Below are 72,089 nucleotides of genomic sequence, written 5' to 3' on the forward strand. Positions count from 1 at the left end.
TTGGTATAAAGTTCATTGCTGACACTTAATGCATCTTTGTGTAGGATTCAACTTCCTGAAAACTCATCCTGATAAAGAGGACTTCTCCTCAGAGTAGGGGGCTGGATCCTTGTGGAAGTCTAGGATAGGCCAGGCCTTGAAAACAATGAGCTCTCTCCTCACTAGTGTCTGAACTTCAGGAACCACTTAGCCCTCCTTTTGACCTTGCCTTTCAGAAACAGGTCTTAGTTGTCAAGGCCAGGCATAGAATAGCTGAGACAGTCTCACAGCAGGGTGACCCCTGAGTTGTGTCTGCTTCTAGGCAATAACCCCAGAGCTCCAGAGTCGTCGCCCCCCCCCCACCCCCCGCTCCCGCCAGGGTGGTGATTTAACAAATCATATGTTTAAACAATGTGATGGCGCACTGCTGCTTGAGGGGCCTTTGAAGCACATTTCCAAATAATGGGGGAAATAATGAATACCCTCACAGTGAATTTCCATGTGTGAACTGACACATGGAAAGGGGGCGGTAATCTTGCATAATGAACTTTCCCCCTCTTCTTTTATCCTGCCTTTATTTTATGCTTGCAAATGGTCATTGAGGGAGAAGACCCCTGGGCTCTGTGTAAACAGGAGAAAGTAGGACAGGCTATTAAGCTGGATTCTGGAGCTGAAGTCCTCCTCCAAACCTTCCAAATCACCAGCAACTGGAAGCATATTGCCTTGCTTAGGACACTGCTACTTCTATTTAGGAGATAGCATGCCAGTCTGCTTAGTGCACGGTGGTTCTCTAGACCAGGGAAATACTCTATAGAAGGGAAATCTGCCTGTGAGGGTGAAGTGGGAGTGTAGGGTAATATACTCATGGGATGAATTCTGTGTTTGCTACAAAGCAGACAGAACTCCCTCACAGTCTACCCCGCTCCCCCAACACTCCACTGCTCCCAGACTCTGAGTTCTTCTCTTGAATCCCTGAGTTGCTGGGTTTTGGACATGTGTTTGCTGGTCTGTAAGGAGAGTCTGCTCTGCTTCTTCTGCATGGTCCAGAGATTATTCTGCCCTGAAGCTGTCTCCCCTATCCACAGCTGTTCTGTAACTGACCTCAGCCATATTGCTTTTATGTAGCCTTCTTAAACAAACAAACAAATAAAATAAAGCAAATTTTACAACTGTGTTTGTATAAAGACTCATGGAATACAGACTAAATTCATTGCTGGGTATTTATTTGTATGATATTCATCTATTCTTCTGAAAGAAAATTAATTTTCATGGACTCCTAAAATTACCTTTGCCTTGGCCTGAGTGCTGGGTTACTAGGTCATCGGACCTAGAAAAGTCTACCCTGAATCTTAGAGGTTCTCCCTGCCTTGATAGCACCTGAGACCTTTCTTATTCCTTATGTTCCATAATTTTTCTAATACTGGCTCCTGCCTTGCAGTTCTGTCCCCCACTAACCTGAGAGCTGCTTGGAAGAAAGAGCTTTGCTTTATCCACTGTGGAATTACACATAAGGACTCAAGGATCCTCTAACCTATAAACAACATTCACAAATTCACATTGGGGTGTTACAGAGGTGAGGGGAGCTAGTGGGAGCTCATCTTGCAAGTACAGCCGTAGTAAGAAAAGCTGTTTCAGCACAATGGCACCTGTGGGGGTATGGTGGAAGTGGGATGAAGGTCTTTCTGAGCTGTTCTTCTTGTTAGCAGGGCCCTGACCCACCCACAGGCAGCAATAGACCTGCTACTGTGGTCAAAGTGACCTGTGGATCCGGCAGGACGAAAGGCTAAGTTACTTTCTGACCAGTGAGGCTTCTATGCCCCAAGGTAAATACCTTTCAGAGCCCAGCAAAGCAGCCTTCATGAGAGGGTCCTGTGTGACCATAGCAAACAGAGAAACAAAAACAAGGCAATCAATAAACCTGAACAATTTCATAACTACAGTTTGGGGTCAGTTTGGCCGGAGGGGAGAATTTAATTGCAAGGCTCCTATGTCTCAACTGCCTGAGGCTAGCAATTGGAGTGGGAAGATGGAGAGTCAATGCTGATTAAGAGCAGAAACTGAGGGCTGAGGGTGCAGGGAGGCCTGCCACCATCTGTGGTTAGAAAGCTGGCGATGCCTTGGATCTGGCATTTCTACTTTGAATGGTCTTGAACTCAAGCAGAGTGATGATCTGTTTTACATTCTGGGTTTTGTTCTTACAAAAGTAAAAACTCAGTAGGATATTGCGCCCACAACCAACTAGAATATCATTTGGCACAAAGGGAAAAGAAGACTAAGTTTCTAATTACCAGCAGCTAGACATGTTATATGTGAATCTCCTCTGTGCAGTGATAGTGTGAAGTCAAAGCCCTCCTAGACCTCTGGACTGAGGAAAAGCAAAGAATAAGAGAGAAGGAGAAGTGGGTGTTCATGAGGGGGCTGCAGTGCTGAACTGGTTCCTCCTGCTAACCCCACTGTTAGGTTGTATTGAGACTCGCATCACCCTGTGGCAAACTGGGAAGACTGGAGCTTTTTATTTATTTATTTATTTATTTATTTATTTATTTATTTATTTATTTATTTATTTATTTATTGAGCTGGGGATCAAACCCAGGGCCTTGCACTTGCTAGACAAGCTCTCTACCACTGAGCTAAATCCCCAACCCAAGACTGGAGCTTTTATGGAGTCCTTTATGGTTTGAACATGTAATGTTGTTCCTCCACAGGGCTTGTTACTGAAGGCTGGTGGTACTTTGAATATGTATATGATGTATATGAATGTGTATATGTATATGTATAGTACATCAACATATACATTACCCTTTGAAATTGTAATATAATTACATCGTTTCCCCATTCCCTTCCCTCCCTCCAAACTCTTCCATGTACCTCTCCTTCTTGATGATATCTATAGGAAACTTTAAGTGGGGCCTAAATAGAAGTATGTCAGTGGTATGTCCTTGGAAGTTGAATCTTATCCCAGGCCCCTCCTCTTCTCTTCCCACCCAAAATGTAGCCTCTACCATGTGCTTCTGTCACTATGCTTATCTGTGCCAGCCAGAATGAACATGACAAGGGACTGAAATCTCTGGAACCAGGAGCTAAAACAATCAGCTCTTCAAGTTGTTTTCCAAGGCATTCCTAACAGCAACAAAAAAAAATTTCTAGCAGGGGCCATAAGAAAGAAATTCAGAATATAGTATCTAACCCCCTGCTTCTTTCCTGTCTTTCCCTGTATCCTGTCTGCTATGAGGTGATCTTCTTTGGTCCATCAGGCACCCACTGCCACAATCCTTTATTTCACCACAGCCCAAGTGACAGAGCCAAGTGACCCTGAACTGACACCACAAGCTAAAATATATCTTTCATCCTTACACATTGATTATCTCAGCTATTTTGTCACAGTGATGGAAAGCTGTTTCTGATTTGATCTCATCTGAACTACATTTTAACTAGCCTTTGGGGATGTGCTTTTTATATCAGACTATTGTCACCCACAAAGACCCAGTCACTTTCCCTGGCTCCTGCTACCTTCCCTCTTTCTATTATTGTCATGCTATTCTTCAATCAGAATCAGTCTTCTGTCTCCCTCACTCTACAGTTAGGGATCTGTTGCAATTGCTTTTCTGGCCTTTCAGGTTCTTTCCTTGTAGCTTCACTTGGGTCCAGTCACAACCCAGCTCATCCTTTCTACTCATAGTGCCATGATGGGATGGCATGCACACAGTCCTTGCTCCTCACTCACTAGTTTCATTCCATGTCATATTCTTCCTCACCATAGAAGTGCTCTCCTAATACTTTTTTGGTGGAATATCTGCAACAATTGTACCGTTCCTGGAACCTTCTACATATACTTTCCTGCTACAAGATGCCCACTGGCTTTTCATCACCTTCTGAAAGAGTCTTCACCCAGGCATTTGAGGAAAGTAACATAAAATGAAAGGCTTTGGTGTCACACAGATCTGATCTGAGCCCTAGTTCTAGAATTCATTAACTGCATGGTATTGCCTGAGCTATCCATTCTAACTAGCATTAAGAATGTGGACAGCCTTTGCAACTACATCTAGCCATGGCTAGGAAGATAACACATGCAAGAATACAGCCCAGGCCCTAACCAGGAGACTGTGAGATAGGGGATAATATCAACCCTACTATTCTATTTCTGAAGAGCCATCTGGCAGTAGTTACCCCACAGACCTACATTCCTAACAAGTAGGACTCTTGACTTACCTCCTGCAGGGTGGGCTCTGAAGTTCATCTGTAGATATAGGGATGTTATCCAGTACCACTGAGGGAACACTAGCTTGATTCAGGCTTCTTGTCCTTTCGTTAATGGCCAATTGTCCTTTCTTTAGGAGGAAGATGTTGCCTTGAATTGGTCAGATTGGATGGCATGTACACAGTGCCTTGCTTCTTTTTGTCAATTTGCTGGAGTTTAATTTGGAATTTAGAAGGGTCATTCATACCTAAGATGCTCTTACCTACTCAATTCTGAATGTGAGTCAGCACAGTAGAGTGGTTAACACTGTGATGGATGGAAACATCTCAGCTTAAGTCCATTTCTGTCTCCAATATGATCATGTGCATCCTATTTAACCTCTTTCTCTCCTATGAAAATGGGATAATCTATCACATCGTCATATCCCATGTCCACTTGATAATGTGCCTAATAAATATAGCATGAATTCATTGAGGAAAGCAATTAGACAAAAGGACACAAGGCAAAGGCATGAACCTAGGCAGAGAGATGCCCCACATTAGGAGAAATTAGGGAGCATGAGGTTGTGCAAGCTTCATGAACATTTCCACCAGGATCCCAAATCACATTAGGAATACAAGTAAAAAGTATTTATCCATTAGCTTCTGCTACCCATTGATCAAGGGAGACTCCCACCAAGTATCAGGATGTGTATATAACAAGCTGGGAGTCAAAGAAGCTCTGAGGCTAGAAATGAGAGGCACATACATGTGTGAGAAGGCAAGGGGAGGTCACTATGAACTGAACCTGCAGAGTGGCAGGAGTAGAGATGGAGAGCAGAGGACTTGGGACACATATCTATTTTACAGCGGTATAACTTTACTTGCAGTTATGTTTGTAAAAGGCTAAGTTACATCAAGCATATAACAATCACATCATTGAAACCCTCCCACACTTCCTATCAAGTTAGACTCAAAGTCATGGTCCCTGCTTATGACCTTTTAGTCAATTCAGGTTTTTTATTTCAGTTTTTCACTCTTTCCTTCTTATTCCTTCAATTATACCACATACTACAGTCCAAACTCTAAAACTGGAAACATTCAGAGCTTCCTTGGCAGTAGGATGTTTGCATATTCTGTTTTCTCTACTTAGGGCATTATTTCCTCTGATATTGCATGTCCCCCCATACCCTTAATTCAAACCTCTGTCCAGTTGGTAGCTCTTCAAAGAAGCTTTCCATGACTACTCTACTTAAAATAGAGTGTACTCCAGCACCATGGGGACTCTGTACCAAGCCTGGATGCCATGCCATTCCTGACATTATATAATAGGTAACATTTGTATGTTTTCCATATCTCTTTTTATAATACAGCCTTCAAGAAAGAAATATTTTGCCTGTCTTATTCATGGTTGTTTTTAACCCCCCCCCCAGCAACATGTGGAGAACACACAGTAAATGCCCAATTAATGTTTGTGACATGAGTGAATAGTTCTACCACTTACCACCTGTCACTTCTGCATCCCCCTTCCTGTCTGTACAAGTGGACATCTGACTGTGCTCTCTTTACCCTGCTGGGTGGCCCTCTGCAGGTACTCATCCTGCATCCTCTTCCACCTACCCTAACCCCTGCCCTGCTCAAATATGCTCTTCTCTGACTACCCATGTTCTGGAAGACCCATTATACTTTCACAGTTTGCTTGAATTGTAATAGGGGCCATGGATAGAAGCCTCTCTCCTTGCTATGCTATGCAGATGTGTTTTTCTTTAGAGACAAGGCTAATTTGCAGCGCTACAGCCCTCCATGCTGCTGGGCAAAAGTGACTATTATTCAATTTGTGTTTGAAAATATGTAACAATCTAAGCATAACCAAATGGCGCTACTAGCATGCCGAAACTGTGGTTCTCACATAGGAACACATGCATACTCACTCTGCTCTCTCACCTCCTCTACCCTTATGCCTCCCTTCTGTTTCCCATGACTCCACTGCCTGACACTGGACAGTCATTTGTTTAAAGCAGGCACTGAGTGATATAATGCTGAGTTCAAGAATGTTCTGGTTCTTAAAGATTGTATATGAATTCCTGACACCAAGGGCAAAATGCACACTAAGGTCAAGGTTCTCTCTTCAGCTTGGGAATCATAGAGGGTTCCTCTCCATCCTCCTGACTATGTACTGCCATAGTGACTATGACTGCCCTGTGACTATGAGCCAATGCTATAGACATACTTCAAAAGTTCTGCTTATTTTTAACACTTCTGGTAGAATATACTGTAGAGTGTATAATAAGTTCCTGTATTCTCATTCTTCATCCAATTGACTCTAAGGCAGTGGTTTTCAACTTTCCTAATGCTGCAGGGTCAAATGACCCAATTACAGGGATCACCTTAGACCAATGGAAAACACAGCTATTAGATTACAATCCATAACAGTAGCAAAATTACAATTATGAAGTAGCAACAAAAATAATTTTATGGTTGGGGATCACTACAACATGAGGACCTGTATTAAAGGGTTGTGACCCACAAGTGAGAACCACTGCCCTAAGGACTTACCTATGCTCTTAGGTTGATGATGTGGAGGTGACAGGAAGTGGGGAAGGTGGAGGCAGAGACAGAAAGGGAGGTTGTGGTGATGGTATTGGGGATTGTCCTGGCTAGCTTCATCAACTTGACTCAGTCTTGAATCATCTAAGAAGAGATCCCCAGTTGAGGAATTGCCTAGAACATATTGAACTGTGGATATATCTGTGGAGTACTGTCGTGTTAATTGACATAGGAAGGCCCAGGTTATTATGAGCTACACAATTCCTCAGGAAGGTGGTGGTCCTGAGCTTTATAAGAAAGCTAGCTGAGTATAAGCCTGTCAGCCAGTCAGATAGCATTATCTCCATAGTTCCTGTCACATTGGCTGCAAATTGAGTTCCTTAGTTGGAGATGATACTACATGAAATAGATAAAAGGCTAGTCTTCAAGCTCCTTCCAATGATGGACTGCAACCTGGAAGTGTAAGCCAAATAAACCCTTTCTCTTCTAAAGTTGCGTATGGTCAGGGAATCTTTCATAGCCACAAAAATAGAATTAGAACAGAGATACAATTGATAGTGGCACTTGGGTTAGAGTTGCTAGTAGCATTGGGGTAGAGCTGATGGTAAAGGTATTATTTTGGTACATGCAGACACCATGAACTTGCTATTGAAGGGGTAACATCAAAGTGGAAACATCTGAGGTTTTCTTCCACTTTGTATGTGACAGGATATTACCACTAAAGATTTCTCTATCTGCTAGAGATTTCCCGAATGGCAAGGGTGTTTGTTTGTTTTCAGTTAATGGCTTCTCGACCCTATCACTTTTCTACTGTTTCTTCTAAGACGGTAATTTTAAAAAGTGTTTGAAAATGACTTTTGCTAAGTAGTATTAGTGTGTGTGTGTGTGTGTGTGTGTGTGTGTGTGTGTGTGTGTGTGTGTAGTGTGTGGTGTATGTATGACTTTGTGTGCAGTAGGTGGGGTCTGGGAATGCCCATGTACAAGCATGTGACAGCCAGGGGAGGGTGCTAGGTTTCTTTCTCTATTGTGATCTGCTTTGCAGCCTTGAGGCAGGGTCTCTCACTGCACATTAAGTTTGCTGATTAGGCTAGGATGCCAGCAAGCTCCTGATCTCCTGTTTTTAACCCTACAGTGCTGGGGTTGCAGCACACAGCACATGCAGCTGTAGCTGTGCTCTCCTTTTTACCCGCATCATCACACATAGTAAGCACTGTACCCACTGAGCATCTCTGTATGCCTGATTTTAGTTTCAACATGGGTTATGCTTACTGTGCATGCTCATAAGAAATGCAAGATTATTTTAGAAATTCTGAAGATGGAAAATCTTTAAAAAGAAAGTGAGAAAGTAAACACACAAAATAACAAGGAGCTGCTCAGAGACCACCATGTTTATTATGCTCCTGCAATCTTATGTTAGATTCTGGAGTCCACTTTCCTTCTTTCCTTTCTTTCTCTTTTCTTTTCATCTCTCTCTCTCTGTCTCTCTCTCTCCATCTCTCTTTCTTTCTTTCTTTTTTTAATTTCTCCTTACCTTCCTGCTTTCTTTCCTCCCTCCCTCTTTTCCCTATTCCTTCCTTCCCCCTGCACTTCCTCCCTGATTCCCATCTTCCCACCTTCTTGTTTCTATTCAAATTGTATATTATGAGTCATATTTCTATCAAATTTGATATAAATCTAGTTTTAGTAAAATCTTTCTTATGTCATTTGATAACCAATCAAAAATGTTTACAGCCTCAATATCCTTATATATAATAAGGATATTCCATAATGTATGTATAAGATTGAGTACAGAGGTTATTTCCAATTTATTTTTCTCATAGAAAGGTCAGTTTTCCTGAGGCCATGTGAGCAGTGGACTTGGACAGCCCATACTCTCCAAATGCTGGCTCTGTGTGCTGTTATGCATATGTGATCAGAGGAGCTACAAATAGGAACCGGAGTTACTGCCTCAGGGAATTTTCATCCAGTTTGAGAGAGACTGAAATGAAGTCACAACATTTATAAACTAACATATCACCAAGAGAGAACTGTTGAGCTGTGAAGCTGTATCCCACAGCTGGCACCAGGTAAGGATCAAGATCAAACCCAGAAGCTAATTCTTGGGCACCATAAAAGGATTTGAGGTTCAAGGTTTGTCTCATGCATACCCAGGCTAGGCACAAGTAAGTTTTGCTCCAGCAGAGGTATACAGAAAGGTGCCACTTGCAGCTAACATTTGAAGAGCAATCAAAAGCATGAATGAGCAGAGGAAAGGAGAAACCTTTATATCAGGGGAATTGTCAAAGCTTGGTGCAGAGGAAGGTAAGGGAGAAAAATCAAGGAGTGGGGCTATGGAGGCAAGAGACCTGGGAAGGGGTATAAGGATAGAAGCCTTGCCTTCTGAAGGTTTTCCTAGAAGTTTTGCTGCTCTGGAGACAGGGACATTTGTGTGGAAGATGCTGAATTAAATCAAGTATGCTTGACAGAAGCTAGCTGGATGGTGGTGGCACTAGAACCATAATAGAAAAGCAAGGCAAAAGAAACATCTTATCAGAAGAGAATTTTCAGCATGTAAAATACATACTAGGTAATATGAAATGAAAGGAAGAAAACTTGGAGCCACTCCATGAACTTGGGCCAAGTGTAGCTGGAAGCTACAGGAAGACATAGCATGTTGCTGTATGGATCCTATTCATCTCACGGTTCCAGGATTTCATGAAGGAGAAAGTGGGATGGCTATGCATTTAATGTGAGACCCTGTGGAGGAAATCCTCCCTCCCAAAGAAGGTGCACACACGCACGTGAAACACACACACACACACACACACACACACACACACACACACACACCCCTGCTCTGCTCTATCTATTCTAGGACAAAGGTTGAAATTAATTTTTTTTAATTGTTGTTGGCGACTTCAGCTTCTTATATTCCTGATCTTAAGTTAATTTGGTCTGTTGGATCCTGGACTCACTCACTTCTGATTTCTCTCACAGTCAGTGGGTCTGATGTTTCTGACTCAGCACCATGGTGGAAGTGGTGGTGGTGGTGGTGTGTGTGACCTGGAGTGTGGACTTTCAATCCACTTTTGATTTCCCAAGCTCGTCTATGATGCTGGCGATCATATTAATGACCATGATGGTGATGAATATTTAATCTTGCTCTTACAACTTTCTTTGAGAACATATTTCTTAAATTCATTTCTGTATATTTTCAATATAAATGTACTTCTCTACTTCTACTACAAGGAAATAGTGACTTAGAGGAAATGTATTTCACCCAAGGTTTCACAACTGATAGGGGCTGGAGCCATGATTCTCTAGTCAAGTAAGTTAATCCAATAAATATTTTTAAATTGCATTACAATTTTACTTATAAAATTGGCCTAGTCTGCACAAGAGTTCCAGGGCCCCCAGGATGTAAATTTAGTGAAGTTGCTGTAATCAGTTTATCCCACAAGTATTATTTAGCTTATTCCTGACTACCTTATTCCAACGATGAAAGATTTGTGAAAACAATCTATAACTTTTTCTGTCTGCCTTTCCCCTTTCCTCTGTGTCAGAGCTAGGGGCTAGATGTAGATCTTCACATTTGAGTGGTTTAGCATTTTTATAGTGGTTTTCATTTCTTAAATGGGTTGGGCCAGCTAGTCGCTTTAGGAAATTCTGTCTCAATCATGCATTCTCACCATCTACGGTGTCTAATCAGCCTCCTCTCTGATATGCAAAATTATGATGACTTGGAAGACTTAAAGCACAGTGTCTGGAATCAGAATTACTTGGTGGAATGGCAAAGCAGGAGGTGAGTCCTAGGAGAGGTCTACCCCATCTTTCCATTATTAATGAAAACTGTGTTGTCATGGTGATGATCAGAGAGGGAATGGAACTAGAGGAAGACTTGAGAAAATACTGCAGCACTGGGAGCTATGAAATCTTTGTGACACTGTGTCACTGTGAGGACTTTAGGACATTACATTGCTTTCTACTGTGAACTATCTCAGACATTATGAGGTCAGCATAATACCCTAGGATGATTTGAACCAGGTGTGTCTCTGTCTCCACTAAACTTGAATCATCAGAGGTCACTGATAGGACAAGGACTCCTGATACCTGATATTGATAATAGCCAACACTCGGTGAATTATTCGCAAAACTCAATGAAAACTTCTAGGTGGGATACTTAGGTTGTCACAGATTTACCTTTTGTTTCAGTGTTTTATACAATATTATGATATAGGAATAGTTGTTAACCTGACAGGATCTAGAATCACCTAGGAGACAAACTTCTGGGCATGTCTATGAGGGAGCTTTCAGACAGAGTTAACTAAGTTGGAGGATTCAACCCTAAATAAGGGCTCAGGTCTCAGACTGCATTAAAAAGAGAAAGTTGGTTAACTATGGGCATTTGCCTTTCTCTACTTTCTAAATGAGGATGCAATGTGGCCAGCCACTTCAGACTCTGCTGCCTTTACTTCTCAGCGGTGTATGACTAGATCCTCCTACTGTGAGTCAAGTAAACCCTTCCTTCCCTATTTTCTTTTGCCAGGGACCTTGTCAGCATTTTGTCAACAGTTCTCACAGCAATGAGAAAAGTAACTGATACAATGGAGATGCTTCTGAGAGCAGGGCAGGAAGGAGGGCCTTCACCATAGAAGAAGAAGACATGGTTAGTGTTTGGGAGTCAAGACATCTGGGAAAGATGGTGTCCAGCTCTCCTCTGAACACACAGAAAATAGTAAGAGTTGACTAGAAATGTCTCTTATAGCCAGAGCAGTGGACCTTGTATAGAAGAAAGAAGTGGTAACTTACCTCAATACCCAGTAGAGAACCATTCAAGGGCATTTCTAGAGGAGAAAAATGAACATTGCATCTTGAGGACATAATCCCAGGAGGATGACATGGACAATAACTAGTTGACTATTGATGTTTCTCCCTGACTAAAGTAATAAAAGGATCAAAAAGTTACCTAAATAGAAAATCAAGGGCAAAGAATACTTTAAGCCATTGATTCAATAATATAGAAATAAACCCGAGGGGGGGGGGGAGACAAATTGGCCATAAATAAAATAAAAAGTGAAATAATTAATATACCCAATAATTTCTTTGAGAAAAGTGAACTTTAAAATCTTTTGGAATCTCAAAATAGGAACAAAGTAAAAGTACCCAAAGTCTGGTATGAGAAGAAGTAAGAAAAATCAGTCAATACACAGAAAGTCTGAAAATTCAAACCTGTGGTGATGAGTCTTAGGGCCTTAGTTGACTTACTGCATAAAGTATGTATACTAAATTTGGATCAAAAAGAAAAGGAAAGAAAGATAACCCAATAACTAGCTTTAAGGATTATTCTCTCTTTCAAAATAAGTTATAAATTATTCTGTAATTTTTTTCTGCCAATTGTTCAGTTTCCACAGTGTTCCCAGAAAAAAAAAAAAAAAGAAAGAAAGAAATCTGGTTTCTTAAGAATGGGCATTACCAGAATATATAGGCTTGGCAGAGCATCACCCCCACTAAAGAAAACAAAACAGCAGAGCAGAACCCTGGTGACATCTGACTTGTAAAAATTGATGAGAAAATCTAGAAGGGATGTTGGATTTTTGTCAAATGCCTTTTCTGCATCTAGTGAGACAATCATGTGGTTTTTTTCTTTGAGTTTGTTTATATGGTGTATTACATTGACAGACTTTTGTGTGTTGAACCACCCTTGCATCCCTGGGATGAAGCCTACTTGATCACGGTGGATAATTGGTTTGATGTGTTCTTGGAGTCTGTTTGCCAGTATTTTATTGAGTATTTTTGCATCAATGTTCATGAGGGAGATTGGTCTGTAGATCTCTTTCTTTGTTGCAACTTTGTTTGGTTTAGGAGTCAGGGTAATTGTAGCCTCATAGAAGGAGTTTGGTAATATTCCTTTTGCTTCTATTGTGTGGAACAATTTAAAGAGTATTGGTATTAAGTGTTCTTTGAAGATCTGGTCCTTAGTGCATGAGCTGGCTGTTTGGAACCTGGGGCTTACACAGGGACACTTTGCTCAGCCTGGAAGGAGGGGACTGGACCTGTCTGTACTGAATCCACCATTTTTAAATGAATCCCCAGGGGAGTCTTGGCCCTGGAGGAGATGGGAATGGAGGGGAGGGGTTAGGGGGAAGGTGGAGGTCAGGGCAGGAGCGGGGAGGACAGGGGAACCCATGGCTGATGTGTAAAATTAAAACACAAATATAATTTTAAAAAAGGGAAAAAATTGATGAGAAAATCTAAAGGAAATGTCTGCAAATCCCATTCAGACCTATATTAAAAGAACTGTGGTATTATACAACAAAGCACAGTTCATCAGAGATGGGCATACAATAAATGTGGCAAGTGAGGGGATAGGCCTTTCCAGAGCTCATCTGAATTCATAAGAAATTCCTAAAGTCCCAATAGGAAGTAGGCAGCACATGAATGGACAATTCATATTTTTTTAAAAAAATGGCTAATAAGCATATGAAAAGTATTAACCCTGTTAGTTATCAAAGAAATGCAAACAAAGCATCACTTTCTGTAAATCAAATTAGTAAAGCTTAAAAATAAATAATGGTAATACTGAATGCCAATAAACACATGAAAATGTGCCCAACCTCATTAATTCAGAAAATGCAAATTAAAACCACTATGAAAAGCCATTTAACATCCACTAGATTGGCAACAATTGGAAACTCCAGCAATCCCAAGTATTTGAGAGCATACACAGCAATTGGGGTTTGTGGTTCTGGGAGGGTTAATAGTTGTCAGACAATTAAATATTATTTAGAAATAAGGATGACAGCCACACCTTTTAATACAAAGTCCTTCCTGGGTATGGGTTCTCCAGGAATAGTGGTTGACAAATATTTTCACCTGCATGCACCCCAATTCTGAAAATCTTTTCACTGTTCACACAATTTAAAGTTGTCATCTAAACTTTTTATTGGATGTTTTACTATAAGTAATGAATATCTGAATATCCTTAACTGTGGATTGATTTAACCAAAAAAAATAAAAATAAAAAAGAAAGAAAGAAAGAAAGAAAGAAAGAAAGGAAGGAAGGAAGGAAGAAAGAAGGAAAGAAAGGAAGGAAGGAAGGAAGGAAGGAAGGAAGGAAGGAAGGAAGGAAGAAAGTGAACCCACACTCAACCTCTTCTTTAACAACTTAAGGTTTTAGTTACCCCTTTACTCTTCAAACCTACAGTTTTAACTTCATAGGCAATTTCAACAGTTTTATGCTTTAGGTCTTTAATTGGTTGCTCTAACATACATCTTTAGAGAAAAATTATGTGCATAAATCGAATTCTTCAAAGACTTTCTGTATGACCTTTTGGTTCTAAGGATGAACAATTTCTTCCTTGGGGAATGTGTCACTCAGGGTACTTTAAGTCCATGTTCCAGGGTCAAGGTTGCTCATATTTGCCTCCTAATAAGCTAGTTATAAAAATCTAGATTGAGTTACCATTATAACAGTTAATCATTTGTAACTGATCAAAATAGTATGAGAAAAGTATATATATATATATATATATATATATATATATATATATATATATATTTAAGCTAATTACTAACTTGGAAAACTGAAATTTTATTGAGAAATGTATACCTTGTTGAAGAGAATAGTTATTCTCAATTTATTTATATACCTGTAGCTAAATATTACTTAAGCCTAGAAAGAGGCAGAAGATAGCATCATTGTATTTCTGTCTATTGTTTTCATAAATGTGTATGCTGAGAATACTGTTTACCTTAGTAAATAGAGTACAAAAGGAGCTTTCTTTAGCAAGGACCCTTAATTCTTTAAATTTATTCTTAGTTACATGTAAAATCTCACCTTGTTATTTATGATTGATGGTTTCATCATCAGAAATTATTTTTAGCCAGGTAGTGGTGGTACAGGCCTTTGATCCCAGCACTCAGGAGGCAGAGCCGGGCAGATCTCTGTGAGTTTGAGGCCAGCCTGGTCTACAGAGTGATTTCCAGGACAGGTTCCAAAGCTACACAGAGAAACCCTGTCTTGAAAAACCCCAAAAAATTATTTTTAATAATCTGACCATTGAGAGCTTGGTTATGTGACTTGCACAATGATCTGTTCTCCACCCATTAAGGCCATTTGTTTCCTCAACAGCACTATAAGATTTGAAGCATCTCTTTGATTGTTGTCCTGGGCTTTTACATTCTAGATTCACAGTGCTAGAATGGTAGGAATCAAGATGCCTGAGAGGCTAGAAGGATTCGCATTGGGAAGTGTATATAGAGAAATCAATGCCTTGTAAACCTATTCTTGGATTCTGAAAATTCCCTGGAAGCCACTGGAAAGCCTTGTGTCTCTCCAGTGTTAATTTATAACACATTAAGTTATAAATCTCTCTGGAAGAAAATCTCACTCAAGGATGACAGGAGACAAATAGAACTTCCCCATGAACACTGGTTTAGAAATAACCCACATACCCATGGGGAAGAGTGGGTAAGCCTAAGTTCATTCATACAATAACATACATAGCAGTGAAATGAATGATTAAAAAAACCCAAGTTACCATAAAAACACAGTTCGACCACATATTTATGAATCTGAAAAACAACCTACTGAAACTGTAGATCAGCTCAACCATACACAAATTTATTCATTTGTGTAGCAAATTTATAAAAGGAATATCTCACAAAAACTCAATGTTAAGTTTACTTCTAGAAAAAGTAAGAATGGAGACCTGGGCCTTGTGTACTTTGGGTAGAAGCTCCCAGGGCATTTAGTACTTCAGATTCTCTTCTGTTTATGGCTCTAGTTGGCAGAGTAAACCTGGGAGAGCAGGGCCTGAAACTGAGGACTAAATTCTCACACAATAGCCAGTTTTATTCAGAGCATCAGACAATTTATACTCTGAGGGTTAAGAAAAGTCAAGTGAGCAAATTTTTCAACCACAAGGACAAGCTACACATGGCAAAAACATATTTTTCCATAAAGACATAGGAATAACAGCAGCTGAGATAAACTCACTCCTACCTGCTACTCCTGGGTGGGGCTCAAAAGCACATTCCAAGAACAATCCATGTAATGGAGGAGTAAAGGTTACAAGACTCTTCTCTTTTTTACTTGGAGTTTTCTCAAAAGGTCTCAGAAATCTCCTCACACAGCTTCATTTATGGACTGTGTTCCAACACTCTTCTATAACTTGTACAAAGTGTTTTGACATGCTTCTTCCTGCTTTAAAATTTTAATATGTTATTGTAAGGTTGTATACATGCTTGATACTTGGAAAGAATAATGTATTCCTTTGTAAATATAAAATAGTTCAAAATGTAAAATATAAAGTGCATATAACATTGAATTGAATATTTGAAGTGGTTTTAGTGAGACTACCTTTTTTTTTTTTTTACTACTTCTGGGAATAAGAATGGGTGTAGTATTTCTGGACACTAATTAGAACTCTTTATACAAAGTCTTAAAGTGTTAAAACTTTGTTGCTCTATAATTCTATTTCTAGAATTATGTCTTAAAATTAATAGAATGTTATTAAAGATTAATAGTCAATGATATTTATCACAGTAGTGTTTATGGGGAAGAAAAATTGGAAATTATATAAATAGGCTAAATAACAGAAAATGTTTAAGTACAGTGTGGCAAAACAATATGATAGATTATTCAAGCATTAAATTTGTTTAAAAATAATGTTTATTTATCAGAGTAGCCTCCCCTAACCCACCAAAAACCACCTTATAGTTTACAAAGAAAATGGGGCTAGAAGGCTATATGCAGTGGCCAGACCAAGTACTGATAAGCATGTATTCCTTTGGGTGTGTACTGGATGAGTTTGTATTATATAGTGTTGCCATCCAAGAAGTACCACAGTCTATGGCATCTTCTACCTTGTTGAATCATGAGTTTTCTCTAGGAGTGTGAACAAATATTTGTACAACATTGTTAGGGCTCCAAAGACAGACCAAAGAAATTATTCCACACACACATGTCAAGCTTGGTAAACCAATGGATTTATCAGGACCACTCATACCAAGTGAGTAATATTAGGTACAGAAACATGGATAATAATTCAATGGCAGCTGCATCACCAAAAAGTCCCACCCCCGCATGGGTGATAACTCATGAGAGCTGCATTCCTGGAGTTTCTAGTACAACCTATGGGAAAATCTACTAATCAGTTTCCTCTCCCAACATAGTTTACAGATTAGTCTAGAACCTTGAAAAGGGCTTTATGAATATCACAAGTTTCATGAACTTCCTGAATCTTCTAAATCTCCTGACCTATCCATGAGGGAATATTTTAGTTTGGAAAAATATCTAGCCTCAGTTTCTCCTCTTGTTACTCTCTGGTGTTACTTTGCCCAGCTGTCCCTAGCTTACTCAGCTTGGAAGTATGAAGCCTCAGGAAGTCCCATGAAGATTGTTCATATCTAATTATGACAATCATTATTAATAAATAAAAGTTCTCTCTGCTAGGAATTATTTTCCTTGCTGACTCCCATGTAAATTTTACCCAGCTTCTAAGCCCATATCTGTCCCTACTCCTCTGTGAACTGATAATTTTACTTTGTTGGGCCTATGACATTGTAGTAGGACAGTCCCACAGGGTCAAGGAAATTGGCTCAGACCAGTAGCCAAGGCATATACATAACATACTCCTTAATAGCCAACCTGGAGACTGCCTGAGGGCCTAGCAACAGGAGCTATCAGAGTTCCTAGTTGATGTCAGAGTTCCTGATCATGCTGAGTCTGCCTGAGAACCTAGCAACAGTCACTGTCAGAGTTCCTGATTGTTTCCAATGAGGGACAACCACACAGACTAGGTGCTAGAAGGAGGGTATATAAGGCCTTCCTTGTTATTGAATAAATGAGTTTGTTATTTGCTTTCAATGAACTCCCAGTGTCTGTGTTGTTGACACTGTGCCTTCTCACCCTCTCATCCAATTAAGCCTTTAGGATTCAAGTAACAGTTATTTGCCATATTGCTATGACAAAATACCTAACAGAAGCCATTTAAGAAAGGAAAGGGTTATTTTGGTTTACAGTTCCATGGTGTACAGTCCACCATAGCAAGGAAAGTGTGGCAACAAGAACATGTGGCTGACTATTCACATTGTGTCAGTTCTCTTCCTCCTTTACCTTGGGCCCAAGACTCCAGCCTATGGAATGGTGACACCCACATTTCCAATGAGTTTTCTTATATCAGTTAATCTAAAATACATAATCTCTCACAAACATACCTAGGGATTTGTTTCCATGGTGATTCTAAATTTCATCAAGTTGACAATGAAAATTAACCATTACAGATGCACCCCCCACTTTTAGCTGTAGCTCTTCTATCCCACAAGACAAAATGTTACATCCAGTTACACCACTGTTCACAAATAACTTTTACTTTATCTATACTAGTACACTTTCCTTAAAATTATTTTCAGTTTCATGGCTATCAAAGTCCTTTTTACAAGACAGGAAGACTGTGATAATCTGCTAAGTGCTGTCAGTTAATTGATTAATAGACTAAATGGTAAAAGGTTAAATCTAGCCATCCTGTGATTTTGGCATAGGTTCAAAGCTCAAATTCTCAAGCATCACCTTTTTCTTCCCTCTCCTCATTGTTCAGTGGGCATCTGGGCAGAGAGCATTCAGGTGCTGAGAGGAGAGATGCAGAGGCAGGACAGCAGACCCTTTGATGTGCTTGCTACACTGAGAGTGGCTGAAAAATGTGAATGTGCTCTTCAGCTAGTAGAAGCATATCAATATTAGGAAGAACATGGAAAAGAAGAGGGAAGAAAGAATACATAACACCGAAGAAGATAATGCAGCTACTGTCAAGCACTTAGGAGTGTGGCTCTTAAAAGAATTACACAGTTTCATAGAGGGTTTTGCTTAGCTTTTATGAGTGAATCATGGTATTGATTTCATGCAAAAAGAAAACACCACCACATTTTTTTTGGGGGGTGTTAGGATATAGAGGAGGGGGTAGGGTGGGAGGGGTAGTACAGAGAAAAAACAAAAAGGATGGATAAAGATGTCTGTTGTCATTCTAGTTCTTGCTGCAAAGACCAGCTGTTGAGTGATAAGCAGGCTGTCAATTAAAGATGATTCCACTCTCGACTCTTTTTCTCAAGGGTAGTGCCAGAGAGACACTTGTCATATAATCTTTTATACTTGTTTTGGTTGGGATTGGATTGTCAGAAGGGAGAAGAAAGAGGGAAGATTTGGGGTATACTTACCAGGTGAAAACAAACTTGATTCTCATTCTCACTAACAAACAAACCCATATCTCCACACCCAGCAGAATGTGATAGGGACATTTTTGAGTGAGAAAAATTCACTGAGATCCCTTTGCAAGTTGGCCTGTCATGATACCTTTCTGCTGAAGTCTGTCGGTAAATTTTTTTAAAAACAAATTTGGTTTATTTAATGTATATCTGAGCATCCAGGAGAACTTGGGTTGGGAAACTAGTGGGGACCAAAACAAAGATTGATGTTGTGCATTTACTTTTGGGGATAGACTATTCTATGCCTTTAATGCTCCTTCGAATCCTATGAGGTAGGGAGTTCACGGGGAGGGAAGTGTTAGTGTTTGTGTTTTCTTTATCACAGGCGTTCCAGAGCTCATTATTGTTCGAAGACATGTCTTGGCTCTGCAAGAGCAGTCTGATGAGAAGAGAGATGGCAGGGAGGAATTATAAAACAGAAACTGATGAGGACTGGAATTGATAAAAAGGGCCTTGAGCTAGTACCTAGAGAAAGAGCCCCAGTGAAACCATACGTAGACTGAAAAAAGAAATGCCTCATCTGAAAGTGTGGGTCTATCCTTGCAGGAGATAGTCCACCTTGGTCAGGGCCGTGAGGCACTGAGCAGATACCGACAGGGAGAAAAACATCACCCACGTATACTGGGGTAGAGACATTGTCCACCATAATGGGTTTCTTCTTGGATGACCTCCAAATGGAGCATCTCTCTAACCAAGAACCATTGCTGTGTGGCTGAATGAGCTTCTATTTTATTTGAGGATAATCTAGCAAAATCAAGAACAAACTCTTCTCTCATTTTCCATGTCTTTAACTAGGTTTTCTCTCCCATTGGGCCCTCAGGAAAGTTATTTCCTTGTTATTCTTTAATCATCAGTGTTTTAAGGTAGGTTAAGTACATAGTTAATGTGAACAGCTAGACCTGGTCTCTTTGCCCACACTGTTAGGCCAGGAAAGGAGGAACAGCTTGATGAAGTTGCTGTGGAGTTCCTTCGGGCTTTGAACAAATTGCCCTAATATGAGACGTCACTAGACTGCTTCCCAGTGTCATTAAGGAGCCCCATGTGAAGGAAAGATATTAGTTTTCACTTAGAGAGCGAAGGCCACCAACAACTGAAGAGAGAAAGGCTGCAATGTGGTTAATGGGGCAATTTGGTGACCCAATTGGGAACCCAGACATTTCACCTCCTGCCAAGCTCTAGCAAATTTGTATGATACAGAAACAGAGCAGGACGAATAGATCAATGCATTTGCTCATTCTATTAAGGAGGAAAGGGAAAGACATAGTTTGGGTTTACCTCTATCAAAACCAATTTCTTCACCTCACAAGCATGAAGATTGTATCGCACTATCTTTTGTTCAGAGAGCTGGAAAAGTTCCCATCAGGGAAAGGTTGAGTTTTACGTAAGGAAATTTGAACCAATAATCAGCCTTTCACCTCAGAGATGTCTGTTGTATTAAAAACTTAATAAATACTCACCATATAAACAAACTCAAAGGAAAAAAAAACCACATGATCATCTCACTAGATGCAGAAAAGGCATTTGACAAAATCCAACACCCCTTCATGATAAAGGTCTTGGAGCGATCAGGAATACAGGGAATATACCTAAACATAATAAAGGCAATCTACAGCAAGCCAACAGCCAACATCAAATTAAGTGGAGAGAAACTCAAAACAATACCACTAAAATCAGGAACAAGGCAAGGCTGTTCCCTCTCCCCATACTTATTCAATATAGTACTTGAAGTTCTAGCCAGAGCTAAAAGAAAACATAAGGAGATTAAGGGGATACAAATTGGAAAGGAAGAAGTCAAGCTTTCCCTATTTGCAAATGACATGATAGTGTACATGAGTGACTCCAAAAATTCAACCAAGGAACTCATACAGCTAATAAAAACCTTCAGCAACATAGCAGGATACAAGATGAACTCAAAAAAATCAGTAGCCCTCCTATTTACAATAGACAAACAGGCTGAGAAGGAAATCAGAGATACATCACCCTTTACAATAGCCACAAATGATATAAAATACCTTGGGGTTACTCTAACTAAGCATGTGAAGGACCTATATGACAAGAACTTTAAGTCCCTGCAAAAAGAAATTTAAGAAGATGTCAGAAAATGGAAAGACCTCCCATGCTCATGGATAGGCAGGATTAACATAGTAAAAATGGCGATCTTACCAAAAGCAATCTACAGATTCAACACAATCCCCATCAAATTACCAACACAATTCTTCACAGATCTGGAAAGAATAATACTCAACTTCATATGGAAAAACAAAAAACCCAGGATAGCCAAAAGAATCCTGTACAATAAAACAACCTCTGGAGGCATTACAGTCCCCGACCTCAAGCTCTACTATAGAGCTACAGTAATAAAAACAGCTTGGTACTTGCATAAATACCGACATGTGGACCAATGGAATCGAATTGAAGACCCTGACATTAACCCGCACACCTATGAACATATAATTTTTGACAAAGAAGCCAAAAATGTACAATGGAAAAAAGAAAGCATCTTCAACAAATGGTGCTAGCATAACTGGATGTCAATGTGTAGAAGGCTGCAAATAGATCCATATCTGTCACCGTGCACAAAACTTAAGTCCAAGTGGACCAAAGACCTCAACATAAATCCAGTTACTCTGAACCTAGAGTAGAAAGTAGGAAGTAGTCTTGAATGCATTAGCACCGGAGATCATTTTCTAAATATAACACCAGTAGCACAGACACTGAGAGAAACAATCAATCAATGGGACCTGTTGAAACTGAGAAGCTTTTGTAGAGCAAAGGACATGGTCAACAAGACAAAGTGACAGCCTACAGAATGGGAAAAGGTCTTCATCAACTCCACATCTGACAGAGGGCTGATATCCAGAATATATAAAGAACTGAAGAAATTAGACAATAAAATGCCCAACAGTCCAGTTAAGAAATGGGCTATAGAACTAAACAGAGAATTCTCAACAGAAGGTTGTTGGGTGTAGTTTGTTTTGTTTTGTTTTACTGTTTTTGGGGGCCCTCTATTCAGCTCCCAAATAAATACATGGAGACTTATTTTCACTTATGAATGCCCAGCCTTAGCATGGCTTATTTCTAGCTTTTTTTCTAATTTAATTTATCCTATTTCTCTTTGACTACATTTTGTCTCTGAGCTTTTACCTTTCTTACTTCTGTATATCTTACTTCCACTCTTACTCCATGGCTGGCTGTGTGGCTAGGTGGCTGGCTGGCCCCTGGTGTCCTCCTCCTTTCCTAACTCCTTTTTCTTTGATTTTCTTTTTCTGGATTTCACCTTCTATTTATTCTATCTGCATGCCAGTCCCACCTATTTCTATTTCCTGCCTAGCTATTGGCTGTGCAGCTCTTTATTAGACTAATCAGGTCTTTTAGAGAGGCAAATTAACATAGCTTCACAGAATTAAACAAATGCAATATAAAAGAATGCAACACACCTTTGCATCATTAAGCAAATATTCTACAACATAAATGAATGTAACACATCTTCATCTAATATTCCACAACAGCTGGGACTCTAAGGAAGAATAAAAGGCTGAAAGATGGAACATCTTTCATCAGAAATGTTGGAGACTGGCATGGAGGATAAGGAGTATTTGTGCAGAAGGTAAAGCAAAGATACTATTGCATAAACCTGGGGATGCCAATTTAGCCACTTACGGGAGGGACTGATGGATGAGAGAATGTATGAGTCTTTCAAGTCAGCCTAGCAGTCCTCAGAGGCTGACAAGACATGGGATAAAGAGGAGTAAAATAGCTATGCCCTGGTTTAATGGATTTGAAATGTAAGAAATAAAGGTGAAAAATCAATTCAGAAGGAAAATATATTAGACTTGATTTTAGAAAGTAATTTGGAAACAGAATATTTCAGTTATGTAATTATGAGTAAAGCTGGAGCTATGGAAACAAACTATGGGTGAGGACCAAAACATGGACCCAGGGGATCACTGTTACAGTATTCTTTGGCCCCAGTGAAGTCTCAGGAAGGAGGATTAAGGCTGCAGTGTTTACTGAAGTTGCTCAGAAAGTTTTGCCAAAATAGAAGAGACTCAGGTGAAATGACACATTCAACAGAGGTGGTATACACTTGAGAAAAAGGGCCACGAGATGGGATCAATTTGCTTAGAAAAGGTGTTTTCGTAGGAAAAGGATCACACATATTCAATAAAGGAGTGTGTATGAGGATAAAAAAGAAACATAAATAGTTTGTCAAAATACTGCTCTCAAAATACATTTCTACCAGTGTGCCTGTATATATGTATACAAAGATATAATTTTACAGTTCATGGGTATGTATGGATATGCAGACAGAAATGCTCTAGGAAGGTGTCTCAAGCAGACAGGACATGTTACTCTGCTGAATGATGGCCCTTGCCCCTAGCTTATTGCCACTGGCAGCACAATATATACTCAGAAGCCAATCAGATTTTTGTTTCTTATATGATCTCACCAGAGAGGGGCTGAGAAACCTGTGGTGCCCTTCAGCCACACCCTGAGATGGCCACTGGGGCTTCTAAGGAGAAACACTTTGTCTGTGCTTGGCTTCTAAGTCAGTGCTGTGGGTTCTGAGGAGGGAGGGCAGAAGCCCCCAGGCTGATCCTCTGTGAGTTGAAGGTTGACTTCACAGATCCAAGGAGGATAAAAACACCTGTCCATGTTCACATCCCCACTGCTGACTCACACATGGAGACTATCAGGCTGAAAAGGATCCAAACTGAGGAGATTTTAAAAATATTTCTATGTTTTTAAAACAACCCATGCTGGTTTCAGTTCAGCCTTCTAATAGGAATGAAACCTCTTCTACATACATCAGTTTTGCAACCCTGAATATCATCCTTTGGTCCTTTGACACTAGAATAGTCAGTGAGCTGTGAGGTATGCTGTCCTACACCTTGAATAAAAGTATTTTGTCGGAAAGAGGCTGAGTGGCCCGGTCTCAGTAGTGTGGCTGTCCCAAAAGCACCAAGTCAAAGATTCAGGCTAAGGGAAGTGGTCCCTTTGTTTGATTTAGGTAATTCCCTGGCTGTCACCAGAGGCTATGTGATCCTGAGACCCATGGATATTCTAAGAGGACTCTTGGATTTCTTCCCAGTGCTTTAAAAGAATGTTTTAATGTTTTGTATGGCCCCTTCTGCCAAGTCCCAATGAAATAAAAGTGAGCATAGAAAATAGAGCATTAGAAAGAAAAGAGGGGTAGTCAAGAAAAGAGAGATAGAAAGAGAAAGAACTGAGATAGAAAGAAGGAAAGGTAAGAAGAGGAAAAGGAAGGGAGGAAGGAGAAAGAAGGAAGAAAAGAGAGGGAAGGAGGAGAAAGGCAGCAAAAGAAGGGGAAGGAAAAAGAGGGAGGCGAACAGAAGGTGAAGGAGGGGGGAGGGGAGGAGTAGAGGAAAGTAAAGGATTGGATGAGAGAGAAACAGATGGCTGATCTGGAGGGTCAGTGCTGAAGGGGGAGGAGAGACTGTCTGCAGCAGCTCATCTGAACAAAACCCAACTTCCTGCAGGCAGCTACCTGGGGGCCCTATCCATCATCCACATTCAGGTTCCCACAATCAATGTCACAGTCAGTCATTGGACATCCTTGAAACACCAGAATCATTACGAACAAACACCAGAGACCCATGTATTGAACTTTTCTAACTGCTCCAGAGGCAAGCAATGCCAAACACACAAGCTACAGAAAATTGCTGTATGGGGTATGTGCTTGAGCATGGACTGGCTCACTTATTGTTGATTTAAATAAGTCTTAAGACAAATGAAATAGTATTCATCTAGCTGTTTCTCTGCTGAAGGGGCCTCCCCTGCATATAACATAATATCTATAAGCTGACCAATTTGTCCATCTAGGGATTTCTGGCACAATGCTGAGGGTGAGATGGAATGGTCCAGATCCCCTAAATCCTTGTTCATCTTCTCGGACCAGCCCCTGGTTCTAGTCATTCTTCTCTACCCATCCCTGGAAATAAGTTTCTAGTGTGCTCTTCCCAATATTGCTTCCTAAGGCTCTTTTCCATGTGCTGACACACACAGAAGTCTCAGATCCCACATTCTCCCATGGATTGCCACACATTACATTTTCTCTGATGCTCTTCTCCTGCCATGTTTCTAGTTGTCTATTTTGTCTTTCGAGGTCTAGGATCAGTTTGATCTTCAGCACACAGTTTTCCTTGTTTCTATAGCAGCCATCTCTCTCTCTCTCTCTCTCTCTCTCTCTCTCTCTCTCTCTCTCTCTCTCTCTCTCTCTGTGTGTGTGTGTGTGTGTGTGTGTGTGTGTGTGTGTGTGTGTGTACATGAATGTGCATGCACAGGCAAATACATGAGTGATGTGTCTGTGTTCGTTTGTGTGCAGATGCACATGAAAAGGCCAGAGGAGAACTTCTGGTTCAATAATAGGAAGATTAAATACAGCAAGACCATTTTATTTTTCTATTGCTCTTCACTTCATTTCCTTGAGACAGGATTTCTCACTGAAACCAGAGCTTGCTGATTTTTGGCTCGGCTAGCAACTAGCAAACCTAGCAGTCCCCTCTCTACACACCTAACACACATAACGCTAGGATTATAGGTGAGTATGGACATGCCTGGTTTACATGGGTGCTGTGAATCCAAACTCAGGTATTTGGGCTTTTTTAAAAAGGGAATTGTGTCACTTATCTGAGGGTTTAATCATACTACATCCTATGTTACCTAATCTTGTACATGGTTCAAGCAAGTCCTTGAGAAGATAATGTTAGAGAGAAATAGATCTGGAGTTTGAGACCTAGCTCTACCTCACTTCAGTCATTGAACTCAGAAAGCCAACCTTTCAACTACTCTGTGGCATGCCTTACTTATTCCTCAGGAGTAGCCTCAGTGTACAGATGAGAAGAATGAAGCTCAGAGACCTTGGGTAGCATGTCTGCACAAACACAGCAGCCAGAGTTACTTACACTTTCACTGTCAGAACCCCAAGAAAGCTCTTAGCTATTAAAGGTGGCTGAGTTTCAATAACAGGAAGATTAAATACGGCAAGTTCATTTTCAGGACAAACTCCGAATGCTCTAAAGTTTATTCTACTGGTGACCAGATCCTTCTAGAAATTCTTTTCTTATAATTGGCCTAGAATGTCAAAACAAAAGGCACCTTTGGCCTTCAGAGACTCCAGGACTATTGGGTCTTATGGCATTCTTGTGCTCTCCTTCCCCAATCTCCTTGGTTGGCTTCAAGTCATTGTAATACCCCACCCCCAACCCCCAGTAAATATTTTATCTTTAACAAACAGCTGGGAGGAGAGAGGAGCACTTGGCAGCAGGCTGGGTCAATCCTGTTTAAATATTGATCACAAACATGGTTAAAATAAAAGTTTATCGACTCAGCTGACGACTCTGCAGCTTCAACACTTTGCAGAACAGCTTTCCCTGTGTGGTGACTCCACACAACTCACTTGAGTTATGATGTTAATAAGTGAGGCACCTCCTTAGGGAGTATGGTGATGTCCTGGAGGCAGCTTCAGGAAGGAAGCAGCCTTCTACGGGAGCTATTGCCAAGGCCAATGTGTCCTATCCTGGCAGAGCAGCCTTGGGAGTGTTTCTCTCTCAGCTGTGGACACAGCTAGCATACTTTCTGGGGTGAGAGCTCTTGTCCTCTGACCTTGAGGACATGGTGTAAAGTAAAGAGTAGAGGGACCTGTAAAGGGTATGGCAGCAGTGAGCGATTCCCTTCTCTTTGGGCTTTTCTACCAGACATTAGCATCTATCAGAATCCTCAGATGTCCCACAACAATTCAGACCCATGGCCCACCCTGGAGTCACCAATATGGAGCTCTATGGTGAGGTTATTTATTTAACCAGATGTATCTACCCCTGGAAAATATACTACTCCCAAATACTGCACAAAGGCATCTGTAAGCAAATGAACAAACAAACAAAACCCAAACAACAACCAACAACCCCCCCCCCCACACACACACACAAAATGTAGCACAGTGACCTCAGATACTACAGCAGCTAGGCTAGGCCTTCCACACTCCTGAAAAGGCCCCTGGCAAGTTAAACCCACAGGAAAACTTAAGACAGGAGAGAGTGGTGGTCAGCTCCAGTCTTGTTACTGGAAAGCAGGAGGCCTCCTGCTCCTCAGCATTGCCCTGGGCCTTGGGAAATGATGGTTTGAAGGCCATAACCCACTTTAAGTGCCTTTCCTTCATCAATATGGTAGTGAAGCCCCAACTTAGAGATGTGTCATCTATAGAGAGGCAAGGTAGAAGCCCACCCCTCCCTGCAAGAGCTGCAATATCTAACAGATGATACATGGGCACTCCTGAAGGTGATGGGATAGTGCCTTGAGGAAAAAAACTCACCAACACCTGGGTATGAGTCCTAGAGGAGAATCTGCATCTTTGACCCCCGAGAGCCAGAGCAAGGGCATCCAGAGCTTTCCAAGCATTCTTCCCATAGGGTTTAGTCTAGCCTATCAGCTTGTCCTCTATACAGAAAAGGCTATAAAGGAGTGTGCAAGGAAGGATTGGTGTAGAGACAGGGGCTTTAGGTGAAGCAGCTGACATGTTGAACTCAGCCAGGATTGACTGGAAACGTCCCTCCACTTGTGTTAAGGCTTGTAGTACCATGTTGTCTGGGAAGATGGACAGGTAATCATTAAAGAACTTAGCTTCCTTCACAATAGCAGAGATGATGGAGAGGATCTCAAGAAAGCATCCAACCTGTATGGGAGGAGAAACAAATCCTGCAAGCTTACAAAGTACATTCCTGCCCCAGGGCCCTTACCTTTCCCTTCAGTTTGTACCATTCTTCCCAGAAGTCTTTATCTTTTTTTGTTCTTCCAGTAAAATCTCTAGCTAAACGTCTTCTTCCCAAAGCCTCCCTGAAAAAATGGCACCCTATACTTTCTTAAGCTCCGTGTCTACTATTCTTCCATTCTCTTCCTTGTAGCACTTGTCAGCACCTGACATTTTGTTTAGCTTTGTATTTTAATACATCTTAGCCTGTCTCCTGGAGGCATCCACATTCCATATAAATGGGTTTGCTTGCCATCTTCTATACTGTATCCTGAGGGTCTGATCTCTGATGTGCACACTGTGGATGCTTTGTAAAGGCTTTGGAGTAAATGAATTCTAGAACTGTCACTGTCAATACTGCTCTTGGAGCCCTTCAGACAGAGAATCTGCTTTCCAAAATGTAAAGTACCAGTCAATATATATATATTTGTGTGTGTGTGTATATATGTATGTATCTATAATATATATTACATATATTGTATTAGTCTATATTGCCAAGACCTCTATATTAAAAAGTTTTTACTTCTAACTTAAAAACCTTCTATGACATATTAGGTGGATTTTTTTTTTTATTTCCTGGAGAAAACCAAGAGTTATTTTGAAAATCTTTATATTTAGGGAATAAAATATAAATATATCCAGCCAGTTCTTGTTCTCTTAAGAGAGTAGCATGTGATACCAAGCCCTTTCCCCAGGTACAGGGAGTGAGAAAGGGACCAGATTTCCCTCACATTTGCAGAGTCACTAACTGTGGAGAAGGTCTAGCTTCATTGTATCATTACAGCCCAATGGTCCTGTGTACTCAGAATTTTCCCAGGAGGGTTTCCTAGGCCCCTCAAAGCCCTGAGACTGGCCTCATCTGCTGGGGAGAAGACAGATACCACAAGTGTCAATGACTTGGTGAAGGTTGCAGAACCTAGTCACTAGAAACAGAAATTGCTAAAAAGAAACAGGCATCCAACTCAGAAGTCCGGGCTCAAGTTCAACCCTAAGTCCCTTCTGGAGAAGGCAAGGTTGGCTTCTAGAGGCAAGGCTATAGCCAAAGAAGAGTCCAAGAAACCCAGGCCTTCTGATGAAACCAGAAGGCAGCTGATGCTCTCTTGGTGGATGGCACTCCTTTTAGGAGACAGCTTATCTGGTGATACCCCAAACAGCCAGCATGGTGCTTTTACTCTGCTCCTGGTATCCAATATTAATCACTCAGATGGAGTTAGGTGATGGGCTCAAGCACTGCAAGGGACTTGCAGGGTTCCAATAAAGGAAGACTAATTTACAGAGGAGTCTGTAGCTTGTGAAGGTAAAAATCAATGAGAAGGAAGGAGAGCAACCACCATGTCATCTGAATGAGAATCACAGAGTGAGTAAGTGCAGCTGAGAACCTGTCACATGCCTGGGAAGACTCACTGCCCTAGCTGGGAACTGCAAAAAAGGACCCACATGGCTCTGCTTGTGGGAGATAATGTTCTAGCTGGGATCACTAAAACCTGAATACAACCAAAGACACCCTGGCTGAACAGTGTGATCAGTAAGTGCCAAGGGATATTTGATGTATGGACATTTAATACATCAACTAAGTACCAGCAGGATGGGGCTCAAGAGGAGCCCCAGCTGTGCACCTGGAAAACTGGGTGGTGTCTGACCCAAGCAGAGGGTGGAGAGTATGGGGTTTCTCCAGTTCTATCTAATGTCTTCTCTACCACTCCCAACCTTATTTTTTGAGATAGCTTCTGTCACTGAACCTGGAGCTCATGGACTGGGCTAGACTGGCTGGCTAGTAATCTTCTGAGCCTGGCTTTTTGCATTACCCCTTACCAGGTCTGGGGTTACAGAAGTAAGCTTCCTGACTGACTTTTGTATGGATTCTAGGGATCTGAATTGGGTACTTATGTTTCTTCTCTGCCCATTTAGCTCTGGGAACTGACATCTGAAACCAAGTGACTTTTTCTTGTGGGATATTCTGTACACCATAATATCCCAAGCATGCTGGTTGGTCTTTGTCAAGTTGGCACAAACCTATACATATCTGGAAAGAGGCAATCACAATTGAGAAAATGTGTCCATAAGATTTTCCCAGAAGCAAATTGATGTGTGTGTGTGTGTGGGGGGGGGTGTGTTTTCTCAATTAATGATTAATGTGGGAGGGCCCAGCTCACTGCCAACCCTGGGCAGGTAGTCCTGGATTATATAAGAAAGGTGAGAAAGCCACAAAGAGCAAGCCAGTAAGCAGCTTTAGTTCCTGCCTCCAGCTTCCTGCTTTGAGTTCCTACCCTGACTTTCCTCAGTGACAGAGTGTGACCTGAAAGTCATAAGATGAAATGCCACCCCCTCAAATTGCCTTCCGCAATAGAAACCCTGAGACGTACAGCTTCTGCTTGCCAAAGACCAAGAGCAATAGTATCTTGCATGTGGCCAGGTGTTTCCTGAGCTACAAAATCACCCTTAGTTGAAAACAAAGTCATAAGAAAAAACGAACCACTTGCTCAACCAAGGGTGGACATCCCCTAAGGTTATCTGGCTAAGGTAGAGCCAGGTTGTGGCTATGGTGGAAGGCCACACAGAGGAACTTTTTAATCCCAGCTTTGGGAGGGAGACCACCATAGCCAGACCTCCAGTGAGGCAGACTTCTTACTGTGTTTCCTAGAACAGCCCTTCATATCAGCCCCAGGCATCAACTAAGCTAAACATTCCAGGCCTTCCCCACCTACTAAGGACCAATGAATAAAAGGAGGTTGCCTACTATGGTCCTGAAAGTTTACTGGCAGAGTTAACCTTGGGAATTCAAGGAGTCCTGAGTCAGAGGTAAATTTTATGTTTTCTTTGGGAGAATACAAAACCACAGGCAAAAGAATGTTTTTTTATGAAAGTTCTGAAAGGTTGGCTTCCTGTTGGTAGAAATAAACTGTTTATACTCAGTTGCCACAGAGATATCAGCATGGATTGAATCTGAAATATCTACCACAAGTCTAGAACACTTGTTCCCAAGGTAGTGGGGGTATTTCAGGAGGCTGTGGAGCCTTCTAGAAGCAGGGCCTAACTGGTGGGCCTTTGAAGGTTATACCCAGTTCTTGTTCTTGTCTGCTCTGTCTGCTTCCTGCTCTGCCATGATGTAAGCAGCCTCTTTTCACACCACATGAAGCTTGCCACCCTCTGAGACTATCAGCTCAAACAAGCCTTTCCTACCAGGAGCTGTTTATGTCAGGTATTGTGGTCACAGCATTGTAGAAGTGATTAACTCAGAAACCAAGAGATTCTGAAAGTGAGAGGTGGTAATATGGTTGCTGATTTCCAGTGCAGCTCTGTGTGTTGTGTGTTGTGTGCTGTACCTTGAGCTAAGGAGCTACCCTGGGCTTTGTTTTCCTGTTATCTGAGGACTGAGTGATGATGAAGGCCTAGTTCATGTTTATGAATTCTGAGCCTGTCTCTGTGGCTGTGAGATATTTTGGCCACTTCCTTTCAATTGCCTCATAGTTTTAGGCACCAATATGCCTTGCAAGCAGTGTGAACTCTTGCGGTCAATCACTGAGTGAAAGGGCAGGAATTTTTCTGTCTGTCTATCCCCTGTTGGAAATGGCAGGCAGAATGTTAATCCAGAGTTTTATACCAGCTCTGGTCCACAAGGCAGCTGACAGGATGGCTGCTCTCTTTCCTTCTGGCTCCCACATGTCACAGAACCTGTTGGCACATGATTCAAACCCCCATTCTCATCAAAGTTAACCATCCCCTTGAAAATGAATGCACAGTTAACAAAGTGATAAGTTGATGCTTAAACTTTAAGCAGATTGCTTCCAGCTAATCTCAGTTAAGTGGCAGATGAGATCACAGGCTTTCAGCTCTACATGAGCCCTAGCACCCAAGAAAACGAGCCTGTCTCCTAAGGGAAAACACGTGTGCAATGCTTTCTTCTCCTAGAGTTGGGTGTACATGGGGCAGAGGAAAGGAAGACAGAGAAGAAAAAGGATATCCTGCTACACTGAGGGTGAGGTCAACTGTGCAGTCCTGGGAAATTTAGGTGGCCACTCTGAGCCAAGTTCACTATAGTGGGGATGCAGATAAGGTTATCTCTGCTGCAGGAAGGGTCTGGTTAAACAGTACACATGTGAACAGAAGTCTTAACCCAGAGGGTCTTGACAATCAAGAGTGTGAACCACTGGGGACACAAGAGTAGAAAGAACAAATGAAGTGCCTGTCCTCAGCTTATCACCTAGAGAAAGCATGAAGTAAAGGCAACAAAGATGTGTGACCCCAACTTGCTAGTCTGAACCACAAGAGAAGGTTTTGGGGTGGTATAACAATTATTCACTGAGTTTGAGGTGCAAGCAAGAATAGCTTAGGTGAAGAGGGCAGGTTGGGGAAAGCTTTCTAGGTAGAGGGTTCAGTATGAGGACGAGGCCTGAGAGAAGGATGGTGGCACTGTTAGAAACCCAGAGATGAGCTTAGGAGCCACATGAAAAATACCATGGAGACACTAGGGTTCCATAAATTAAGATGCTGTAGAAACTTCTGGCCCAGAGGAAGACACAGGTTTGTTCCATCTTTTTATGGTAGTTTCAATTAACAACTTAGTTGGTGTGGTCTTGGATGTAGTTGAGTTGGATCCTCCAAAGATTCACATATATATGAAAAGCCAGGTCCTTGCTGCTGAACTATTAGATGGTGGTTAGATCCTTCAGAGGAGGCCCTGATAGGAGATCATATCAGGAGGCCATCATCCTTGTAAAGGATTGAGGGAGTTCCTGTGGGACACAGTTCTCCTCAGAGTTTACTCAAAGGATACCTTTCCATTCAGAGTTGTCCCTTCATAGCTCCGGAGGGGAAGGTATCCTGACTTGTCAGGACGTCAGGCTATACCCACAGCTGTGAAGGGAAGTATCCTGGAAACCTACAGCTGTGAGGAAAAAGGCATTGTGACATGTTGGGAAGTCAGGATATACCTGAAGCTGGGGTGTGGTGGGGATGGCCTCCAGGCAGGATGTAACAGTACTGCTCCTTTCTGAGAGAGAGCCCTTACAGCTGAGCTCTGATCCACCGCCACCCCTTAAGGAATCTTCACAGCAGAGATATCCGTTTCTTCTCAGCCCAGGCTCAAGATGTTACTTCTTCTGCTTCCTCTGCTAAAGGGGAACCCTCTGCAGAAATGTAGCAATCTCCTCCAGCTCCAACAAGTGCTTACTTCTTATTCTTCTTGCTCAGCGCCCCCACCCCACCCCACCTGCTCAAAAGAACATCCCAGCAAAGATTCTGCCAGGAAAAAAGATCTTCCTTCAAAACTATTTTAAGAAAGAGATTTATTTGGGAAGGAAGAATTCAGGAGAGTGGCTGCCTCTACCAAGGTGGAGAAGGACAGTCCACAAGGGAACAGGCAGAGGGGCTTATACAGGGCTTCTAAGAGGTGGAGTTTTTCCAGGAAGAAGATTTTCTGCTCAGGGGTTAGCTTGTCTCATCATTCAGGGGCAGAGTTGACTCTAGTTTCAGGACCAAAGTGTGTTGCTTTCCCTGGCCCCCTTTAGCCTTTCGGCTCTAGTTTCAGGGCCAGGGTGTATTTCTTTCACGGGCTCTGGTTCCAGGGCCAAAGTGTGTTTCTTTGGCTCTGGGTTCAGGGCCCGGGTGGGTGTCTTTCACTGGCTCTGGGTTCAGGGCCAGGGTGGGTGTCTTTCACTGGCTCTGGGTTCAGGGCCAGGGTGGGTTTCTTTGGCTGGCGCTTTTGCCCTTCAGTGGCCCTAATAGAAGGTCATGTCAGGAGGTCATCATCCTTGAAAAGGATTGAGAGAATTCCTATGGGACACAGTTCTCCTCAGAATATTACACAAAGAATAGGCTAGCCCAGCTCTCTTTCTGGCATCCTGTCTCACACCATGTGATTGTCACAAACTTTGGCCATGATGCCACCCCACTATGTCTCAAGAAAATGGTACCTTGCCCTTGAATTTCATAACTCATTCCTTTACAAAACATCCTGCCCTGTGTATTTCATTGCAGTAATAGAAGACAGGCTAATCCATACATAGCTGGTGCCAAAATCTTCCAAAAACAGAAATGGTGTCTTTCCTATTTCAAAATGGAACAGATTTGAACAGATCCAACAAAGTGTTGCACTTCCTCAAATCCAAGCTCATAATTCAATGTTTGTATGACTTAGTTGTATGAACAGCTAATAAGAATCAAAGTAGGCAATAGTGCAGAAAAGTGCATCTTATTTATAACATCTAGTCTTCTGGGTTGGTAGCACTCCCTTTAAATAGCTCAGCAGCTCTGACTTCATCAAATATAGCAGCTGTCTCTTCAGAATACAGTGTCAGAGGAAAATTGTTAACAGAAATGTTTTGGAAGTTGCTTCTTCTGCGATGCATGCCCTGCCTGGCTCTCAGCAGACTGTCATTTTCTCTGCTGTATTTCTCAGACTTTGTTTATAGTCCTTTCAATTAAAGTATTTCCCCGCTGTATTGAGCTGTCCTGTCTATTTTCATTAATTTAGTTTTTCCTGTAGAAAGTAAACTCTTGAGAACAGGGGCTTTAACTTCCATCCTGTATGTGGAAAGTGTTACTGAACTTACCTGGGGAAAAAGCAAAGATTAATAACTTTAGACTTAGGAAACCTGATTTTGTAATTTTATGCTAAGTAAGCAGTGGTGAATAGAACCAAAAAATATTCTTACCAGGTTTACTTCTAATTTAAAGAATTACATGCAACTTTAAGTGTTAACATAAAGAAATATTTCATTAAATCACCTTACATCTGTTGAAATGATCAAGGGACAATTGAAGCTAATGTTCATGTGTAGTTTATGGGAACAAGTATTTGTTAATATTCAAATTTTAAAAGCATTACTAAATGCTGTAAAGAAAATATGACAATTTTGAAAAAGGTATAAAAATATACATTTAGGAGGAAAAAAAAACCTAGAGTGAAAATAGGTTAAATTATAATTGTCGCTTAGATAATTAATATTTAACTTCATTTTAATTTTTATATATTTCCTATTGCCTTGTTCAGGTGGAATTCTTATTTTAAGCACTTTTCTCTAAACTGCTTTTCTTTTTTTCTTTTTATTTACAGCCAGTTCTCTGAGGCCAGCTCCATCCTTGTTCTTGAATCTCATATTTTTCATCTACTTCTCTGATGCCTGTAGCTTTCTTATAATAATAATGTTTTGAGCTGAAAGTACATTACAGTTCAGATTTCTCTTTAATATCTCAGTTGGTTGAGATGGAAATCATGTGAATCTAGAGGCAGAGGGTCCAAATTTGAATCTTGATCTTTATGTTGATTCCCAGATTGACTTTGCAAAAAATGACTTATTCTCTCAGTGCCTCAGTTTCATTATTTATGAAATAAAACTGTCTTATACCTAGACATAAGAACATACCCTTGTAGCTATGGTTAGGACTACCTCAAAGGTTTGCTACAATAAAGCCATAAAACAAAGCTAAGATAATTGCTTATGACTTGCATAGACAATGTCATATCATTGGTTATAGACATACTCACAGACATGCATTACTGTAAAGCAGGTCAGTGTTCTTTGATATCTTTAGCATAGATCTTACATTTTAGAAACAATTATTTTTATTCACCAGTTACTTACAGCATATATTTTTTGACTCATTTCCTGACTAACCTTTTTTGAATCCACCTGTATCATGGCAACTGTTCTGAGTTCTGCAACATAGTACAAACTAGTTTCAGCACTTAAGGAACTTAAAGTTCTGTGTCAGCAGCGTTGTAGGCACAGACAAAGTAGAATATACTTGTGACCCAGTAGGGTGACAGAGTTGTATAGGTGTGAGGTAAAACAGCTGTGAGCCTGAAGAGAAGCAAGTGATGCTGAAGCTGAGTCTGAAGAGCGATGAGGTGTTGTCCAGTGACCTGCATGAAAATGCCATCCAATGAAGAGAAAGCAGTAAGTTCAAAGACCCATTTTTCCCCTCTGACACTTTATTTTGGGAGAGACAATGGTTATTTCTGGTGGAATCTGAATTGCTGCAAACGTAATGTTTGTCCCACTGACCCAGAAGAGAGGAGCTCAGAGATTATATATATTTAAGATGATTTCCATTGTGAAGATGAAGGTAATTCAAAATACCTACATCATATATTACAGTATAAAGAAAAGTACAAAGTGAGTTTATAGAGGTAAGGCTGTATGCCAGGCTGAGAGGCAAAGTCCTTAGGTGAATCAATGAGCCACCTGTGGGTCTACAGTGGCAAAAGTGAGCTTTGTACTTACTATAATGTTTCCTGAATCTCAGGAGGTACCATAAAAATGGGTTGGAGCTGGAAAGATGACCACATGCTCAAGCTAAAAGGACCCAAATTCATCTATACCACTGTGGTGTTATTGTGTTCCCAAAATATTGTGCACCCTAATAAACTTATCTGGGGTCAGAGAACAGGACAGCCACTAGATATAGAGGCTAGAAAATGGTGGTACTCACGCCTTTAATCCTAGCATTCCAAAGGCAGAAATCCCTCTGGATCTTTGTGAGTTCAAGGCCACATTGGAAACAGCCAGGCATGGTGACACTTGTCTTTAATCCTAAGAAGTGAGTCTTTAATCTCAGGGAGTGATGGCAGAAAGCAGAAATGTATATAAGGCATGAAAACCAGAAACTAGAAGCATTTAGCTGGTTAAGCTTTTAGGCTTCTAGCAGCAGTTCAGCTGAGATCCATTCTTATATGAGGACTCAGAGGCTTCCAGTCTGAGGAAAAAAGATCAGCTGAGGAACTGGCGAGGTGAGGTAGCTGTGGCTTGTTCTGCTTCTCTGATCTTCCAGCGTTCACCCCAGTACCTGGCTCTGGGTTTCTTATTTAATAAGGCTGTTCATCTACACACCACTTTGTGGGCAGAGAAAGCCCACAAGGCTCTTACAGTAATGCAGTGGTTTAAATACAGGTGTCCTCAAGCACTTAGTCATTGAACCCTAATTCACAGATGAAGACATTAAAAATACTGAGACTTTAGGAAGCAATTAGAACATTGCAGCTCTACTATTATAGAGGTCCTCGTACAAGGACTTCAGGGAGCATTTCTGTACTTTTCTGCTCTTTAACTCTTTCAGCCATTTGAAGATGCAGCATCAAGCCTTCATCTTGAAAACACAAAGACCAGTTCTTTGCAGATACAGAATCTCTTGGTACTTTGATCTTAGACTCTGAAGCCTCCAGAACCATAAGCTTCTGATAACTAAGCGTGGTTCTTTACACCTGTAATCCAAGCACCCTAGAAGCTGAGATAGAAGGCTTGGCATGAGTTTGAGACAAGCCTGGCTTCCAAGCTGGCCTGAGCCACAGTTTCTTGTGACTCACCCAGTCTTAAACATTAAGGCATTTCATCATAGCAGGAGGAAGAAACTAAGACAATTGTGTCAAGTGTTTCCCCAACATAACCTCCAAACAGACTGAAGGAAGGGAAACCTGAGGAGGCCTTACAGGAATCCACCAAGACCCAAGCCAAAATAAATACAGTATATGGATAGTAGTAGGACAGGAGCTTGAGAAGTAGCCCATGCCAACAGAATGGCAACAGGTTAAGTGTGTATGCATGGTTAAAGAAAAGCTTTTAAAGTTTTCATAAATATTATGCTTGAGAAGTTGAGACCAGGATGTAAGGTCATCTACCAGTATGAAGAGAAAGCAGGTTATGTTTTTGAAGGTTTCAAGGTTTCCTTGAACCAAGGCTGTATGGGTTTTAGGCAAAGATGCAGGAAATACCGGGACATGTGGGGTTTGGAGCTTTGGAGACACAGCTAAAATGTGGGGCTGTAATCATAGAAACACAAAATCCAAGCCACATGATCACAAAAAAATCAGAGAAGACAAAATAGCTAATGAATATTGAGATTGAACATTTAATGTACCTTTGAGCTTCCTGGAAGTCTGGGGAATTGCAAGCTGTTTTTCTGTCCATGTTGTTTTTCTATTTGTTAGAGTTTATGAAAAAAATACAACAGTGAATTTGCTCAACATAATACATTAGACTTTGGAAAGAAATAGAGGAACACTAATGAAACTCTCTGAAATAGAAAGCTAGGAATTCCAGTGTAAGAATTCTGAATTTATACTGCATCTCAAGAAAGGACAAATATCTGACCCTGTCAGAAGTCACAGAGAAAAAGTATCAATATGTTGTTTAAATATCTATAAGGACTGGCTATCTTAGAATGAATCTGTGTCTTAATAATGCCTTGTCAAATAATACATGAATGAATCTTTGTACGTCTTGGAAGATGGGTTGTTTAAAACTAACTAGAGTTAAAACCAGGTGTAACCTGGTATGGTACAACTCTGACCTAGTCAAGCACTATGCTATCCTGCCCCTCCAAACAGCGCTTCTATGCTAGGTGCTGGATGCCATAGTCACAATTCAGGTCTAGACCCGATGAAGTGTCCTGCTCTTGACATATCTGACCCATCTCTCAGCTGTGAATAGCTTGGGAAGATGCTCTATTAAAGAGAAACACACACCTCAACTTTTGCTGCAGGCTTTTTATACTGCTCTGGTGGGGACAACTGTTTCCCCAGTGAAGGCAGACTTTTTTTCAGTATTGTTTAGTTTTTCAAATAGGGTTGGCTTGTAGCTCAAAAGAAAAAAAGAGTATTAGGAAATTGGAATAGATCCCAGCTCTGACAGCTGCTTGCTTGATTCTAGCTGCAAATCAGGCCCTTTGAAAATCCTGATGGGTCAGGCTTTTCAGAGATGTGGTCGTGTGGTAGTGTGGTAGTGTGTCAGAAGTGTGGTAGACACAAAGTATCACATACTTGTGATGCAGTAGGGCAAGAGAGGTTGTGTGGAGATGAGATACACTGGAGATGCATAGGTAAAACAGCTGTGAGTTTAAGGAGAAGGAGGAGGAAAAAAGTTTCTGGTGGTCTCTCCAACAGAGCATCATAGCCTTGGTGCCTGATCCATGGAGTTCATTGTCTTAGCTCAGGAGCTTTTAAGTTGAACTTCAGAGTATGTTGTAGGATATTTGTACACTGTGTAAAGATGCATTGTTGTGAGTGGCGTAATAAAAAGCTGAAAGGCCAATAGCTAGGCAGGAGGTATAGGCAGGAATTCTTGACAGACAGAGTAGGAGTTGAATCTAGGTGCATGGGAGATACTAGTGGGACTCTAAAGAATTTGGGCATGACAAATTTAAATCAATAGTTATATACATTTCGATTGGCTTCGAAAGTTATAAATTTACAAACTCAAGTTCCATTTGCTTTTGGGATACCATCTTACAAGGAATCCGGTTTGCAGTAAGGGAATGGCTCAGTTGCCTTTAGCCTACTGGCTTTGGATGGGTTAAGACTTCTGTTGGTCTTTTCTGTGTCAAACACACAGATTGCAAGTCCAGCACCACTTAGAGACCTTTGGCGACAGTTAACTCTGCAGCTCTCACAAGATTGAACCTGTATGATAATGAGTATTCAGAGACGGGTAATGCCTGGGGGGTACTCACCAACCTAAGACAGTACACCTGTGTGGCCCAGACAGGTGTCTCCATAATGGGTAAGGTGCCCTCCTGATGTCCCACGCAACCTAAGTCAGAAGCTTATTTTTTAGTAAAAGGGGGGGGGGGACACCTGTAGGTCCCTGGCCCCGTTTTGGGTAACTGTTGCCTTGTTTGCTGACCTTGACCTTGATAGACTTCCTATGCTAATTCCCTCCAGATCCCACCCTCCTGAAGGCTTAAGGGAAGCTCCTTGTCTGTGTATCCAGCATATTGGGCGTTAACAGCTTAGATGCAAGATTGTAAAACATCAGAAGTGAACTTCTGCCCTCCAGGATTCTCCCTTTGTGCTGTAAACCTGTATTTAAGACCTCCTCCCTCCTCCAATAAATTGCATTTGGTATTCAAAAAAAAAGGGGGGGGGAGAAATTGAAGACAGAGATGTTCTCAAAAAGGAAGTGGTGATAGTGTCATGGGCCTATGAGGATGTTGGACTAAAGTCTATCAAATTGTGCAAACAGGAAAATTGTATACTATGTGGATTATCTGTCAATAAAGATCATATATATATATGAAGTTGGACATATGGTAGAGATCAGAGTCAACCATGCCACACTACATAATATATATTAAAATAAATGGGTTAATTTAAGTTATAAGAGCTAGTGGAACAAGCTCCAAATAAGGCTGAGCTTTTATAATCAATAAGAGTCTCCATGTCATTATTTGGGAGCTGGCTGGCTGGATAGAAAAAGACTCATTACAAGAGTAGGTGTTTCTTCTCTGGTTTCTCAGAGTGAATTCTGAAAATTTCAGTCACTCAAGATGGCTCTGTAATGAAGAGTTCTACAGTCAATTTGACACTGAAGAGATATCCACAAATCCCACAATTAAAACAGCAACTACTGCCTCTTAACTTTGTTGTTTTTTGACTTGAGAATCTTACTAACATCCCATGGAATTAATGTTCTACAGAGAACATTATGGGAAATGCTAGTTTAATGTTTCACCATTTGCAAAACATATTCATAGTTATTATCTCAGATTGGTCTCTGGTGAGGCACAGTACTTGAATGTTTTTATTGTGGAAAATCCATGGTTTACAGCAGGCTAACCACCAACCAGGACTGACTGAATAAAACCCATGAGGAAGGAGGTAGAATCTGTGCCCTTGATTCTAAGCATATCAAAATGGGAGGGATATTAGTAATCTCTCCTTTCTTTCTGGAATTAATTCAAGCCAAATCTTTAGTCTTTAGACACCACAAAAAAGGGTCAACCCCACAGCCCAGTCCTTATGCCCTGCATACAGTATACCTCCACTCTTTCCCTGTTCCTAGATTACACTTACTTTGTAGGTTTTCTCCTCTTATTTACCTTGGTCTTTGGGGAGAAATGCTCTGCTCCATCTACAACCTGGCTTCAACCTCACTTCGTATCACCAGTACTCCAGGGTCATTTCTGCACCACATCTTTCACATCTTTAAGAGACTCTTCTTTATTGGCTCTCAAGAAGTGGATGTCATTCAGAACACAACTTTCCTCTCTTGGACACTGTCTGTTGCCATAGAAATCTGTCTTAAGGGGCTCTTCAGGCTGCTAGAACATGTTACAAGGGCTCACAAAAGCTCTCAGATACTGCTGGTGCTGGCCAGTCCCTGAACCATTATTCCCTGGCCTACGAAATCTTCCTTCACTCCACCCGATCCTGATTCACACAGGCCTCTGCACAAAGGCATTGGAGATTAAGTGCTTCTTGTTCAAGGACGGAGGCTAACAGAAAGTTCTGTGCTACCTCAGGTGCTTGGTGGGAGGGCTGCCATCACTAGGGTAGGCAAGTGTCTGCAGCAGAAATGGTTGTGAACATAGATTTTGTGCTGTAGAGTCATGAGAATTGCCAGATGAAATTAGACCTAACCACTCTCAGTGAGGTAGACTCAGATATGATTCTGGTAGAGAAAGACATGGCTGGTCTACTTGGTGACAATCCCACACAACCCTAGAAGTAGACTTGACAATAATCCATCACTGAGAAAGTCAGGAACCCCAGCCTGAGTATGAGTATGGTAGCCAGTTATGCAGCCATCCATTTATGCTAGAAAGCTGAAAATGCAAGTGCTGAAAAGTCCAGTCTCCGAAAGCATTGTGAGCTCAAGAGCCATAGTGGTCTATCCAGGGAAGTATGTCTGCAGGGCTGGTGGGGTGTAGACAGTGAACAATACAAGATACAGGTAGCAGCTCCCTGTGGGGCCACCCATAGAAGATGTCAGGCATGGGGGGAATGCTAGGGAAGTGGAATGGGATGATAGGGAAAGAGGAAATGCTTTAAGGAACATTTGGTCATAATACAACCCTGACTTTTCCTTGCCTTATTTAGCCTGTGGTTGGTATATTATATTAATTTTATGTCTCTTGCCCTTTAGCAGGTTTTCCCAACTTCAGCACTTCTGACACTGTGGGCTGAATAATTCTAGGTTGAGGGAGTAATTCTCTTCATAAAGATATACATTTATTTATTTATTTTTTGGGAAACATTGTCACTATGTAGACTGACCTGGAGCTCATTATCTCCTGCCTCTGCTTCTTGAGTGCTGGGATAAAAGGGGTACCATCATGCCCAGTCCCATAAGATATTTACTGGCATCCTTAGCCTCTTGCTAACCATATGTCAGAAGGCTCCCTTTAGTCCATAAAATTAAATTATTTCCAGACATTTTCAAATGTTCCATGGGACAGGGAAACCCTTATTCCCTTGTTGTGAGCCACTGACCTCAGAAAAATAATTCCAGGATGGTTAGACAGAACTAATGGAGCTGGACCTTAAGCAAACACCCAGAGCAAAGGCTAAGCTCCATCCATCTATGCTAAGATGATAGAATGCTGGAGAGAAACCTGGGCTTCTGTACCTTCACTGTGTGACCCATCATATACAAAGCACTGTTAGAATAACCATTTTTTTTTTTGGCATCTAGACATGTATCTAGTCTTCTCCTGGCTTCCTTCAGATCTCTGTTTAACTTTATTATCTGAGATGGTTTTTCTGTGTACTATGTAGCAATAATGTATCCTCTGCTGCTCTCCTTCTATCTCTTCCCCTACATCATTGTTCTTCACAGTGCCATCTGACATTCTCTGTGTCTTAATGTTCTATTGCTGTGAAAAGACACATGACCATAGCAGCTCTTATAAAGGAAAACATTTAATTGGGGCTGGCTTATAGTTCAGAGGGCTAGTCCATTATCATCATGGCAAGAAGCATGGTGGTATGAAGGCAGACATGGTGCTGGAGAGGTAGCTGAAAGTCCTACATCCAGATAGGCAGGCAGCTGGAAGAGAGAGTGAGCCACTAGGCCTGGCTTGAGCTTCTAAAACTTCAAAGCCTGCATCCAGTGACATACTTCCTCCAATACGGCAAAACTTACTCTAACAAGGCCACAGGTCCTAATCCTTTCATATAATGTCACTTCATATGAGCCTAGGGGTCCATTTTTATCCAAACTTCCACACTACATGTTTAATTTTAATCACCCATCGCCTTACTCATGAAAATAAACTCTTCCACCCAATACTTGGTACATTGAGTGAAGGTCTGTGGGTTGAATTCTGTTGTTCACACAGTTCTGTATGTCCAAACATGACTATAATTGGAGATGGGGTGTTTTGTTCTTTTCTTTTTTAAATTTTGCTCAAATTGTTCCTTTTTTTTTTGGTTCCCCCCTCTATGCTCAGAAGCTGCAAAGCCCATTTCTTGTATAGGCAGATTTTTCTTTTTTTGCTGTTTAATTTTTTGAGATTATAATTGTATCATTTCCCTTTCCCTTTTCTCCCTCTAAACCCTGAATCTCTTCAAATTCCTTTGCCTTTTTCTTAATTGTTGTTTTTGTTGTTAGTGGTGTGTGTGTGTGTGTGTGTGTGTGTGTGTGTGTGTTCCTAAATATATAAATATAAAACCTCATCAGTCCATATAGTCCATATAGTGTTACATGCATGTATGTTTTCAGGGCTGGCCAATTAACATTGGATAACCTATTGGTGTGCTCTTCCCTGGGGAAGAGAACTTTTTCTGCTCTCAGCATTACTTAGTTGCCTGTAGTTCATTGTCTAAGGTCAAGAGCTCTCCCCTCATGAGCATTTCCCCCTTCCAAATTAGCATGTCTGTAGTGTCATCCTTGTTCTAGTCATGTTTGGGCAGCCATGTTGGCGAGACTTCATGATCTGACATTTCTAGGAGGTAGAGCTTTAATAATATGTTTCAACTGAAGTCACTTGGGTGAGTTCTCTTCCAATCTGGCTGGTGACCTTTAATAAGGTGGTGTCCCACAAACAAATATGCACAGAGGAAAGGCCAATCCAGTGAGGACAATGGGGAGGCTTCATCTGTAAGCCAAAGAGAGAAGACTCAGGAAACACAAACCCCTTTGGCACCTTGATGCTAAGATTCTATCCTCCAGAACTGTGAAAAAGTAAGACATTTGCAAGCTCCTAGTATGTGGTGTTTAATTTTCCAGCCAGGCAAGCTAATATAGGAGCCTGCTGCAAAATAAAAATTCTGGGACTGGTTTAAAAGGCAAGATAATTGTTCTGTTTAAATAATACAATATAAAGCCCATATGCAGTCTTCTCTCATCTTCTTGGTGATTTTACTTGCTGTTTAATGTTGGACTCTATCAGGTAGTTGCTTACTTGCTTGGCCAGTATAGACTTTCTCAGGAGCCCAGGTGCTCATCTCTGTCTTAGGATGCTCATTAGTTCTCAGTAATGAGAAGCTGATATTTGAGGTTACATTGTGTATTTGTTAATCAGCTTTATGTCACTGTAACAAAATACATGAAGTTATTCACTTAAAAAGAGGAAGGATTTATTTTGGCTCAGGATTTCTTTTGGAGGTTTTGATCCACAGTCTTTTGGTACAATAGCAGTGGATTCAGCCATCTTCCCAGCCTATATAGACTTTAAATTTCAGAAAAATCTATTCCTGACATATGAAATCTGAGATTCAAAGGTAGAAGGAACCTAGAGTCTGAAATGAACCTGGTGTCAACAGAAAAGGAGACTTCTTTTGCACCTTTAGTGAGCCAGTGTGTCATGGTGGACAAGTGGGTAGTGAGGCAAAGCTGTTTATCTCATAGCACCTAGGAAGGAGAGAGTTGGAGAACAGGCTGCCAGTACCTCCTCCTTAAGGGCATGTCTCCAGTGACCTATTTCATTCTGCTAGGCTTTGCCTTATTATAGGTTCCACTGCCTCCTAACAGCACCAAAGCTTCTGACCACACCTTTAACACATAAGCCTGACAAAGGACAGTGCAGATCCATATCATAATGTATAGGTATAAAACCTGAGGTTAGAACCAGATTCCTCTGTTGGGGATGGGTGGGTGGGGGCAGGCACTCTGAGTTAATTTGAAAGGAATGGGGTTTCAAACTATGAGTTCAAGTTCTTTCTCTAGCCCTTCATAACTGTAAGACAGAAGTCAGTTCCTTGTAGTATCCAGCTTGACTTGACCATGACATCTTCATCAGAATAGCTATTTTACTCAGGATGCATTACAAACCCAAGGACTCAGCAGAGTTAATTGTTAATAGCCACTGACACCCAGACTCCCAGTTCATTTCTTAGTTGATGCCAACATGTTAATAGTCTTGAGAAAGGCCAGGGATAAGTTTTTTGCCAGTCTCCTCCTGCACTAATACCATGCTCTTATCTTAAGTCATTAATAAATTTCTCATTGTGCAATCCTGGGTTCATCTGCCTTGCTCTACAGTCCCTTCCACACTCCCAGGTTTCAGGTACCAGGAATGGATTTTTCTGATATCTAAGGACTGTAATTCAGGCTGGGAAGACAGCTCAGTCAGTGGAGTGCTTCCATATAAGCAGGGGGACTGGAGTTTAATCTCCCAGAGTCCATGTTAAAACAGATGACAACAAAATAAAACAAGTATGTAGTACCACACATTTGTAATCCTAGCACTGGGAGGCAGAGACCAGAGGATCCTTGGGGCTTACTGGCAGCCAGTCTATCAAGTTAGTGAGCTCCTGGTTCAGTTAAAGATACTGACTCAAAAACTGAAGTCCAGAGTGATTGAGGAAGACCATCCATGTCTACTTCTGACCTCAATTTTACAAGGAATATATCATACACATGTACCCATGCCCCCAACACAAGAATACACAGAAAATATGATACTTTGCACTATTCCATACTTTTGGTAAGCTCTAGGCAGTGGCAGTGACCTGGTCTTTGCTAAAGATGGATTATCTATCCTATAGTCTCTGGAGCCAAACATCTGCATGCAAATCTTCCCTTGTGTTTCTTTGCTTAGCCTTGGGAAAGCCACTTTTCCTTGCCTCAATTTTCTCATTTGTAAAAGAATTTAAAAAAAGACAATGTCCATTTTGCTGGGCTGCTTCAATGCCTGTAAATGCCAATGTTTATGGGACAATTAGAACCACACCCACCAGACAATTTTACTCACCAGCCCTTTCATGTTTTCCCAAAGCCCAGACATTTTTGTTTTGGATCCACCATGTGGTGTACACTGTATCTATAAAAGGTCTGCATCCAATCCTTGATGTTTCTTTGCACCTACTACTTCCTCCAGAGTAGTGGGATTACACTGAACCTATAGCACAGTACTCTCCTCTGCTATACTACCCTCTTACCTCAGGCACATCCTCTCTAGAGCCTGTGGTGATGTTTTGTTCATGCTGAAATGTGGTGATATTTTATTTGTGCATTAACAAATAAAGTTTGCCTGGAGATCAGGGGGAAAAGGCCAGCCATTTTGAGTAAAGAAGTCAAGCAGCACACACCCTTAATCCCTTAGCAGGCAGGATCTCTGTGTGTTCAAGGCCACACTATGGAACAGAACCAAGCATGGTGACACACACGTTTAGAGACCTGGAGGTCTGTACAGACAGAGCTGTATAGGAAGAGGAAGTGAGGTAGCTGGGCTAAGAGCCAATGAGAGAGCAGAAAAGCAAGGCATAAAAATTTGGGTAGACAGGAAGTCTCTCTCTTTTGGAAGCTGCAGTGTTGGTGAGGTGAGGTTAGATGGTGGCTTTCCATACTTCCATGATCTCTCTAAGGCTTTAACTGAAATTTCTGGCTCCATGTTTTTTATTTAATAAGACTATTTAGAAATTTGTCTACAAGAGCCCACTCTTCCAAGCATGTATTTGGGACACATTGAGCTGGATTCTTTCCCAAATTCTCCCAGGCTCTGAATTCCTAAATTTCTAGTTTGATTCTGGTTTCCCTGCCTCCCCACTACAGCTCTGATGACATGGGTGACCTTGGCTTCTTCAGCTTCAATTTTGTGAAGGGAGAAGAGCACTTCTGGTTCTGGGAGCATTGTAGGCCTGGCCTAGCCCTATACAAAGTGCACAAGAAATTCATGGGTTCCTCCTCCAGGGAAGTGCCTGGCTTTTTCCCACTGAAAGCACTGGCTGTCCCCTTGATGGCTAACTTCTCTCTGAAAAGTCATCTGATTTGTAAGAGCTCTTTCCCATTTTCTTAGCAATCTCTGACCCACCTTTCATGGACTTTATTGCTCATTGTCAGTAATCCTTCCCAGGTACTGTCCCCATGGGACCACAACATCCCCTAAATACTATGGATCTTATGCTGATTCCAACAGAGGAGATGCAGAGGGGTGGACATCCCAAGAAGGCGACCAGGTTGAAGACTTTATCTGCTTCTTGCAGCTGCATCTTTTGTGAGCTGCACTCTCTGGCTCGTCAATACCATTTCCCATTAAATTAAATAGCTTATTGACTGGTGTGGCGTGTGGAGATGGGGTTGATGGGATTCACAGAAGCTCCTCACCCCTCTCCCCTCCCTGCAACAATCACAGGTCACTGCTCAGTAAATCAGCTGGTAATGGAGTTTGAACTCTCAGAATCAGCTCTGTGTACCCTTTTTATTTGTTTTTAATTTGTATCAATGGTAATTCTGTCTGTTTCAATTTATGTGGTGGTACAAGCTGCAGAGCAGAGGAAGTACATTTTTTTCCCCCATTAACCACAGAGGGGTAAACCTGCTCTGGTGAGCAGGGACTGCTTTCCCTTCAAGGAAGATATGTCTTCTCTCAGCTTCACACCACATATAGGGATGGCCTCAGAGTGTGTTCTTCAAACCGGAAAATAGGCAGTGGTCCTTCTTTGCTCAGACAAACTATAAGAATGTAGGATGAGAGAGGGTAGGGTGCTGCAAGAACCAACCTGTGTTCTGTGGTTGCAGAGCCTGAAACCCAGCTGGTCCGAGAGTGCTTTGCACGTTTCTCTTGTAAGCTACAGCCTCTCCTCTAGCCCTGCTCTTCTGGCTCTTTATTGGCAGGTGGGTAACATTTCCAGTGCATTAGTGTCCGGAACGAATGCAAAATAGATACAGTTTGTTGCAGTATCCTTTAGTTCCCATTGGTCATCCTCTTTTTACCCCTTTTGTCTTGTAAGAAATATGAAGATACAGTAGGAAAATTAAAATGCACATAAGAATAGCTGAAATGAGGTGGAGAAACAAAGCCACTGAAATGATCCATTATTGGTGAAGGGTGTTAATAGTTTCAGGCTACAAAAGGCTGTCTTGATGGGGCTTTCCCCTTAAGTAGGAAGGGTCATGTTCCACAAGAAAGGTTACTTATGGACTGTGAGTTTGTAAAGGAACTAGGGAAAGGGCAAGTATAAGAGAGAGGTCAATAGTAAAAGACAGAGGTCACCCTGACCCTTTCCCTCTCACCTATGAAATCTTTACTACCTATACCACCCAAGTCCATGAAGCTGATTCTGAATGTCTGTGGTATCCTAGCTGGAGACAGAGTTTCCATGTTCCAGTTAAAATTCAAAATCTCCTTTGATCCAGCCTTCCAGGCCACTGGGCAGGCACTGTCCTCTGCTCCAGTGAACCTTGTCTACAACTTATTTGCTGGTCTGTGGTAATTGAAACTTTACTTCTTTAGAACTTTATCATTTAATAATATCTGGTCTGGTTCTTTTCATACCCAACCTCTGATCAGCTTATGGTTTCTGATTCAGAGAACTGTGCTTCCCCCAAACACCCATTCCATGATCCAAAAAGAGTAAGAGTACTGGTTTATGTGGGATTTAGGGATTAAGTTCCATGTCATTGGAGATAGTTTTCCACAGAGGTTCCTTACCACTGAGGGATCTCAGTGTAATAGAGAGTAATAAAGGGAACGGGCCTATGTGGTGCGGAGCATTTCACAGATGTCACTCTGTCCTTTCCTGTCAAAGCTCTAAGTGGAACTGATCACAATCCCCGCTTCCTTATGGAAACATGGCAGTGGTAACAGTGCTGATTTTACTGAGAGTTTTCAAAGATTGGATGAAAGAATGTGTTTGCAGAAAGTTTGCAAATTTGGTGCACTTCACAAGTGAGAGCTGACACTCTCCTTAACCCGCCTATCACCCCCACAGGCAGCCAGTAAGTTCAAGGTCAAGGGCAAATACCACCTTCAGTACCAGTCTCTTTTTCTGTTTCAAAGCCAGGTATGGTGACACAGGAATTCTTCCCTTTGATTTGAGTGAGAGAGGGTCTTACCTTAGCCCCTGAATACAATAGTTTCAGAAGCTTCTAGGTCAGCTGACTGTAGCCTTCAGGTAGATTGCAGACCTCCCCAGCAGAAGGGGTTGGCCGGGTTGGAAGTGGCTCAGGTTGGCCCATTTGATGCGTTTGCTTCAGACTCCTGGAAGCCTCTAGCTGCTTAATGGATTCATTTAAGTGATAATATGAGCTGATCGTATGTCAGGTTGTTAAAGTGGTGATAACATACTGCACTCACAGAGCATTATCTATGGTAACTGCATTATAATGGTCAGGGAATGTCTACAGAACTACAGCTGATATTCCCATAAACACCAGATGAATGCAGAGCAATGAAGCTTCTCAAGACATGTGTGGCTAGAGCAAGAGGTAACACTTTATCTTTGAGGCCCTCGCTTCCCACACGTGCAAAAGGAGTCATGTGTGAACAAGTGCTGACACATCAGAGTGTAATAAATGCACATGTTTCCTGGCTCAAAACCCTGCCCAGAAACATATTTAATGCAGCTTCAGGGGAGTGCGTGAGCTGTGAGCTACTAAGCAAGAGAGAGCAGACAGCAGAATTCTGGGCTGCTCTGACCACAGAAACATAGCCTTCACATCCCCAGTGTCTAGAAGATACAAACGCACAGGGAGCCAGAAAAAAGAGTATGACCCTTCTCTGTGCACATGGAGAAATGATTCCTAAGTAAAAAAATGTTTCTGTTGCCTTCAGCTTCAAGTTGCAGCATTCTTTTATCTTTCAGTATATTCCCAGTATCTCTTCTGATGTCCCACCTCAACATGTTACTACCCCAAAGGTGTACATATTATTAAAGAAAATGCTAAAGATACGTGTATAGAGGATTTCTACAGCTGTGACTCTTGGCCTCAGAATTCATGCTGGCAGTAATAATAGCTACCTTCTAACTCAGCATCTATGATGATCCAAGCAGTGTATTGATATTGCCTTATAATCACAGAAAGATCTTAGGACAGGACTTAACCACTGTCATTTTAAAGTTAAAACAGCCAGAAGAGGCAGAATCAAAACCAAAAGTCCTGCAGGGTCCTGTGTCAGGCTAGTTTTGCTCAACAATGACTGAAATCTCTGAATCCATTTCCTTAGTGTGCGTGTGTGGGTGCATATGTAGAGGTGCCTGTTCTGTGGGTGCTTATGTTTGTGTGTGTGTGTGTGTGTGTGTGTGTGTGTGTGTGTATGTGTATGTGTATGTGTATGTGTGTGTGCATGTGTGTATGTAGGCGAGAGAACTATTCATTGTCATTCTGTAAATCCCATCCTTGTTTCTTGAGACAAGGTCTCTCACTGGCCTGGAGCTCATTGGACTTGGTTAGGCTGGTCAGTGAGTCCCAGGACTCTGCTCATCACCTCCACATCCCCAGTGCTGCAATTAAAAGAGAATGCCACTACCACATTTTTTTTTTTCCTTTTTGAGACAGGATTTCTCTGTGTAACAGTCCTTGCTGTCCTGGAACTCACTTTGTAGACCAGGCTGGCCTGGAACTCACAGAGATCCACCTGCCTCTGACTCCCAAGTGCTGGGATTAAAGGTGTGCACCACCACCATCAGGCTGTTTTTTGTTTTGTTTTGTTTTTTAACACGGGTTCTGGGAATGGATCTCAAGTCCTCATGCTTTCAAGGCAATCGCTCCACTCACCAAGACATCTCCTCAAGCCCTTTTATTATTCTTAAGTATAGCATGAATCTTAAAGGTACTTGTTAATAAAATCAAACCTGAGGCCAGTTATTGGGGTGAATGCTGGAAGATCAGAGAAGCAGAACAAGCCACAGCTACCTCAGCTCGCCAGTTCCTCAGCTGATCCTGTTTACTCAGATTGGAAGAAACACAAGCTCTGAGTCCTCATCCAGAATGAATCTCAGCTAAACTGCTACTAAAAGCCTAAAAGCTTAACCAGCTCTAGTTCCTGGTCCTCACGCCTTATATACTTTTCTGCTTTTTGCCATCACTTCCTGGGATTAAAGGCTCACTTCCTGGGATTAAAGGTGTGAGTAACCATGCCTTTTTCCAATGTGGCCTTGAACTCACAGAGATCCAGATGGATCTCTGCCTCTAGAATGCTAGGATTAAAGGCGTGAGTGCCACCATTTTCTAGCCTCTGTATCTAGTGGCTGTTCTGTTCTGTGACCCCAGATAAGTTTATTAGAATGCACAATATTTTGGGGAACACAATACTTAAGTTCTAAAATATTGCACTTTTCCATAATAATTTGCTATGAAGGTCACTTTTCCCACACAACTCTAAAATTTTTATCTTTACAGATAAAGATAAGCATTAATGCATAGTGCAGAGTCTTGCATCTGGAGTCTCAGCATCTTGTGATTTGTCAAATTTTGTCCATTTTCTTCCTGTAAAATAGGGTTTCCGTAAGTACTGCGCCCTTCATTGCTGCCCACCATGTGCTCTTTGTACACAGGTTCCATCCAGTGACCTCCATTCTGTAGCAGCTCTGCAACACAATGGGGGAAAGAGGTTGTGTAAACAAGCAGGAATAATAAAAGACCACATGTGCTGTAACCGAGGGAAGTGAAAAGTGGACTGGGAACGTAAATGAGGCTAAGAGCCACATTGCAAGGGAGCAGATGGACAGTGTTCTATGGGAACTAACAGAATGAAGGAGATAGCAGAGGCAGTGTGTGTCCGAGTGTGTGATGAACTGACACACTTAGAGATTGGGAGGGACATCTTGTGATTTGCCCAAAGAAGGGACTGCAGTCTAGAAGGATGGTGAGGGCAACAGCTGGAGAATGTTTTGTGAACTGTTTTAGTTTCTCACTTTCCACAAGAGACCTTTGGATGCTGCCTGCCCCAGAGTTCTGCCTTGGTTCCTGCTTCTTGGTTTTAAGATGGGTGCTTCTCCCACATCTTGTCTTGCAATGGATAGAGAACTGTGATCTGAAATCTTCTTAGGCCTGAGGCTTTCCTGTCTCCTGGTGCACTGAGCCCCAGGTGATTCCCCATTGACAGGAACAGCCTTTGTTTTTCTAGAAATCAATGCCCTAGAAAATCTGGGGCTTTGATCCCCTTACTCTGGGAGAGCCAGAGGCCTGGAGAGATTTTATATCCCCTCCAGCACTGCCATCCTCCTAGCATGATCTGGGGGTCAGGCTGCTATTTTCTCAGCTTAATAGGGAAAGTCCTGCTAAAGGCTGTACATCACTGTTAAAATGAAGCCCTGAGTCACAGTGGGCCACATAGAATGAGATGGTATGGATATGAAGTGTCCAAAGGATGCAAATACACAGAGAAAGGAGATAAGTGGCTACTTGGAACTAACTGGGCATGGGGTTGGGGTTAGGCAGAAAAGAGGGTGGGAAATGATTAGGTACTTGATACAAGGTTTATTTTCTGGAGTAATAATTGATTGGGTGACAGCTATGGACCCTGTGGTTATGTTGAAGCCACTCCATTGGTCAGTTTAAATCAATGAGTTGTATTTTGTGTGAGTTACAACTCCAAACACTTACACATGTCAAGGTTTGAGGGGACAGGGTGGTGCTATGCAAGCATCTGTGACCTCCAGTGCCAGGGTCTCTGTGGGTCTTGCCACTCCAGAGCATTAATATTCCCATGTTAGGTCCCCAAGCAAAGCTCTTCCTCCCTGGAGACACTCTGTCAGCTCTTCTCTCTTTACCTGATGCATAACTCCACCCAGTTCAAGACAGATATTTCTCCATAAAGCCATTTCAAATGCAAAACGTAGGTTTGATTTTTATCAGGGAGAGAGGAAATGCGGAGCTGGTGAATTCTAACAAGATTCTGTATTCCTCAAGATGAAAAGAGGCCTAGGATGGATGAGGGTGTCGGTTATAAAGCAGTGTCTGTCAGTCCATACTTCTCAATCATATAAGTAAGATGGAAAGTTTTATATGTATTTTTACTGCCTTTTAAAAAAAATCACATAATTGAGGAGATTTGATTAAACAGGTGGTATGGAGCAATAAGCAAGAGACCACAGCTTAGATCAAATGATAGCAGCATTTACCAAAGACTGAGGAGGGACATGACAGGAAGTGGACAGAACTACAGGCAAGGGAAAAGGACAGAGAGCTATGAGTTGATGGGGAAATGAGTCCTGGAGAGCTGTGGCAGTAGGGCACTGCAATTAACAACAATAAATCGCGTATTTCAAAGCAGCTGGAAGAGATTTTGAATGTCCTTGCCATAAGGAAATTATGCATGATTGAGGTGGTAGATGTTCTTATTGCCCTGATTTAGTTGTTTTGTAGCATATACATACATGGAAACATCACAATTTACCTGTAAATTGTATGTAAACTAAGAGTCAAATAAAACATTTTAAAAACAGGGCAGGGAAGATAGTTGATAAAACAACTTTCTATACAAGGATAAGGCTTGAGTTTAGTGCTAAGGATGCAAAGACAGGTGGATCACTGGGGCTCCCAGGACACATTTAAAGTACTTAGCAAGTTCTAGGCCAAGGAGACTATATGTCAGACCATATCTAAGGAGTGACACCTGAGTTTGACCTCTAGCCTCTCTATGCATGCAGGTACACACACACCTGCAGACACACCTGCAACCATGTAAGTGACACACACACACACACACACACACACACACACACACACTTGCAGACACACCTCCAACCATGTAAGACACACACACACACACACATACCTGCAGACACACCTGCAACCATGTAAGTCACACACACACACACACACACACACACCTGCAACCATGTAAGTCACACACACACACACACACACACACACACACACACACACACAGACCACACCATCAGCAACAGTAACAACAACAATGTTGCCTACAGGTGAATCTTGAAATCTTGAAAAGATTCTTGAGTTGGAAGAAACACTTATCCTTTTCAACCTCAGGGGTCCTAGTGTGGACACCCATGACAGACTATATATAGTTGGAATTTTCTGTGGGCTGCCAATCAGCACCCAAATAAAGACACAGAGACTTATTATTAATTATGAATTCTTGGCCTTAGCTTAGGCTTGTCCCACTATCTCTTTTAATTTAATTTAGCCTATTTCTAGTCATCTATGTTTTGCCTCAGGGCTTTTCACCTTTCTTTCATTCTATTTGTTCTACTTTCCTGCTTCTTCTGTGTCTGTCTGTCTGGCCCCTGGCATCTCCCTTTTGTCTCATTTTCTTTCTTCCTTGAGCCTAAATTCCTCCTCCTACTTACCCTCCCTACCCAAAAGTCCTTCCTGCCTATACCTCTTCCCTCACTATTGCCCATTCAACTTTTTATTGGACTAATCAGATGCCTTAGGCAAGCAAGGTAAAACAACAATACATCTTTACATGATTAAACAAATGCAACACATCTTTACATAGTTAAATAATTTCACAACATAAACAAATACAATGCAGTTTTACATAGTTAAACAAATGCAATACATCTTTGCATAGATAAACAAATATTCCACAACCACTATGCTCTTTACCCTTTACAAAATCACCTTCAACGCAAGGTATCCTGGAGAGTGAGCAAGACTATGGAGCCGAACTCAACCTAGACACCTTCTTCTAGCTTGGAATGCTGTGCTAAATTCACTATGGTTTCTATTTCTCTCTTTTCTATTGTGCACCCTAATAAACTTATCTGAGGTCAGAGACAGAACAGCCACAATATTAAACATAGAGGATAGGCAGTAGTAGCACATGCCTTTCATCCTAGCATTCCAGAGGCAGAAATCCATCTGTTCAGGGATACAGTCAAGCATGGTGACTCATGCCTTTAATTTCAGAAATCGAGCCTTTAATCCCAGGGAGTGATGGTAGAAAGAGAAAGATATATAAGGCGTGAAGACCAGAAACTAGAAGCATTTGGCTAGTTAAGCTTTCAGGCTTCTAGCAGCAGTTCAGCTGAGATTCATTCTGGTGAGGACTAAGAGGCTTCCAGTTTGAGGAAACAGGATCAGCTGAGGAACTGGCAAGGTGAGGTAGCTGTGGCTTGTTCTGCTTTTCTGATCTTCTAGCGTTCACTCCAATACCTGGCTCAGGTTTGATTTTATTAATAAGAATTTTTAAGATTCATGCTACAATGTGTGGCTCCCATTGGATAATAAATAAAGCTGTTTTAGCCTATGGCAAGAAAGCTTACAGCCAGGTGGGAAATCCAAGCAGAGACAGAGAGAAGAAGGGCAGAATTGAGAGAGATACCGGCCACTGCCCAAGGAGCAATAAGATGCCAGCAGATGGGTAATAGCATGGCCATGTGGCAACATATAGATGAATAGGAATGGGTTAATTTAAGATGAAAGAGATAGCTAGCAAGAATCTGAAGCCATAGGCCATATAGTTTGTAATTAATATAAGCCTCTGAGTAATTATTTCATAAGTGATTGCAGGACTGCAGAACTAGGTGGGACCTGAGAAACTTCCAGCTACACTGGGATTAAAGGCATGCATCAGCAGGCCCAGAATTTTTCTATTTTCAATTTAAAATTATCATCACAACCCACTCCAACTCTCTCCTCCAGTGTTCCTACATGCACACACTTACCTACATAAGGCAGAGTCTTTAAGATCATCTTGGATTCCTTCCAACCAACCATTCAAAACCTCTTCATTCTAAGCTCAGGATGCCTCAGACTCACATGATCTACTACATTTGTCCTATATTGCCCAGTCTGGGCAGCATGATTGTTCCAGGCCACTCTGCTCTTGTCTCTGGTTTCTACCAGCTTATTCTTCAAGCACAGCCAGCCCAAGCCTTTCAGAGACTACTCAGGGTAAGTCACCCTGAGATGAAGAAGCCATCTTAGCCAGAACAAACTCTTTCTTGTGGCCACCAATGCTCTGTGTGAGCTACATGCTTTGTCCTCACATCACCATGTCATCTTCTTCTTGGCTTGCCGTATGTGCTGGCCATTTCTCACTTGTTAAAGGTTCAAGACTTCCTTAATGACTATTTACCCTTTAGTTCTCAGCTTAAATCTTACTTATGCTGAATGACCATTAATTACTTGACTTCTTATTCATTTATTCAATGACTGATGTATCTAACACAGTATTGTCAGGCACAGAACTAAGCTTTGGGCCTCTCTTCCCATTCAGTCAAAAACCTCTGCTGTATTAATTTCTGATACACTGTTCTATTTTTTTCATGGCACTAAGCACAATTTGTCATAGTTTTCTTAATTTTAAAACTTGTTTCTCCTTCTATACAATGTTAAGGTCTTTGGTGGCAGGAACTGTTCAACTCACCACAGTACCATTCCCACAAATAATAGTTATTCAACAAGTATTTGTTGAATGAATAAACCTTTAAATGGAGACCTTTGGTTCTGATGGCTGAGAAAGTTTGCTGCTTACTTTGTCTGCTCCACTTACTTACATCATAAAATAACAGCATGCTCTGCCGAGGTTGACTAAGCAGGAGCCAGGTTCATGGACTCTTCCTAGTGATGGTCAGCTTTGGTTAAGAGAGGACAACAATGATGAAAAATTTTAGAATGGTGTTTTACAATTTACGAAGCATTTTCCACATGCATTATCTTCTTCAATTTAATAAAAACAATCTAGCCCTTGGCTGTTCTATAAAAATTAAATTAAAAAAGAAATGCTTAAGGACAACAGGGATTAGATTGTTATATATTTAAAATCTCTTAGTAAAAGATTGGTGAGATAGCAAAAGAATTAAGACTTCTCTAGTCTGATTTATTTATTTATTTGTTTGTTTGTTTGTTTGTTTGTTTGTTTATTCATTACAAATTTCTTGAGAATTTCCTAGGCTTGTAGAAACAAAGGTGCATCTGGTTAGGTCCTTTGTACCTGTACCCTATAAACCCTAAGACTGCTCACTGAGAATGATTAGATCTTACATTGCAACAGCCATAGCATGATGGATACCAACCCCTTTTTCCAACATCATGAGAAGGCTCAAAGACAAAGAAGAGAATCTGCAAGTAGGTCTTGACTGCTATTCACTCAGAGATGAACTTTTCATTGAATCAAACATTCCACTTCTAGAGAGGTTTGTTCCCTTCACCATGCTTTCTTCACACTGGACCTGGGGTGGTCTTCCCAAGTCCAAAACTTTTGATAAATATTACAAGCAGAAGTAAGACCCACACAAATGACTATGTATAGACTGAGGCAGAAGCCGCCCACACAGATACCTTTTGCAGCTTAGCAACTGCTCCATGAAGTAGCATCTCAAGGTCTTTAACTGTGAGCAAAGAGGTTCTGATGTTTCCTGCCATCAGCACAATATGCACAGCATGACTATCTTCTCTCCTTGGTGATGATCCTTTGCTGTTGTAATTCACCAAGGCCAGCCTGAAGCTCTGGGGATGAGGAATGTGAGGCAAAAGAAAAAATAACCAATCTCCTTGAGTGCACTCTAGCTCTGCCAATAAAAAGATTGGCCAGAGTCAGTCCTGTATTATGGTTAGATGGAGACATTGTACCAGGCACTGTAGACTGAGGTACCAGATACTGTTAGAAAGCTATTACTTTAATCAAGTCCCTCTCCCTCCTTCCCCACAAGAATCCACCATAGTCTCTGGAGTCTTTTTGTTCTAAACTTGTATGATCCTAATTCTCACTGATTCATTCAATAAGGTCTCAAAGAGCAAAAAAAAAAAGTATCAGAGGCTAAAGACAGAGAATAAAAATAAACAGTGCAAGATACCGACTAATTTTGGCCCCTAACAAGTGAAAGAGCTTGTGAAAGAGCATGCTGAATTGAGGGAAGAGAAAGAAGTATGTGGGAGAGAGATGAAAGAGAGAAAAAGACAAAGAGAAGTAGCCAGAGACAAGTGTGGTGAAATTATGGAGAAGAGAAGCAACAACAGCAGGAAATCCGCTTTACTAGAACATAGGTACAGCCAGTGAAGTGTCCCTGTGCTGTTCATTGTACTTGGACCTACCTTTCAGCCCTTGGAAGATGCCCACCATTCTGGGTGAAAGTTGAAATTTGAGCTTTTGTCGTAGGATGGTGACCTGGGAAAGGACAAATGCTGAAGAAAATGGAAGGAGGTGAGGGAAGCTCCACAAGGGGGTGGCAGGGTCTCTTATTCCCCAAAGTTCCATACTAAAGAACTAAAATGTTCCCCATATTGGATAATGTGTTGATACAGGACAAGAATGAGTTATAGGACCAAGACAGATTGGCACTCCCAGCTATGGCCATGGAGTCAGAGTCTCTCTATTACTCTCACCCAAGACATGGCAATAACATGTTAAGATCTACTTGGGAGTAAAGTTAAGGGCAAGCATAGCAACTGCTGGAAGCTGGGGTTCCTTTCTGTCCCCACAGGAGCATGTAGTACCTAGCCACAGGCAGACTGCAGCTCAAAACTTACAGGACTGTGTTGATATTTTATTTGTGCTCTAACAAATAAAGCTTGGCTGGGGGTCAGAGGAAAAAGCCAGCCACTATATTAGAGGTCAGGCAGTGGTAGCACAGGCCTTTAATTCTAGCATTCAGGAGGCAGAGATTCATCTGGATCTCTGTGAGTTCAAGGCCACACTGGGAACAGAGCCAGGCATGGTGGCACATGCCTTTAATCCCAGCACTAGTTAACCATAGAATCCTGGAGGAGAGAGAAAGTAAGATGGGAAGGCACAGAAAGGTATATAAGGTGTGAATATAAAGGAAATAGCTCTCTCTTGGGCTGAGGATTTCCTAGTGGTAAGAACTTTTGGCTGGCTTATTCTATTCTTCTGATATCAGCTTTCACCCCAATATCTAACTCCAGGGTTTTTATTAATAAGACCATTTAGCAATTTGTGTTACACAGGACAGTTTAGCAAGCTCTTTAGTTGGCATATTCCCATTTCAAATGACCCTTAAAAGTCTTCTGTTTCAGTTATACCCACAGTATTAAGTATTAGCTCATCTGTCTCCACATGTAGGTATGTGACTTTGTCAGGGACTTTAATAAACACAGTTGATTCTCATGACTTTCAGAAGTTCTAGACTATAATATCACTGCAGGCATTAGATTAGTGATCCACTAAAGCATTGCTCCTAGGGGAAAATGGAATTGGGTTCCTATGAGCCTCTTCATGACATCTTATTTAACTGATCAATATATAACCTTGCTTCAAGTGTGTTTCTATTCACAGATACCTTATTGCTATGTATTGGTGATTTAGTGACATTCAGCTCTTAGCTCACAATACTAAAATTCACACCTGAATGAAATGAACATGGTAACCCCTCTGCAACACTCAGCACAGCATGTAGACAGTACTTTGGCTCTATGCTTGGATACCACAAGTAAAGAATGCATCATCATGAAAAATGTTGTGGGAGGAAAAAAACAACTGAACAACAATATGGTGTTTGTTGACAGAATATGAGCTAAAAACACAAAGTTACAACATTGCCAGCTCTGCCTTGGCTAGTAAGAGGCATATTAAGCAGTTCAAAAGCTTCTCCACTCTCCACTCGGTGTTATGAATGATAAAGAAACACCATGAGGTTTATATAGAGGGATAAATGAATTAGAAGTAGTAGATAAACTCACAAATACAGGATTGCAGATAACTGGGATTAACTGTTTATGTATAATAGAGAGATGGACAGAGGAAATTGGGCATGTTCAGGGTGATATGACCATAGAATTAACTTTTTAAAGATATTTTTATTTTCCTGAAGAAGAGTCTCATGTATTCCAGGCTGGTCTTAAACTCAGTATGTAACCAAAGATGATCTTGAACTTCTGATCCTCCTGTCTCTACCTCTCAAGTACTGAGATTTTAGGTAATGTTATTGATTGAAGCTAGAACTTTGTATATACAAGACAAACACTCTATCAGCTGAGTTACAACTGATGGGTGATGATTGATGCATAGAAAGACATAGATGATAGATGGAGGGAAAGATAGATTGGTATAGAAAATAGAGAGATATAGAGAAAAAAATGGATAGAGTGATGATATATTGGTAGAGATAGATGATACATAGATAATAGATATATGATAGACATACAACAGGATAATAAATAGATGATAGAAAGATCATCTATAAATAAATGATAGATGAATAGATAAATGATAGATGAGTAGATAGATGAATAGGTGTGGCAAGATGAATATAAACATGTAGATATTTGACAAGTTCCCTAATTCCTTAAGCTTCAATTTACCTAACCATAAGAATTTATACAACTGAGTGGCCATGTTTTGAGAGCTACCTGAGGTTAACCATGGAAGGCCATTGCAGATATACAAATAGTTTACTGTGCTGATGGGAAGCCCCCTTTTTGTTTGCCAGCAGACCATCCACAGCGAGTGCCTCTAACTTTCATTATGGGGCGACATTTTTTTTTCTTTAAAATTTCTCTCAGAAAACCATTATGTCAATTCTTACCCATCACAGCTTGTGTGTCTTCTGGCATTTAATGCCTGCTTCATTTTCTGAGATCATTTCTTTGCATGCTTACTGGAAAGTGGAACCCATCCATACCTATTCCAACAGCCCTTTTGCATCCTGGCCAGGTGCACCTGGGGCTTGAATGCCATTGCTTTCCCTTCTGGTTTTTTTTTTTTTTAATGTTGTTTCTGTTCTCACCTGATCAATCCCTTCCTGCTTGAGAAGCCAAACATCGTCTCTGCTCACTTTCCTTGCTGCCAGTTCTGACTCAGAGGCAGGTGCAGGGTGGAAAAGAGGGTCAGAGTCTATATTTAGCACTAAGATAATTTTCTTTCCCAGCATGTCCAGCAGCTCCAGAGAGAATTTGACATTTGAGGGGACTGAGTAACAAGAGAAGTTCTTATTTATCTGACCGTTGGAAAGCAGGGGATTGGGAGCAACAAGTCAGCTGCAGGGGTAGTGAGTCCAGGATTTAGGAGGAGAAGAAATTACTCACAACTCACTCAGAAAAGGACACAGAAACCTCCCAGAACTGCTTCCTTAAATGCTGTGCTAATCACTTTGTAGAGGATTGCAACAGCCTCAGAGAAGGATGGTGGAACAGATAAGGACAGTGACCATTCTCCCAGCTGCACAGTACTCTTGAGTCCTATATCAAAATTATCCACACTTCGATATATACAGAAATCACTATTTTTTAAAACTTTAATTCTATATGCATGGGTATTTTGCCTACATATATGTTTTGTACCACATGTGTGCCATGCCCATGGATGCCAGAATGGCCTTGACCATCTGGGACTGAGTTATATGAGTTATAGGCAGCTTTGAGCCACACTATGAGTGCTGGAATTAAACCTTATACTAACAGCTGAGATATCTTTCTAGCTCCTGTAATTCACTGTTGATATTAATGCAATGTAGGCACTAATCTAGTAGATCTTAGTGGATCCCAAGATTTTTACATTTCTGCTAATCTTCCAAATTAATCTCGTGTTGTCCAAGTCTGTATATTCACTTTGATTGTCAAGGCTCCACTACAGTACTTCGAGACTCCACAGAAAAAGAAATAGAAAGGGAGTGGGGAACTGACTCCCACTTCCTTCCATCCAACTGGATGCAGCTCTTGATGATATTTATTTGCTTTGTATTTTGAGACAGGCTCTTACTCTCTAAGTCATGATGGCCTGGAACCCTCTTCATTGTCCTAGTTTTCCTCAGACTTGCAGAGATCTTCTTGCTTCTGGCCCTGGAGTGCTGTGGATATCGCTCTGTGTAAATAAAGTTCTGATTGGCCAGTGGCCAGGCAGGAAGTATAGGCGGGACAAGAGAGAAGAGAATTCTGGGAAGTAGAAGACTGGAGAGAGACACTGTCAGCCGCCGCCATGAGAAGCAACATGTAAAGACACCGGTAAGCCACAAGCCATGTGACAAAGTATAGACTAACAGAAATGGGTTAATTTAAGATAGAAGAAGTAGATAACAAGCAGCCTGCCACAGCCATACAGTTTCTAAACAAAGTAAGTTTCTGTGTGCTTTCTTGGTTGGGTCTGAGCGACTGTGGGACTGGCGGGTAAGAGAGATTTGTCCTGACTGGGCCAGGCAGGAAAACTCTTAACTACAAATGGCGTGGATTTGTTCCAGATTAAGATACATCAGGTTTGATCAGCCAAGACCACCTGAAAGGTCTCCGATGACACCATGGCCCAGATGATCCAACATCCAGAATAGTTTCAAGGCAACTGGCTCAGAGGTTCACCCTAATGGACTACTCCATAATCCTAAAATTTTCTTTGTGTCCCCATAAGATACAGCACCCCCCTCCAGCAGGAAGTAGTAAGAAAAACTACGCCCACATTCCCAAAATTATCAAGCTGGCTTTGGAGATGGAATTGGCTCACTCCTTCTCTAAACCCAGACATATTGCTAAAAGAAAAGGTGAAGAGATTCTTGTGTCCCAAATCAAAAGAGCCCTCTGGTGTGGGACAGAGAAAAACCAATATTTTTCTTTAAAACAGTTTAATTATAAATGAGATCTCTTTCTAAAGAAGAAAAGGGGATATGATACAGATATAATAGGATGAAAGGGTAGATTAAGGAACTTACTTCTAAAGAACAACAACTTGTTTAAAATGTTTTACATTGGTATAGACTTTAGTCTATTGATACAAACTTAAAGTTAATTTTGTTATACTGTGTGTATATTTCTACTCATGTTTAAGGTATTATGTTTATATAGCTCATTTTAAATTGTAATGGATAATTAAAAACAGATTAATAATTAGTCATCTAGGATAATCCTACTTGTAGCCATGTTAGTTAAGTCTTCTAGGTACACATAGAGATATTTCAGACAAATAGGACCCACAGAATATGGCATTTAAAATACTTTTAAAATTTAGACTTTTCAGGACAGTGAGACATGTCTGCTCCTGGCAGCACCATTTTACTTCAGAGAGGAGGATGGACATTGAAGACACTTCATATCTTATCTTCACCTTTACAAAAATAGCCATTTGGGCAAGAAACTGTTCTTGCCTGAACTGCTTGATTGACTGGACATACAGGACCCATAGAAAGGTAACCACTAAACTTTGCTTGACAAAATGGTCCTTCAGGTTCCTGCTTTGCAGAGGAAACTGCCAGACATTCTACAGAACACTGAGAGAAGTAACCAAGAGACTCTAGCCCTGTGGGCTGAAGACAAATGCCCCAACTTTACAAAGAAACATTAGGTGACTGTCCAGGCTGCCAGCTGTCTCTGTCTACTCTTACAAGACTCCCGAAAAATGCTTGCATCCTTCTCCCAGTTCTCAGGTAATATTATATCCTTCTAAGGTCTTTGATGTGGTTGAAGACTAGATAGTTATAATTTCCTCAATTATGATAAAAGAAAAGTAAGATATAAAACCTTAGACTCACAAATATAAGATAGATAGGATATCTTCTTTAATATTATAACTGTAATTCTTACTTGATAATTGTTTTGTTATATGTAATTGTACTATGTAAAAGTTAAAACCTTCCTTAAAAAAAAAAAAAAGGGGAAGTGCTGTGGATATCGCTCTGTGTAAATAAAGTTCTGATTGGCCAGTGGCCAGGCAGGAAGTATAGGCGGGACAAGAGAGAAGAGAATTCTGGGAAGTAGAAGCCTGGAGAGAGACACCGTCAGCTGCCGCCATGAGAAGCAACATGTAAAGACACCGGTAAGCCACAAGCCATGTGATCTGTCTGGCTAGCAGTTACTACCTTCTTCCCTCAGTGATCTGTGTATGTCCTCAAAGCTGTGGAATAAGACCCCTTCTACAATGAGGAGGGCCATTCTAGAACCTCCAAACAGACTAAAAACCTCATTTTACATTAGCCTTCCTATGTGGAGAGAAGTATCCCTTCTCCCTCCATCCCTGCATCCCTATGTCTTCAGGCTAGAGGACCTACATTGACTCTCTGGTCCTGAGTAAACTAGGTAGTAAAGGAAGGAAGCTCACCAAATCTTCACATCTAAACTCAGTCTTATAGGGAAGAAGCAGAGTTGAGGTGGGGCGGACAGTAATTTCAAATCTACACCAAAGAGAGGGTGAGGGCAGGCTGTAAGTCCCCCGCAACACTCTGCACAGGAGGGATCTGCTTTGTGAGTGGAATGACTTCAGCCCCTGAGGTTGATCAGTTAGAAACATAAAAATTAGAGCTAGGAAAGCCTTCTGATTAAAACAGGCAGCCAGGTGACCTGAGTGTGGCATCAGTTGAAAAATTCATACCAAGACCAAGCCGATTAAGGACCAAGGGTGGGAATTAACCTCATTTAGCACAATGATTAAGCATCTGTCAATAGAGCCCTTTCCCACTAGTGCTAAAAACGTACTGATTTTTCTTTTCTTTAATTGCATTAAAATGAAGGAAACCCAAGACCTCAGGAGGAAAGAAAGCCAAGCAGAAACCATAGTCCCTAGGAGCTCCCCAATCTGCCAGTTATGTAGTTCCAGGTAGAATGTGTTGTGTGTGCCTCCAATTCCTACATGGGGCTTTAATTACTGGGAAGCAAACTGTTAGGATGGGGCCAGAGATGGGTAAATTTAGGGTATAACTAGCTAGGAAAGCCTGGAAGAACAGTGGCATGTTCATCAGCTCATAGGCAGTTTTTTATTTGTTGCTCTCTGACCTGCTAGGAAAGTTTGGCTAGAGGTAATCATCCAGCTGTCTTCCCAGTCATTTCATTTTATATCAGTTTTCTAGGGTATCTTTCTGGTCTTTACAGTAAGATCTGTAGTTTGCTTTATTTCTTGACCTAAAATGAATGAGAATTATTGATAACCAACAAGGGATCATGAGTGCTGAGTTGGAAGGCCAGGGTCAGTGCAAACTTATAGTCTATATAAATCTGGTAAAGGTGAATTTTGGGGTCAAGTGACCACATAGAACATTTGCACAGAGAACCAAGAATATAGGTGGGATGGGGTTCAGAGAGCCCTCATGATGTCTGGCTTGATAGCAGAGTTCAGGCTGCGCCTCAGTGTTCCCTGGCCACCTGAGTGGGCTGTACTGGGGCAGCCAGTGTCAGTATACCTGGTAAAAAACCAGGAGGCAGAAGTGTGCCTGAAGCCAGGAGTCAGACTGGAGGAAGTAACTCTTTGGTCAAGTTCTTCACAGAGTCTCAAGGATATTGCTAAATCTGGCCTCTACTAAATAAGTATCAGGAGAAAATAGGAGCACAGAACTCTTGGACTGACATGAAACAGAAACTTCAGACCAGAAATTGGTACTGAGAATATTGGTCTCTGCCTTCCAGATACAGGTCCAATCAGGTCAATTCATCTTTCACTGTGTACTAACCCCTCCAGTTTTCCCAGCACTAACATGCTGGAGTGGTTGACACTCAAACTCTCCCCACAGAAGAAATCATATCCTGCTTTGGGGTGGTGCCGAGCACCTGGACACGGTGCCTTTCTTTGAAACCATATTTTATCTTTTGGTTTCCAGCTCCAATAGACCTAAAGGGGTTAGAGAGGAATATGTGGAAGGAAACATTACCCCAATGAAAGAGTTGAATGCTTAATAGGAATTCCAGAACTAGGAAATAACCACAGTGCAGGGGAAATCCAATCTATTGAGAGTTAGTTTGAAAATAAAGACACACCCATGCCCTTAATTAAATGGGAGACAGTGTTTTCTCTCTTTTCTTCCTCCCTTCCAAGTGTTGTTTCTAGAAACTGTTTATCTCTTCATAAGTATCATTCATTTCTAAATACTGTTCCTTCTTTAATATTCTAAACATGCTTTGCATGTAGTAGGTTTCAGCCTTCTTTTACCAGTGTTCACATGGATGGGCTCTCTCAATGGAAGGTTCCACAGCTCTGCATTTCTGTGCTTGAACCTCATGGGTGGGTCTTCAGGGATCCTTGTAATTTCAGTGAAGAAAGGATCTTTGGGGAGTCTTAAGCCCTCCCTTGAAACTGGAAGAGTCCCCTTTCCTTGTTCCTACAACATATCTCAGAGGCTAGAGGAGGAGTGAAGTCTGCAATCAGCTTCCATTTGTTGGTGATGCATGCTGCCTCTGGGAGCCAGTAGCTAGGGCTGGTGCAGTCTTCTACAGATGGCTCTATTGGTCCTGAGGCACGCAGCTAAGAGATAATAAAAACTTTCTTCTATTCTCTTCCCTTTTTGTTATCAGTAAACAAAGCAGATCCGCTGCCAGGGTGACAGAGAGAGGGATGGCACACGCACATTGACAAGGTGACTGAGTCTGTATTTTCTAAACTATGATGAATTTTTTTTAGCCAAGTCAGTATCCTGACCACTGCCTCACATTGACACTTTTATTATCTGTAGCTCAATTTCATGGAACAGATTTGGTTTTCTTTTCCAATTGTGAGATTCTTTTCAAAACAAATCAGCCTCGCTCTCTGGTGGTGCCTTTGTCTTGTCCCTTTTCCTAGGAGGACGTTTCTTATGGACTGAATCCATGTAGCTCTATGAGATACAAAAGCACACATTTTCTCCAAGAAGCTCTTGTCTCACCCCAGTAGCCTCCAAAGAAGCAAGCTGGACAATGAGAATGTGATGATAATAAAAGATAATGTTTATTGAATTCTGACTCTGTAAGAGGCACCTTCTATTTAGCTCCACTCCTTTATGGCTTTTATTTATTGCCACAGCTCCATGGAGCAAGTGCTAAGATCACCCCATATTACAGAGGAAGACAGGCAGGTGCAAAGAGGCTTGGGTAGTAACTTACTCAAGACCACATAGTCCTAAGCTGCAGATGCAGATCTTGACCTCAGTTCTACTCTGACTGCAGAGCCTGTATTCTTAACTATCATCCCGAAGAGATGTTCTGGACATAACTAGGGATATCACATCTGCTCTAATTCCTCAGTTTCTGGATACTGAAAGTGGATGATGCAGAAGAAAGCAGAGGGAAAGTGTCCTGGAATTTACTTAGTTCTTGCTCTCCTGAGAATTAATGATAGAAGGAACTGGGCGTGAATATAGAGTAAAAGTACCACATGCAGCCCTGAGTGGACACGCTACAGCTCCTGCCTGAGGATGGGGTGGGGCACTACTGCATTGTTTGTTATTACTACTAAACTATTAGAATGTGATGGCTCTAGCCCCACAGGTCCATCCAGCTAAGATAAAAATGTGAGTTTGATAAACTTTTTAATTCTTTTGGTCACATATTCTTGGGGATGGCTCATCCAGGAAAGGAACATTTTGATCAACTCAAAGATATTCATTTTCATAAAATGTGTGATCAATTAATGGTGAGTTTTGGGAATTGAAAGCTGAAATATCAAAGCAAGAGGTAAAATAAAGACACAACACACAGCATTTTCTCTAAGTAGCCAAGGACACAGTATCCTTGAGGAGTCTTCTCCCTTCCTCATCTCCTCTTCCTGATCAAGCTGAGCCTGGGAATTGCTTGCCTAACCTTGCTACATGAGCTCATTGCAGAAGGAGCTTGGCTGTCCTCTGTGCTAAGGAGTTTGTTTGATCATTAAATCATAGAAGGCAGGGGAGAAAGGGCACAAAAGTACCTAAGAACTGCCTGAGATGCTTCTCAGCTCTACCACAATGCCAGCCACCCCCTCCTCTCTCTCTTAACTAAAGTTCTCATTCATTCATTTATTCCTAATTCATTTACGTGGCTTCTTCATTCATGCTTAATTCATATAGCTTTACTGTTTATTGTCACTCCTCATTCATTTTCCCTTTCACTCAGTTCTCTTTCATTCCTCGTTTGTTCATCCCCATCCACTCAGGAACTCACCAAACATTTATTCAAGTGATAAACATAGGCTGAGCATGTTATATAGGCCAGGTATCATGCTAGAGATACAAAGTAGGTAACAAGTAGTCCCAAACACTAACATTCACAAGTGGAGGGGCACACTGTAGCTCTGGAACCTTGTTGTGGATTAGAACATAGAGTCGACTTTAGGATTTCCAGGTAAAGTTAGCAGGAGTTATTTATCCAAAAACATACAAATATCTGAAAATAGCCCCTTATTTTTGCACTTCAAATAGTATGGAAGTTAATCCTTGCACCCCATGCCCTACTGCTGGTAACCAGCCATACTGTCCTAAACAAGGAAAAAATGTGTTGATGGAGTTTTCCTTTCCCAGCAGTACCCCCAAATAATAACTCAGAAACTTAATATTAATTATAAATGCTTGCTTGATAGCGCAGGCTTATTACAAACTGTCTCTTACAACTTAAATTAACCCATTTCTATTCATCTATATGCTGCCACATGGGTTATGGCTCTACCTGTTCTGCAACACATCTTCTTCCCTCTGTGTCTCTTGGTGACTCCTCTGACTCTGCCTTCCTTCTTCCCAGAATTCTCTGTGGCTGGCTGTCCTACCTCTACTTCCTGTCTACCTACTGACCAGTTAGCTTTTTATTAAACCAATTTGAGTGACAAATCTTTACAGTGTACATAAGGATTATTCCACAGCATTTCTCCCTTTTTGTCTAAAAATGGTTTTCATTTTAACATAGTAAAATTATATACAATAAAAATGTTATTAAGTAAGAATTACAGTTATAATATCCAGTCCATTTGTATTTGGCAAAATTAGAGAAAATACTCTATTATTTGTCTTGTCTTTGTGAGTCTAAAGTTCTGTACCCAACTTTCCTTTTATCTTTACCTTGGAAATCTTAAACTATAACTATCTAGTCCTCAACACCATCAAAGACCCCAGAAGGATGAAATATTACCTAATGACAGGGACATCTGGCTGCCTGGACAGTCACCCTAGGTTCTTCTGTAACACTGTGAAATCCAGCTTTGGCCTACAGGCCTACTGTATCTGACAGACAATTCTGAGAAGCAGGGAATTTTGAAGGACTGTCCTACCTTGTCTTGGCAAAGTTTGGCAGTCACCTGTTTTGCATCTTGCTGATCCAGTTTGGACAGTATACTGTCAGCAATTGAGGTAAGGGGAGTTTCTTTGCCCAAATAGATAGCATTTTTCATAAAGAAAACAAACTCCATACTGAGTTTCTTCAATACCCATCATCTTCTATGAAGTAGATAGGTGTTGTCAGAAGCAGATATATCTCACAGTCATGAAAAGCTTTAGGTTGTTAAACATATTAAATGCTAGTGTTTGAAGACCATTTATATATTTAAATATTTCTGTATATGACCTTGAAAACATACCTACCATGACTACAAGTTTGACTATTATAGATTACCATTAATCTATTTCTTAATTATACATTACATTTTTAAATGAGTTGTATAAGCACAATACCCCAAACTGGAGTAGAAACATACATATAGTATAATAAAATAAATCTTAAATTTGTATCAATAAACCAAAATCTATACCAATTTGGATTAAAGTACATTCAATAATCTATTCTCTTATCTCATCATTCCTATATCATATCCCCTTTTTTTTCTTTAGAAAGATATCTTTGATCTCTTTGGTTTAGCTTTTTCCTGACTATGACCAATAACAACTTTTAATCAACCCCTTTAAATGATAACAAACACCCATAACCAGTATTTTTGGAAAGTGGGTGTTGTTTTCTCTTGACTTCTTCTTGTTGTTTAGATGTGCTGGTATCTTTAAGGAAGCCTTGAGAAATTTGGAATAGTAATGAAGTACTGGGTGGAATAGTCTGTGAGGTTGGGCCATCTCAGTCAGTAGCCTTGAAGCTGTTCTAGATGCAGAACTCACAGAGGTATTCTGAGATTATGCATCATTTGGGCCATCTGTTTTCATTGGTGTTTGGTCCCCTTGTTCTGAAAATACATACATTTCAAAGGTAACATACATTTACAAGTATGGAATATGTGATGTGCACAGGTCAGTTAAAGATTTTTTGTTTTGTATTTGAGCAGGTAAAATATACATTATGTGTTTTTTAGTTTTCCTAGGTTTATTTCTTTCTGTCTGTAGTCAGAATTTTCAGGGGGTCTTCCTCGATCAAACCTGATTTTCTTTAACTTGGAATAAATCCACAACCTCTCATTTCCTGTGGAAATAAAAGTATAACCTAACCTCTACCCCAAAACAACATACCTTTTGTCTTAAATTTTGAGATCAAGATTTTTTTTTTAATTTTATTTCAAATTTTACTTTTTATACCGATATTTGTGTTTTAATTTTGCATATCAGCCATGGGTTTCCCTGTCCTCCCCCCTCCCACCCCCATCCCCACCTTCCCCCTAGTACCTCCCCCCATTCCCATCTCCTCCAGAGCAAAAACTCCTCTGGGGATTCAGCTCAACCTGGTGGATTCAGTACAGGCAAGTCCAGACCCCTCCTTCCAGACTGAGCAAAGTGTCCTCACATAAGCCCCAGGTTCCAAACAGCCAGCTCATGTACTAAGGACAGTCCCACTGCCTGGGTGTCTCCCAAACAGTTCAAGCTATTCAATTGTCTCACTTATCCAGAGGGCCTGATCCAGTTGGGGGCTCCACAGCTTTTGGTTCATAATTCATGTGTTTCCATTAGTTTGGCTATTTGTCCTTGTGCTTTTTCCAATCTGAGATCAAGATATTTTAAAACATATAGGTTGTTTTAATCTAGCAGCTTTCATAATCAAATGTCTCTTAGCAGTTGTCATTTGCTCATTATCAGTCAAAAGATCGAAAGACAACACAATAACATATAGGATCCAGACTCTCCATGTATTTTCCATCTTTATTGGTCTTTTCCTTTTATATTATTTTACTCCCTTTTAAGGACTTTATTATTTTAAAACTATTTTTATCTACCCTTTCTCTACTCTCTCCAAAGCCTATGTATATTTTTAAACACACTATAACCCATTTAGAGGTATTTTTTCTGGCTGGATCTATCTTTACTATGTATCTGTAACCTTTTATGTCTACATGAGCAAAACCCCAAGCCTGCCACTCAGCAACTGGTGGCTTGGCTCATGCTGGTGGCTCAAGCTCAGAGGCAACTGCAGCCCATGTGAAAGACTGTGGGAACCTGTCATGTAGTTTACTTCATGGCCTGATGTGTGGCTTGCACTGGCAGCTGCTGGTATCTCTGCATTGCAGCTGGCATCAGAGACATTAAACTAGGAAGCTGCATTTAGCTCTGTCCCTGTGTGTTTTAAGAACCTTCCCTTTAGCCTTGTCAGGGTCCACATTGAAATTCCAGCCCCCACATTGGGTGCCATTTGTTGATGGAGTTTTCCTCTCCTGGCAGCACTCCCAAATAATCACTTAATATTAATTATAAATACTCAGCCAATAGCTCAGGTTTGTTACTAACTACCTCTTACAATTTAAATTAACTCATTTCTATTAATCTATGTGCTACCACATGGCTCATGGCTTTACCTGTCCTCCAGCCTATCTTGCTCCCCCTGTGTCTCCTGGTGACTCCTCTGACTCTGCCCTTCTTCTTTCCAGAATTTTATCTGACTGTCCTGTTTCTACTTCCTGTCTAGCTACTGGCCAGTCAGCTTTTTATTAAACCAATTCAAGCAACAAATCATTATAGTGTATACAAGGATTATTCCACAGCAAAAAATGTGTTTTGGAGTTTCCACAGATGATTTCCCACCTCAAAAAATAATCTAAGAGGCATAGCACATTTTGCATTTAAAAGTTTATTGTATGAATATATGATTACTGGAGTTTCTGAAGTTGTCCTTCAATAAAGCTTGCAGCCCTTTTGCAGTTTCTAACCCCAGTAGGCTCTCACTGAACACTTGACAAACAGATGTCATGGAAGGAGATCCAGAGGGAAATGAGATTTAAACAAGCTAGAGGCTGTTTTCTAGAGATGGTAAAGGGAGGCCCAGATGGACAGAGAAAGTCTCTGGTACCAGGTCTTGAAGAACTGCAGTATTTGTGAAGCAGTGCTGCTAGATTGGCAGGTTCTGGTCCGGGCTGATGACACAATGTGAAATGAGAGTCTATAGCTGAGGATAAGAAACTTGGAAGCTAGCCAGGCGGTGGTGGCGCACGCCTTTAATCCCAGCACTTGGGAGGCAGAGCCAGGCAGATCTCTGTGAGTTCGAGGCCAACCTGGGCTACCAAGTGAGCTCCAGAAAAGGCGCAAAGCTACACAGAGAAACCCTGTCTCGAACCCCCCCCCAAAAAAAAGAAACTTGGAAGCTAAAAAGTTGCAAATGCACAGATAATCTATGCATTTAAACTTATAGTTCACCCAAATATTGTCTTTACATCATTAATAGTGAAGACAAGAGAGTCTGACTCTCGATTCAGGAATGGTCAGTCTTCACAGGAAAGACTGTTGGCCCATGGAATACTTGCTGGCTTGAACTAGTCAGGGTTTGGGGCCCTAGATCACCACCTCACAGCAGCTGCTTGGACCCCAGAAAGCCTACCAGTTGAAGCTAAAGTAACTCAAAATCCAAGAGTGTGGGAGCTATAAAGAAACTGGTGGATATATTTGCAACGAGCAAATTCAGAGCTTCTTGTGACATTCAAGATTAAGGGAGTGGGCCAAACATGTCGGATAGGTAGGTGTGGAAGATACTGCCTGTGCAATCTGAGCTAGAAATGAAAAGATGAGGAAGTGAGAAGTTCA

Source organism: Onychomys torridus, chromosome 11, assembly GCF_903995425.1.
Source record: "Onychomys torridus chromosome 11, mOncTor1.1, whole genome shotgun sequence".
NCBI classification, from domain to species: Eukaryota; Metazoa; Chordata; class Mammalia; order Rodentia; family Cricetidae; genus Onychomys; species Onychomys torridus.